Raw genomic sequence first — 72,089 nt, forward strand, 5'->3', positions numbered from 1 at the left:
ACCAGCAGTGCAAAAGTGTTCCCTTTTCTCCACATTCTTGCCAACATCTCTGGTCTTGGGATTTTGTGATATAGGCCAGTCTCGCCGGAGTTAGATGATAACTCAAAGTAGTTTTGATTTGCATTTCTCTGATGATTAAAGATGATGAGCATTTTCTCATGTGTCTGTAGGCCATGTGCCTGTCTTCTTCAGAGAAGTTTCTCTTCAAGTCCCTTGCCCAACCTGCAATGGGATCACTTGTTCTTTTCTTGCTTATACATTTGAGTTCTCTGTGGATTCTGGTTATTAAACCTTTGTCAGAGACATAACCTGCAAATATCTTCTCCCATTCTGAGGGCTGTTTGCTTGCTTTACTTACTGTGTTCTTGGCTGTGCAGAAGCTTTTTAGTTTGATCAGGTCCCAGTAGTGTATTTTTGAAGCTGCTTCAATTGCCCAGGGGTACTCCTCATAAAATACTCGCCCAGACCAATTTCTTCAAGGGTTTTCCCTGCACTCCTTTCTAGTATTTTTATAGTTTCATGTCTTATGTTTAAATCTTTAATCCAATGAGAGTCTATCGTAGTTAACGGTGAAAGGTGTGGGTCCAGTTTCAGTCTTCTACAGGTTGTCAGCCAGTTCACCTAGCACCATTTGTTCAGTAGGGAATCTTTTCCCCACTGAATGTTTTTAATTGGCTTGTCAAAGATCAAATAGAGGTAAATAGCTGCATTCATCTCTTGGTTCTCTATTCTGTTCGAGACATCTACTTCTCTGTTTTTGTGCCAATACCATGCTGTTTTGATCACTATCAATTTGTAGTATAGTCTGAGGTCTGGTAGCGTGACTCGTCCTGCTTTGTTTTTATTTCTGAGTAATGTCTAGGCTATTTGAGTTTTTTTCTGATTCCATATAAAACAAAGTGTTGTTTTTTCAACATCTTTAAAGTATGACAGTATAGCTTTAATATGGATTGCATTAAAACTATATATTGCATTGGGTAGTATGGACATTTTAACAATGTTTATTCTTCCCAGCCATGATTTGTTAACATTTTCAGCTATTTCTTTTCTTAGAGTTTCATTGTTCTCTTTATAGAGATCTTTCACGGCCTTTGTTAGATAAACTCCCAAATATTTCATCTTCTTTGGCACTACTGTGAATGGAATAGAGTCCTTAACTGTTTTTTCAGCTTGACTATTGTTGGTATATATAAAGTCTACCAATTTATGAATCTTGATTTTGTAACCTGAGACTCTGCTGCATTCCTTGATCACTTCTAAGAGTTTTGTAGTAGAATCCCTGGTGTTTCCTAGATATACAATCATATCATCTACGAAGAGTGAAAGTTTGATCTCTTCTGACCCTATGTGGATGCCCTTGATCGCCTTTTCTTCCCTAATTGCGGTGGCTAAAACTTCCATTACAATGTTAAAGAGCAATGGAGACAATGGGAAGCCTTGTCTGGTTCCAGATCTGAGTGGAAATGATTTCAATTTAACTCCATTCAATACGATATTGGCTGTGGGTTTGCTGTAGATGGCCTCTATCAGTTTAAGAAATGTTCCTTCTATACCAATTTTCTTAAGTGTTCATGAAGGGAGTGCTGTGTATTATCAATAGCTTTTTCTACATTAATTGAGAGAATCATATGGTCTTTGTGTTTTAATTTGTTTATGTGCTGAATTATACTTATAGATTTACAGATATTGAACCAGCCTTGAGACCCTGGGATAAAACCAACTTGGTCATGATGTATAATTTGTTTGATGTGTTGCTGGATTCTGTTTGTTAGGATCTTGTTGAATATTTTTGCATCTATATTCATTAGTGATATTGGTCTATAATTTTCCTTTATTGTTGGGTTTTTCCTGGTTTGGGGATCAGGGTGATGTTTGCTTCATAGAACGTATTGAGTACTCTTCCTTCTTTTTCTACCTTTCGGAACAGGTTGAGTAATATAGGTACTAATTCCTCTTTAAAGGTTTGGTAGAATTCTGACGTGAAACCATCTGGTCCTAGGCTTTTGTTTTTAGGGAGGTTTTGTATGGTTGGTGCTATTTCAGAACTTGATATGGGACTGTCATTTCCACTTGATTCTGGCTAAGTCTTGGAAGGTGATGTGCTTCCAAGTATTGGTCAATTTCCTTCAGATTTTCATATTTCTGAGAATAAAGTTTCTTGTAATATTCATTAAGGATGTTTTGAATTTCTGAGGAGTCTGCTGTTATTTCGTCTTTGTTGTTTCTGATTGATGAGATTAGATATTTTACTCTTTTTTTCCTGATTAGGTTCACCAAAGGTTTATCTATTTTATTGACCTTTTCAAAAAACCAACTTTTTGATTTATTTATCTGTTGTATAATTCTTTTGTTTTCAATTTCATTTAATTCTGCTCTAATTTTGGTTATTTCTTTTCTTCTACTGGGTTTGAGGTTGGAATGTTCTTCCTTTTCCAGTTGCTTGAGATGTCCCATTAAGTTGTTAACTCCCTCTCTTTCCGTTCTCTTGAGGAAGGCTTGCAGTACTATAAATTTCCCTCTTAGGACTGCCTTTGCGGTATCCCAGAGGTTCTGATAATTCGTGTCTTCATTGTCGTTTTGTTCCAACAGTTTGGCAATTTCCTTCTTAATCTCATCTCTGACCCAGCTATCATTTAGCATAAGGTTATTTAACTTCCATGTTTTTGTATGAGTATATAGATTCCTATTGTTACTGAGCTCAACTTTTATTCCATGGTGGTCCAAGAAGATGCAAGGAATAATTTCTATACCTTTAAATTTACTGAGGTTAGACTTTTGACCTAAGATGTGATCGATTTTGGAGTAAGTTCTGTGGGCTGATGAGAAGTATGCGTATTTAGTTTTGTTGGGATGAAATGTTCTGTAGATGTCTGCTAAATCCAAATGTTGGATGGTTAGGTTTAAATCTAAAATTTCTTTGCTCAGCTTCTTGTTGGAGGATCATCCAACACTGCTAAAGGAGTGTTGAAAACTGTAACTGTTATGGAGCTGGAGGAAATCAAGTTGCTCATGTCTGTTAGAGTTTCTCTTAGAAATTGAGGTGCATTCTGTTGGGTGCATAGATATTAATAATTGAAATCTCATCATATTGAGTATTACCCTTAACAAATATGAGGTGACCATTCTTGTCCTTCCTTTTGTTGGTTTAAAGCCTATTGTATCTGCATATAAAATTGCAACACCTGCTTTTTTCTGATTACCATTTGCCTAAAATATTGATGACCATCCTTTCACCCTGAGTCTATATTTGTCTTTTAAGGTAAGATGTGACTCTTGTATGCAACAAATATCTGGCCTGAGTTTTTGTATCCAGTCAGCTAACCTATGCCTCTTTAGAGGACAGTTTAAGCCATTCACATTAATGAAGAATATTGATAAGTCTGGTAAAATTTTGGGTATTGAGTTTTTCGAAAGTCCTGTGGACATTTTTAATCCTTTTGCCACTGTGGAAGTTGGAGTTTGGCCAAAAGTTTCTGAGTGAGTTTACTTTTGTGGTAGAGGATTGGGCTGGTCATTATGGAGGATAGGTCTGAGAATATCCTGAAGAGCTGGTTTGGTTATGGCAAATTTCTTCAACATATGAATGTCATTAAAGTATTTAATTTCTCCATCATAAATGAAACTCAGTTTAGCTGGATGCAGGATCTGGGGTTGAAAGTTATTTTGCTTTAGGACATTAAAATTCGATGACCACCCTCTTTTGGCTTGAAGAGTTTCAGCAGAGAGATCTTTAGTCATTCTAATATTCTTCCCTTTGTAGATAATGGATTTCTTCCATCTGGCTGCTTTGAGAATTTTCTCCTTCATATTAACTTTAGTGAAGTTAATTATGATATGTCTGGGGTATGTCTTATTTAGATTGAGTCGTGCTGGGGTTCTGAAACTGTCTGCTATCTGAATTTCAGAATCTTTTGGCATGTCTGGAAAATTCTCTTTCATAATTTCATGGAGAAGGGCCTCTGTGCCTACCGAGGCCACTTCATCAATTTCAGGTATTGCAATAAGGTGGATATTAGCCTTCTTAGAATTTTCCCAGAGCTCTCTGAGAAAATGAACTGGTTTTGCTCTCCATTTCTCTTCCTCTTTGAGAGTTTGGGAGGGTTCAAAGGCTTTGTCTTCAGTGTCAGAGGTCCTTTCTTCTGCTTGCTCCACTCGATTACTGAGGGATTCTACTGTATTTTTCAGATCTTTGAGGGCTGCAAATTCTTGCTTCAGTGTGTCAAAATCTTTGGTGGTTTTGTCTTTAAATTCGTTACATTCTTGAGACAAGTATTGAATTTCTCCTAGAATTTCTAATTCTGACTTTTGAATTGCTGCTCAAATTTCTAATTCCAGATTTTCCTTCATTTTATTCATCTTGTTTGCAATCCAAATTCTAAATTAGATTTCTGACATCTCGGCCAGCTGTTTATGAATTGGATCTTCAGTTACATCTGCCATATCTTTCCTTGGGGGGTGGGGAGGTTGATCTATTCTGGTTATTCATGTTACTAGAGTTTTTCCGCTGATTCTGCCCCATGATTGTTTTACACCATTTGATTTTTCCCCTGGAGCTTTTTCGAGGACTTGTACAGTGCTATGGCCTGAGAAACTGGGGACCTGTTTGGTGTGGTGGGGCTAAGTGGCTCTGTCTTGTTTTCAGCTAGTCTCTTTCTGACCCTAGTGAAACAGTTACTCTCGGTTGAAGTCTCAGCTGTGGAGAAATACCAGCAATTAAGTCACCCCGCCCCCCCACAGGCAACAATTGGGAAAGGAAAATCAAACCTTCCTACAACCACACACCCAGAGCACCACCTGAATAGTCCTGAGGCGATTGGCTCAGTTCAAAAGGTCCAAATCAATTGTCTCAGTCAGCACCTGTCTCAGGTGGGAGAGTTTAAAAGGTCTCTGGCAACTGGATCACAGGGTTCTTGTGACTACTCTGATATGGCTTGCTCCCATGCTGCGTGGAGTCAGGAGGAGCCACCCAAGAAATAGATCAATCTGGGAAGGTTGATGCCTCCTTCCCCACCTTGCACCTCTGTCATACCCAGTCATTGATAGCCCCGCAGTTGGCTGACCCAGTTGCCTGTAGTCAAGGTTTTGCACCCACATGAATACTCCAGGGGTTTGCACCTGCCTGAATCACAAGAAAATCTATTTATGCTCAGCCAGGCCGCTGTGCTCTGCCTCTGTCTAGCAGGAGGAGGTGAGGCATGACAACCTTGGGCGCTTGATGGAGGCTGGTGGGTGTTCACTCAGTTCCTGCCCTGCCCCTTATTGTTGTTACTGACAGCACAGAACAGAACAACATTGCAGGAATTTGTTTCTGTCCCTGCTAAATTCCCCTGCAGAAGAGAAGCTGTTTAGAGTTTCCAGAGCCTGCGCCTCAGGCCCTGTCTTTGCTCCTACAGGTTTGTATTCTATTACCTGTCAGTTCTAGCTTGCTGCCTTCCTTTGTTTATAGGCTGATGATCCCCTGAGGGCCGGGTGCGTCTTAGGCTCAGTAAAGTGGTCCTCTGGGTCAGCTCCACTCTGGGAACTTCTGGGGCCTGCGAGTAAATTTCTAGTCCCTGTGCTCCACCCAGGTCGGTACTGCCTCAGGCAAACCCTTTCCTCATGGGGCCTGTGTTTCCATCCCAGGTCTGTTCCGTGGTGGTTGCCACCTGATTAGATGCCCGGCCTTCTCTGGTTGCCCAAGGAGACAGGGGTTGTGTCTTCAGAACATCCGGGAGTGAGCCGTATTATTGCTAAAAGACGGCTGCTGCTCTGAGCCTCAGGGTACTGCTGCTCTGGTGTGGTTCCCTCTTAGCCAACTGTCCTCTCCTCGCACCCCTGCCCCAGAGTCAGCACTGAACAGCTGCAGTTTAGGCACTATCCACACCCCATCAACATATAACCCAGGAATCTGGACTCCAGGCCGCCAGACCTCAGAGTGAGAACAGAGGGGAGTGCTGGGAGCTCAGAGTTGCAGGTAGAGAATATATAGAGTTTTATACAGTTTTATGCCTGGCAGGAGAATGCCGTGAGACCCTAGTAGGGGAGGTAGGTCCAGTTTTTAGAGAGTCTCTCCCGTGGAGTGTAGTGGGAGGACCTTTGAACTCTGCTCGTTTGTTTGTGGGGCACTCCAATCCATTCTCATGGGGAAGGGGACTCCCGTCTGCTTGGTGATGGATTTTGTACCTTTTGTTTGTATCCTTGGGGTCTCAGCTCTCCTCAATGGGGTTAATGTGCGTTCTTCAACCTTCTCTCTTGGTGCAGCTTAAATCCACCAGGTTACTTGCTAAATTTCTGTCCTTTAACTCTCCTTCTGGACGGGAGCCTCTGTGGAAAGCTGGCTTTAGTCCTCCCTGTTGAGTGGCAGCAGCAGCCAGAAATGAAACCCAACCACCATGCCTGCAAGGCCCGAGGTGCGGTGGGACGCAGTGTCATGGTGCCCTAAGCCTGCAACGCAGGTACCTGGGCTCTAACTCTTTGTTTTGTTAATTTTCTGAAATGATTCTTTTGTGTTCGATTTAATTAATCTCTGAATGAATTTTGGTTATTTCTTTTCTTCTGTTGGGTTTTGGATTAGATTGTTCTTCTTTTTCCAGTTCCATAAGATGGTTCATGAGTTTGGTGATGCACTCTCTTTCTATTTTTCAAATGTAAGTATCTAATGCCATAAATTTCCCTCCTAAGACTGCTTTTGCTGTATCACACAGGTTTTAGTAACTTGTGTCTACATTGTTGTTATGTTTGAGGAAAGTAATGATTTCCTCCTTAATCTCTTCTTGAACCCAACTATTATTCAGTATAAGGTTGTTTAATCCCCAAGTCTTTGTGTGGGGATGAACGTTTTTGTTGTAGTTGTTTTCTGTTTTATTGCCTTGTGGTCTTAGAGGATACAAGATATAATTTCTCTTTTAATTTTGCTGAGGTTTGATTTGTGTTCTAGGATGTAGTCCATTTTGGAGTATGTACCTTGGGCTGATGAGATAAATTAGAAAAAATTTAGCTTTGTAATGTTTTGTGCTGTATATGTCTAGTAATCCCATTGTTCTAGGGTCACATTTAAGTTCTTTGTATCATTGTTTAGTTCGTTTACGGGATCTGTCCAGTTCTGTCAGAGGGTTGTTAAAGTCTCCAACTATTATGGTGTTATGGGATATTATATTGCTTAGGCCCATCAATATAATGTTTCATGAATCCAGGAGCATTTAAGTTGGGTGCATAAATATTTAAAATTGAAATGTCTTCCGGTTGTATTGTTCCTTTGACCAGTATAAAGTGTCTATCTTTGTCTTTCTTAACTTTAGTTGCTTTAAATCTGCTCATACCTGAAAATAAGATTGCAACCCCCCTTTCTTCCTAATTTCCATTTGCTTCAAGTACTGTTTTCCATCCTTTGACTCTGAGTCTTCATTTGTCTTTCAAGAGTAGGTGTGACTCCTGGAGACAGCATATGGGTGGCTTGTGCTTTTTTATCCATTCAGCCAGCCTGAATTCATTGGAATTCAGTCCACTGACATTTATTGAGATGGTTGATATGTGTGGTGGAAATCTCTATTCATCTTTTTTGGTGAGAATCCATTGTGTAGTTTTATCCTTTGTACCGTTGTGGAAGCTAAGTTTTGACTTTTAGCTTCTGGGTATTTACTTTGCTGGTGGTCCATTGTAGTGGTCAGTGTTGAGAATAGGTCTAAGTATTTCCTGCAGAGCTGGTCTTGTTGCAAATTCCCCACAAAAGATTTGATTTCTCCATCAAGTTTGAAGTTTAGTTTAGCAGGACACACAATTCTGGGCTGAAATTTTTTTTTTGCAGTTTTTGGCTGGGGCCAGGTTTGAACCCGCTACCTCCAGTATATGGGGCTGGTGCCCTACTCCTTGAGCCACAAACGCTGCCCCTGAAAATTGTTTTTTTTTTTTTTTTTTTAAGAATGTTGAAGGTTGATGACCATGCTCTTCTGTCTTGGAAAGTTTCACTTGAAAAGTCTGCTGTCATCCTATTGGCTTTGCCTCTGTAGGTTAGTTGGCACTTATTCCTGGTTGCTTGCAGAATTTTTTCTTTTTTCTTGACTTTGGACAGGTTCATTACAATGTGTCTTGGAGAGGCACCTCCTTGAGTTGAGATGACCTGGAGTTCAATATCTATCTGAAAAGAGTATGTTGGGCTCTTTAGTAAAACTTGGTAAGTGTTCATTTATGATAGCCTCCATTAGGGCTATCATAGGGCTTCCATTCCTTTGGGACAATCTTCTTTCCTTTCAAGAATCCCTATTATTCATATATTTGAATGCTTCATGAAGTCTCATAGTTCTCAAAGCACCTGTTCTGCTTTTTCTCTCTTCTTTTCCGCCTCTTTAATTACCTGGGTTAATTAGAAAACTTTATCCTCTAGCTCTGAGGTTCTTTCTTCTCCATGGTCTAATCTATTTTTGATACTTTCCACTGCATCTTTACATTCCCTGATTGTCTCCTTCATTTCCTTAAGTTCTGCCATCTATATTCTACATATCTCTTGTCTGAATTTTGTTTCTGTCTTTCCATTTTCTCATCCATTCCTTTCATTGTCTTTATCATCCATATTTTAAATTCTTTATCTGTCAAGTCCATCAATTCTTTATAGGTGGAGTCTTCTGCAGTAGCTTCCTCATGGGCCCTTGGAGGAGTTCCTGTTTTGGTTTTTCAGATTGCCTGAATTTTTCTGTTAGTTCCTCCTCGTGTGGTCTTTTTTCTTATTCACCTCCTTATCCTCCTTTTTTCTTCTCACTGCCTCCTTTGCTTCAAATTCACCTTGTCTTAGACCTTAGGTGTTGAAGTGGCCTCAGTCAGAGAAAAGCCAAACTCTTCCTCATGGCCAAATAAACAGAAGTCCTTGCTCTTGATGACAGTATTTTGCAATATGTCACTGGGACACCAGGTGGCCATGTGGGTTTTTTTAGGGGACAGAGAGCACAGCTAGTAACATCTATGGTTCTTATTCCAAACTTAGTTGCCTTTGATGAGCACCTGATTGTTTCCTCAGCATTTAGACCCTGTGGGGTTGGGATCTTAATGCTCACAAGAATTCTTCAGGGGAAGGTTTCACAGTGCCCCCCGGCTCCAGTTTCAGTGGGATGCAGGAGTCCCTCAGCCTGTCCCAAGAGTGGAATTCTGATCCTGGCTGGCAGAGTTAAGATGCTCATGCTTTAGGCCCCTGCTAAGACCTTCTCACAACCTTCCCACAGTGGCAGCCCCCTGGCCCTTGAGACCTTCTCAGTATGGCTGCCTCACCAGCCATCAAACCTATGACAAATCCACTCCAACCAGCATTCAAATCTGGTTGCTGTATACTTTTTTAGTCCACCCACTCTTCTAAGCTTTCCACTCAATAAGCAGCTTCCCCCAACTATTGAAAACTCTGGAAAGGCTTCCTCCTGTCCCAGACTTCCATGGGGGGGGGGCAACCAATCCCAGCGGTCACAATCACTTGCCTAATTCATCAGCTTTCCACTACTCTGGATCATATGCTGTATCCGGCTTACCACTTCTTCACTATGCTCTCTGAGCTATGACTCTGGGTAAGGTCCCTACATCAAGTATCACTGGGTTCTCCTTTTTCCCCAGTCATTCTAAGAGAGCTCAGCTGAACAATCCTTCTGGTCCACCATCTTGTTCCACACTTGCTTATTTTCTTTCCTTTCTTATCAGCCTAAATATGGATTTTTAAAAGTTTATTATTTTTGAACCGAAAATTTTTAATTCTTTATAGTTGGAAGTCTTTGCTATAGTTTTAAGCCATTAGAATGTGAGAAATACAAATCCTAATATCTTTAAAAATTTTTTTCTAATGGGTTCCTTTTTCAACCTAAGAATTTGTCTAGATTTACAGAACATGTAAAACCCTTTTCTTTTTGTTCCCCTGTTCTATAGAAACTGTGCTGTTTAGGAATAATTCTAATCATTTCTTTCTAGATCCCCATCTGTTATTATTGAATATACAGTTTAAAAATGCCTTGTCTTAAAAAAAAATCTGTTGTGCCTTCAAATTCTTTCTCCAAATATCAGTAAGGAAAGAATTTGAAACACATGCAAAGATCTCATTTTTTGCTTCCTTGAAAGAAATATTCAGTATATTTTCTTTGTTGTTTATCTTAAGGATAAGAATTTGGATTTTATCCCATAATCTTCTGCATGACTTGAGACATTCTGATTTTTGTCCTTATCTCGAGACATTCTGACTTTTGTCCTTATCTCCATTATTTACTCCAGTTACACTGGCTTTCTTTTAATTCCTAAAGCATATTAAACTCCTTGCTGACTCAGGATTTCCTGAAGTGATCTTCTCTCCTCTCACCCCATCTATGAGCTCTTCAACCCAGAAGCTTTTATCATTGCAGCAGTTCAGTGATATCCAAATCATGTGGTTTAGCTGCATGTGGATTTCCCATTACCTTTTTTCTGGTGCTCTTTTGGTTCCTACTCATTTTATAAACCTATTCTTCTATTTTCCTACCACTTTTAGTTTTGTGTCTATTTGCAATAATTATATTTCTGTATAAGTTTATCCATAGGTGATTTTTATTGCTTTCAGGAATTAATCCTGAAAGATTCAGATTTGCCTCTTAAGCCAGCCACAATCTGAATTCATAATATCCCCTGGCATACCCTTCCATTGTTTAGTATTAAATTCTATATTACTATATATGTATTTACTATCATCACCTCCTAACTTATCCTGTGCCCAAGATTAGGGCAGATGGACATGCTACTTGCTGCTCTTGGTCTACAATGCCAGGTGAAATATCCATTGATTTCTGATCAATAAGAGACAGTATAGTTAGTCTTCCTAATGGGCTAACATTCAGCATGTCTGGCTTTGGAGATGTAGCTGCAGAGAGAAGGGACATAATCACTGGTGGGGAAACAAGTGAAAGCAAAGGCTAGACAAAGATAAATGTCATCTTGGAAAAACCTGCCATGCCTGTCCCCAGTCAGCCCATCTGGTATTTAGATTTGAATACACAAATATATCTGTCAGTGCATCCGTGTTTAATCTCAGGAGTGACAACCCTACTTGCACTGAGCTAATAAAGGAGCCCAAGTTGTAGTATTGCTGGGGTCTTGAGTTATTTCTGATGTGAGAGGTTCTCCAGTTCATCAGTAATGACAGAGGATTTTCACCTTTCAAAGGTATTCTGTTTGTGGTGAGGCTATTCAGAGTAGGTTAAAATTCATTATCAAGGACTCAAAAAGTGTGAATGAATTATACACAACCATGGAATTTTAAGTGATATTCAGGGAACTGGTTAGAGATGTAAATTCTACTTCACCAAGTCAGATTGATCAAGTGAGCCCTTCTATCATGGATGTATGAGCATATCATTCCTATGATGATTAATTTTGTTGTATTATTTTATAACATTTCCTCTTGTCACCTTAATGTTTAGGAAGCATGATCATAGCACTTCCCAGGAGATGTGGTTCTCATGTTTGTCTTCAAGGTGAGTGACAGGTAAATTTGCATTATCCCCATGCCAACTGATAAGGAGTTGCTCTGGCACTTGCTTGCCAAGTGACCTCAGGCAAGTTATTTCTCATCTGAGGCTCAATGAAAATATTAAATATGTATCTTAGTTGTAGAATATTGTAATGTCTAGTATGGCACACTGGAATTCCAGACCATACAACTTAGTTTTGCCATTATGGTGCTTTTGGTAAAGAAGGAAACAAATCACAAATTAATCACAAACACACATATAATCACAGTATATGATAGGTTCTATAAAGGAAAAACAGAGTGCTGTGTGAGAGTTTAACAAGAAGAACAAATTATAATAGAGAGTTTCCATGGATAAAATGATCTCAAAAGTCATGATTAGGTTCAGTGTGAAGAATAAGGACAATTTAGGTAGGCACAGTGAGCAAAGAGCAGTGGTCCAAACTGGAGACCAGAAATTGAATGACCTGACAACTCTTTCTAGAAAGAACTTGAAGGTGGTCAGTATGACTAAATCACAGAGAACAAAGGAGGATGCCAGAGAACAAAGATACAGATCCTGAGATACACTTTTACATGTAGTTCTTTCCATGCCCACGTTCCTTTTAGTGGCTTACAGGAAGAGAATAATAGTTCTCCAGTCAGGAGACAAAGACCATGAGATCAGGGTGAAGATGAACAGCAAAAATAACAGATTTCATGACTTTTGGGAGGGCAGTCCAGATCCTTCCATGATCTCCATCCAAACATCCTTCAAATCTGGGTAGTGGTTGGGGTGCCTTGAAAGAACCAACCTTAGGACACAATTCACATCTGTGTCAGGTCTGTTGAAGGATATTTCTATAGAGATGATACCCCATCTATTTTCTCACTGATAATGACCCAAGGTAGAGATTGTACAGTTCAGGCTAGTTGGGTCCCTTTTAGCTGCCATATCTTCTGCTGATTCACACATCAGGAACTATCAGAAGGTGTTCCCTGGTACCTGTTTGCAGTTCCCTTAGTCCCTTCTCCATCTTCCTGCCTTACCTCATTCTTTCTATCTCATTCTTCCCTTCTATGCTGTAGAATTCACTGTTACTCTCTCATTTCCCTTCCTGCACTGCCATTTGAACATAGAAAATGTAGTATTGAGAGAGGTTGCCCAAGCTGCTTTGGCTGACATTCCTCAAGGCTCACTTTTCTTTTTTGCTCACTGAGTGACTGTGTGTTTTCCCATTGATGAAATCTCCACCCAATTCTACTTGCTTTATGCAGTGGTTTAAAACAATACCTTAATGATCTTAGACCCTTCTTATCTGTTCAACATATAAAACATTATTTTAAAATAGATTTCCTTGTTCAAATGGAACTTTGTACATTTGCCGGAAATACTAGAAAGTACTGAGTTGAACCTCTAAGTTCATGCTCTATGGAAGTTTAGAGCCATCCTCGGATTTTTTTTTTTTTTTGTGAATCCTTAATGAGGTTAATGGTCTCATAGTCACCTTCAGTTCTAAATCTCACAGCACGCCTTATCTCTGACCAAGAGTTTTCCTCTCTTTCCCAATTGTCTCCCTGTACTTTTCTGTATTTTTCTATCAAAGAGCACTGGCCTGATGTTTAGCACAGCTGGATTTATGATCCAGCACAAAATCTGGAGGTGCTAGCAATGTAGTCTAACTAACCCAGTTGTAACCTGGGCCCATTCCACATGGACTAGTCTGAAGCTGCGGGAGTTCATAGATCCAAACTTGCCCTGGTCAGTTCAGACCCCTGCCCCTCAAATTGGAACAGAATAGGGCAGAGGTGTAGTTGAACTGGGTTTGGAGTGGGATATGGAGTGCAGAACCCTAGGATTTGGACAGATCTCTTATAGGACAGATCTCTTATAGGAGGGAGGACAAGGGAATTCTGCTGCATAGGCAAAAGTTGCTTCACTGATGAACTGTGGGATCTGAATAATCCTAATTCTATTTAGGAGAGACAGGATAGTGACTATAAAAGTCATGTAGAGTTAGATGATAGAGGAACAGGGTTTCAGTTATACCTGTCAAAGATAAACATAACTGGACTTTAGTTAAGGAGGTGAAAAAAATTTTATTCAGTAACTACTGGCAATAGAAGAAAGAGCTGAGCTCAACCCACTTGTGCAGAAGTGACTTGGTGTTTTAAAGAGCGAATGGCAGAGTGGGGAGGGGGTAAGCTGTGGCTCTGCAGAGTAGGGAAGTGAAAAATTACAAAGGATTGGTCAGGTCAGTGTAAATGTGAAGCCATGTGTGTGAAGTGGCAGTTATCAAAGTTATGAGATGATCCTCCCTCAGAGACTGGAAGACCAGAGGCCTTATCTTTCCTAATAATTACATTTCAAAGGGAACATATCAAGGAATAGATCCTTGAAAGACTCCTGATTTGTAGGAGATGCATATTCACAATTGTAAATATGTATTTTTCTTTTTTTTCCCCTTTTCAGTATCTTCTCTAAGAAAGGGAGGTCATCATCCATGTCAGGTGTTGACTAGAACAGTCAATTCTCTTGGCCACCTTGAACTTTCTCAGGCAGGCATTATAATAGGAGTGCAGGGGTTGTCCTAGGGACATGATCTCAACCTACGAGAAGACTTACCAGAGTTTAGTCATCTCTTTGTGTAGTGGTTTGGGCAGAGTTGTTCTGTCCCAAGAGTTTGGTAGTTCTCCTATCATCAATACTTCTGGTTCGTTTTTTTTGTTTTTTTTTTTTTATTGGAATAGATTAAAGGGGTACAAGTGTTTTTTGTTGCTTGGGTGAATTTTACAATGCTGCAGTTAGGGCTTTTAGTATATCTGTCACCAGACTAGTGTGCATTGAACCTGATATATTGTTTAGCTACCATTTATAAGCGAGAATATATAGTTTGTGTTTCCATTCCTGAGATACATTACTTAGGATGATGGTCTCCAGTTCTATACAAGTTGCTGCAAATGACATTATTTTATTCCTTTTCGTGGCTGAGTGGGACTCCATTGTGTGTGTGTGTATACACACATATATACCCTCTTCCCTTCTCTATAATCTCATAAATTTTTGTTTTGTATTTCTTCTTTTTCTGTGCAAACAAATAGATTCATATATATTTTCCTCTTTCCTGTTCTTTCTTACATGAAACTTTATGAAAAATTTATTTAACTTTTTAGACAAATGACATAATCTTAATTATTTAGCAACTTAATATATACTTAAGAGAATAATCATTTAAAACTAAGCCAAATTATTGAATCAACTTTCTAACTTTCTCTCTCCATAAACCTACTGGTCCTGATTATGAGGACCTAAGAGCACTTGTCATTCAGCCTAAGTAGAAACACAAGATGGCATCCTGAGGGCCATTCTGGTCTGTCAATGCACTCATCTGTATTTCTAAACTAAAAATATTTGCAAACTTAAAATCTTCTGATCAATACATTTAAGGATTTGGGCTAAGTGTTTCTCTGATTCCACTCAGCTGCAAGATTCTGTAAGGCTCTGTTCCCATGGCGCTGTGGTTCTAATATTCCAAACTGCAGGAGCATCATTTTACTGAGACATTTATAGGCAGCCTTATCGTCCTGTGTTGAAGCTCCTCAGGTGAATTTTGAACATGGGTGGCAAGGGCTTCATAAGGAAGGGCAGTTTCAAAATGGGAGATACCTTGTACATGCGGAGGGCCATTGTGAACAACCTTGGAGAGGAGAAAAGGACCAGGTTTCACATTGAGAAACTCCAGAAGTCTTTGAATACCCGGTTCAGGGAGATAGATAAAGAAAAAGCAACTCTGAAGGAGTTTTTGATACAGCTTCACATGACAACTGGCTATTTTCCTCGAATACAACTCTGGTGACCAATGCCATGCTACCATAGGTGAGGAGTTCATTTGAACGGTTCAATACAGAACACATCTGAATCTCATTCTGTTATCACTATGTGAGCCAAGAAAGCAGTACAAGCAGTTACTGGGACAAGCCAAAACAGAAAAAAAGACTATGTAATTGAGGATACAAATGGAATATCTACAAAAGAAGAAGCCACTATCTCCTACAAAAGAGAGAAGGCATTGATTTTTCCAGATGATCCCATTTCTTTAGCACTTGAGGTGGAAATATTCAGTGTATACAGTATTTTCTTGCAAACTTTCCATGAGACAAGAATAAAGCTTAGCAATTTAGAGATCTGATCTCAGCCATGAAATACATATTATATTTGCCTTAATATTGCTCTGATTGATGCCATTTTCAATTTTTTAATACCTGTATTAGCATAAATAAATATAAATTAATATTGATAATGAATAAATACTAAAATTAAAATAAAAGTAATATAATAGTGGGAAAATCATACAATTGTGAGTGTATAAAAGAACTTAATTAAAATATATAGGTTTTGCCATGTGTTGCCTCTGTGTGATCCTGGATATAGAAACTTTTTTATTTTATTTTATTATTTTGAGACAGAGTCTCACTACGTCGCCCTTGGTAGAATGCCATGGCGTCACAGCTCACAGCAACCTCAAATTCTTGGGTTCAAGCGATTCTCTTGCCTCAGCCTCCCAAGTCTCTGGGACTACAAGCACCCACTAAAATGCCTGGCTATTTTTGTTGTTGTTGTTGCAGTTTGTTGTTCAGCAGGCCTGGGCCAGGCTCAAACCCAACAGCCTCTGCATATGTGACCAGCACCCTGCTCAATGAGCTACGGGTGCCGAGCCAATATAGAAACTTTTATTCAAAATGGAGGTAATGGGTGGCACCTGTGGCTCAAGGAGTAGGGCGCCAGTCCCATATGCTGGAGGTGGTGGGTTCAAACTCAGCCCCAGCCAAAAACCAAAAAAAAAAAAAAAAAAAAAAAATGGAGGTAATAATAACAGTCTCAAAGACTGTTTTGAAGATTAAATAGGATAATACATATGCAAGACATATTGCAGCTATTATTAGTAGTATTTTCATTATTATCTTTCTCACTTGATAATAGAGCTCAGGTTCTGTTCCTAGCTCTTCTACAAAAATCCCAGGATCTCTAGGCAAAACTATTTCCATTCATGGGCATTAGTATTTTCTGACGCTATAATGTAAGAACTGGTTATACTTTAAAATGTGTTTGCAGCATCCTAGAGAAAAGATCTAACAATCTGAATGTATACTAAGGTAACTTTTGGGGCTTGGATATATATTTCTATTTAACCATGACATATCTACCACCCTCATGTTTAACAATTTAAAGATACTTATGATGCAAGTATATTATATTCTTATTAGCCTCTCATTACACATGTACACAGACACTCAGAGAGCAAATACGACTCACGTTTTTCTTTTTAATTTCAGGTTAATGTGAGGGTACAAACAACCAGGTCACAATATTTGAATTTGTTAGGTAGAATCCATCTTGTAGTTGTGTTCCACACCCAAAAGGTGTGCTATAATACCCTTACATTGGGCCCATTAAGTGGGAGCACATCAATCCCCTCCTTCTTCCCCTCTCCTCCCTCCCTCATTCCCACTCTTCCCAACTTGAATTGAGTTTATTTCTTATGTGGGTGTGTATTAGGTCATCTACTGGCTTCATATTAGTATTGAATACATTGGATATTTGCTTGTCAATTCTTGTGATACTTTACTAAGAAGAATGTGCTTCATTCCATCCAACTAAATACAAAAGATGTAAAGTCTCCATCCTTTTTATTGTTGAATAGTATACACAGTTTATTAATCCATTCCTGAGTTCATGGGCATTTAGATTTCCACATCATAGTGACTGTAAATTGAGCTGCAATAAACAATATAGTGCAAATGTCTTTATCATAAAATGATTTTTTTTCTTCACAGATGCCTAGTAGTGAGATGGTATGGTCAAATGGGAGGCCTAATATGAGTTTTTTGAAGATTCTCCATACTTCTTTCCAAAGAGGCCTTATGACTTTGCAGTCCCACCAACAATATAAAACTGATCCCCTCTCTCCACACCCATGCCATGATCTGCATAGAGGGATAGAGTAGCCCGATATGAACTCTTCCCTGTCCCCACTCCTAGAACAAAAGTCCACAGAGGGCCTAGCTAGCCCTGCCCCCAAAGGCTTGCCTGGAAGGACCCTAGCCCACCAGAATCCTCCAACACACAGTGGAATCTAACCACCCCCTATAATCCTATATAAAAAGAGGCCTCCAGCTGCCCTTGTTACATATGCTGTCTTTGGCTCTGCCTAGCCAGGTCTCTGTCCCTTTCATTAAACCTGGCCTGAACCTCTCCACTCTCTGGCTTCATCTCTGAGTAGACCCTGAACCGCCTTTCAAGTACTACAAACTAGGCTGCTTAAACAATCAAAATTTATTTTCTCATAGTTTGGAGGCTGAAGATCAAAGTGTCCGCAAGTTTTGTGTGTCCTGAAGCTTTCTCCTTGGCTTGCAGACATCTGTCTTCTCCCTTTGTCCTCACATGGTCTTTCCTTTGTGTGTGTCTTTATACTAATCTTCTCTTCTTATTAGGACACTGATCAGATTGAATTAGGGCCCACCCTAAGAACTTCATTTAAGCATAACTATTTTCTTACAGATTTAATTTTCAACTGTAGTCACATTTTGAGGTTCTCGGGGTTAAGGCTTCAAGATATAAATTTTAAGGGACACAATTCAACTCATAACTGGGAGTCTCTGGGTCAGAGTGTTCTGAAAAGCAGCCACAGTTTGAGTTCTGTGCCCTCAGGGTTTGTTTTATCTATGGCTAGCAGACTCTATGTTCGGTTTCAGGGGATATGCAAAGCAGACAGGCTCCCACTGGCTAAAAACAGTGTTTATTAGGATTATATTTAATACAGTGGGTATATGAAAATCTGAGTTTGATGCCAGCAGGCTTTGAGCTAGTAGTTTCAGCCTGCTGAAAAAAAGTAAACAACATATGGGTCCATATACAGAGGCCATTTTTTGGCTCATTTATATAATAACCCATCTCCTGGCTCAATATTGTTTTATAATCTAAGTTGTATATTATTTCTCAATGCCTAAATCTATAGCCAATGTTTAAGCGTTATAAAGACTAGAATTCTACAAGTGCACAAACTAGAACTTCAAAGCCTGTTTGCAGCCAGTCGGTTCACTTAGTGGGGGAAAGAAGAATGGATGAGAAAAGGAGAAGCTTTTGATTTGTTTAGTCTGATTAGTTAATAGAGTGACATTATGGCCCCTTTGATATATTTTGTTGGCTATTGGCAAAACTTGGTGAGTATTATACCCACGTGCAGAAATATGTGTCAGCATGTGCACAAATATGCTGGGAGTGCACAGAACTCCCTCTGCCCCCAGTAGCCAATTAGTGAAGTAGGGCTATGCAGTTATCTGATACCATGGTCCCTAATGTACACTGAGATTGCACCAAGAGTTTTAGTCCTTTGGGGGCCATTTGTTTATTTTGTGTGGATAATTCTTTGGACATGGCTATCTGTGTTTCTTTTAATTGTTGTGTGACATGCCAAATAGTGCTGCCATACCAGTTAAATCATCCTAGAGTTTTGATTAATAGTATCAGGAGGACTATTGGGAAAATTCTTTATGGAATTGGAAAGATATAGTTAGTATGGTTTGTGAGGGCAGGTATTTGGGGGAGGGTACACTGCTGAGTACAATTTTGCTAGAATTTTAAGCCAAATCCAAGTGCAGCAAATGTTGTATAGGGAAGCTTTTGATAGGGAAGCCCTTTGATTCTTTCAGGCCCACTCGGCTCCCCCTGCTGCCTGCATTGTGCTCCTATGAAGGTAAGTTTGTGTGACTTAATGCAATTCCAAATGGTGTGAATAGGAGTATACAATGCTATAGTCAAACAAGTTTGTGAGTTATCGACCTCTCATTCAGCACCTGAATCAACTCAGTTGGTATGGGCTCATCCTACAACTTGCCATGTATTTGTGTGAGATACTCCTCAGACAAATTTGTTGGATGTCAGGGTTGTTGGAAGTTGATGGTTAGGGAAAAAGGCTCATCTTAACAAGAAAATTTATGGGACATTATGGCCGAGGAGCAGTATTATGCTATGTGTATTAAACTCAGGTTGTCAGAATCAATCCCAGCATGCAGTTGGCATGCAATTGTGGCTACGTATTGCTGTGGTGAAGGCTGTATACAGATTTGGTTTGGTGGAAAATGGTGTGTGGTCCTTCCTGCTCAGACTGGTGTGCATTGGTGATTAAATTTCCTGCTAATTACCAGTAGGGAAGTAACACTGGTATGCTTCCACAGGTGTGGGATAGGTTTTTCAGGTGCTGTTGGCAATTTATAAAAAAAATTAATTTAGCTTTGTACCAAATTGCATCTTGAACTGTGGTGGCATTTACACATGGGCTCCTCATGGATGCGCCAAGTTATTTAAAAAAAAAAAAAAATCAACTGTATTATGCATCTGGCCTATATCTATCCTTGTTTGTTGCAAGGTAATATGGCTATGTGTCATTAAGAGACCACCTGCTTTATCACCTCTATTGTAGGAGAAACTTTTCTAAGCAGTTTGTACAGCATTAGTAGCTTCAGGGGTGGCCCCTTGGGAGATGGTGCTGTGACTGCAACACCAATAAATTTCCTGCCATGTTAGCTTTACTACAGTCTTTCCATTATTGTTTCTTCCTTCTTAAGGTGGGATATGTATGTTTTTTAAGAAGCCTCCAGGAGAGTAAGACTGAGTAGCACTTTCCTTTACTTTATTAAAAGTAGCAGTGGTGGGAACCATGAAGAAACAAAACAATACTGAAGAACAAGAACAGATTTTGAGGACTAACACTTTCTAATTTAAATGTGTTACAAAGTGGGCTGGGTGGGACTCATGCCTATAATCCTGGCACCTTAGGAGGCAAAGGCAGTAGGATCCCTTGGGACTGGGAGTTCAAGACCAGCCTGGGCAACATAACAAACTCTCTTCTCTATAAAAGATAAAAAATTAAAAATTGGCCAGGTGTGGTGGGATTTGCTTTTGGTCCTCATTGCTTGAGATGCTGAGGCAGGAAGATTGCTTGGGCTTGGGAATTTGAGGTTACAGTGAACTATGACTGAGCCATTGCACTCCAGCCTTGGCAACAGAGGAAGGCCCTGTCTATAAAAAGAAAAAAAAATGACAAAAAATCTTTTTAAAAATTTACTATGAAGCTATAGTTATTTTTGAAAGTATGTTACTAGCATAAACGAGGCATATAGACCAATGGAATTGAACTGATATTTCATAAATAAACCCATACATCTAAGGCCAATTTATTTTTGACAGTGGTGCTTAGCCATAAAAAGGGTAGAATTAATCTCTTCCACAAATAATGCTGGTCAACTGGGTATTCACACATTAGTGCTGAGGAGGCTGTGCAGAAATTGGAACCCTTACACGTTGCTGTTTGGGAATGTAAAATGGTTCAGCCACTTTGAAAACAGCTGCCAGTTCCTTAAGAAAGTCAAACAGAATTTTCTAGGTAAATTCCATGTTACCCAGAAATCCATTCCTATATATATATATCCAAAATAATTGAAAGCAGAAGTTCAAATGAAACTTGTACACAAATGTTTATAGCAGATCGTTTATAATAGTCAAAAGGTGGAAATGTCCATCAATATACAAATAGATAAAGTGAATGAACCTTAAAAACATTGTGTGTGGTGGTGCCTGTGGCTCAGTGAGTAGGGCGGCGGCCCCATATGCCGAGGGTGGCAGGTTCAAACCCAGCCCCGGCCAAACTGCAACAACAAAAAAAATAAAATAGCCGGGCATTGTGGCAGGCGCCTGTAGTCCCAGCTGCTCAGGAGGCTGAGGCAAGAGAATCGCATAAGCCCAAGAGTTAGAGGTTGCTGTGAGCCGTGTGACATCATGGCACTCTACCCCAGGGCAGTACAGTGAGACTCTGTCTCTACAAAAAAAAAAAAAAAAAAATTGTGTGAAGAAGCCAGATACAAATGATCAAATATGATTTAGAAAGGAGGAAGTAAAACTATCTCTATTTTCAAGTGACATAATGTTGTTAAAAAAAAAAAAAAAAAAAGCTGGGCGGCGCCTGTGGCTCAAGGAGTAGGGTGCCGGTCCCATATGCCGGAGGTGGTGGGTTCAAACCCAGCCCTGGCCAAAAACCACAAAAAAAAAAAAAGCTATTAGAACTAATGAATTTGGTAAGGTAAGCACAAGATCAGTAAGTAAAAAATCTATTAAATCTGGCTCGGTGCCCGTAGCACAGTGGTTATGGTACTAGCCACATACATGGAGGCTGGCAGGTTTGAACCTGGCCCAGGGCCAACTAAACAACAATGACAACTGCAACAAAAAAATAGCCAAGTGTTGTGATGGGTGCCTGTAGTCCCAGCTACTCAGGAGGCTGAGGCAAGAGAATCACTTAAGCCCAAGAGTTTGAGGTTGCTGTGAGCTGTGTCTACACAGGGTGACATAGTGAGACTCTGTCTCAAAAAAAAAAAAAAAAAAAAAAACCTATAGAATCACAATGAATAATCCAAGGATGAAGCTAAGAAAACAATGCCACTTACAGTAGTATCAAAAAGAATAAGATATTTAGGGAAAATTATTTAAAGAAAACACAATACTTCTTGTGGAGAAAAGAGTTAATCTAGTAGGCCTGAGGCTGCTATCCTTATAAAACCTACTTACAAGGCTGGCCCTTGGCTGTCTTCTGGAAACTTGGATTTTGGATTGTTCTCACCATTCTTTTATTATTAAGAATGACTCACCATGCCTAGACTGTTTGTACAAATAATGTAGTTTATGCTGAACTCATGTTTCTTTTGGAAGTCTTGAATTTTGCTACCTGCTAGTAGGGGGTAACTATGTGACAAGCCCCCAGTAAAAATCCAGGGCTCTGAGCTTCTTATGAGCTTCCCTGGTAAAATTTCACATGTGTTATCACACTTCGTTGTTAGAGTATGTCATGTATGACTCCATTGGAGGGGACTTTTGGAAGTTTGTGCCTGCTTTCCTCTAGATTTTACCCCAAGAACCTTTTCCTTTTGCTGATTTTACAAAAATCAGAGTACAACTATATCCTCAGTCTTCTGAGTTATCCTGGCAAATCATTGAGGCTGGCTGCGGGCTTAGTGACAACTAATCTATTTGTTTAGGGAAAAAAAAATCTTGTTGAAATTTTAAAAGCATTAAATAAGTGGAAGTATAGCTTATGCTATAGTATAGTATACATCAATACTATAGTATTGATGAGGTAGCAAAACTCTTAAAATGATCTACAGACTAAACGCAACCCCTATCTAATTTCCAGCTACCTTTTTTGCATAAATTGAAAAAGTGTTCATAAAATCCTTGTGTAAATGCAAGAGACTCAAAAGAGTCAAAACAACTTGAAAAAAAAAATGTTGGAGGATACACACTGCCACATTTCAAAACATACTACAAAACTACAGTAATCGAGGCTGTGTGTTGCTCATAGAAGGAAAGGCAGAGATAAATGGGATAGAATTGAGAGTCCAGAAATAAACCCATACATTTATGGTTAATTGAATTTTTTTTTTTTTTAGACAGAGTCTCACTTTATCACCCTCGGGAGAGTGCCATGGTGTCATAGCTCACAGCAACCTCAAACTCTTGGGCTTAAGTGATTCTCTTGCCTCAGCCTCTCGAGTAGCTGGGACTACAGGCACCCACCACAATACCTGGTTATTTTTAGAGACAGAGTCTAACTCTTGCTCAGGCTGGTTTCCACCTGCCTCAAGCTCCCAGAGTGCTAGGATTACAGGCGTGAGCCACTGTGCTCGGCACTATGGTTAATTGATTTTTATAAGAATGCCAAGAAAATTCCATGGAAAAAGAATATTCTTTTCTACAAATAGTACTGAAATAATTTGATACCCACCTGCAAAAGAATGAACTTGCTCACACCACACTCAAAATTAACTTGAAATAGATCATAGACATAAATATAAGAAGTAAAACAATAAAACTCTGGAAAAGTTATATAGGTGTAAATCTTTGTGACCTTAAATTGTCTACAAAATTAAGAGCTTTGGGGTCTTAAAAGACACTATCAAGAAAGCAAAAAGGAAATGCATACAATTGGAGAAAATCTTTTGCAAATCATGTATCTGATAAGGGTTTTGTATTGTTATATATAAAGAACTCTTACAAAATAAAATAAATAGACAACCCAGTTTTAAAAAGAGCTAAAGCTATGAATAAACGCTTCTCCAAAGAAGATGTACAAATGGAGCCAAGTGCAGTGGCTCATGCCTATAATCCCAACTCAGAAGGCTGAGACAAGAGGATCATTTGAAGCCAGGAGTTCAAGACCAGCCTAGGCAACATAGTGAGACTCCATCTCTAAAACAGAATTATCCAGACATGGCGGCACATACCTGTAGTTCCAGCTACTTAGGAGGCTGAGACAAGAGGATCATTTGAGGCCAGGAGTATGAAGCTTCAGTAAGCCATGGTCATGCCTTTGGACTCCAGTCTAGGTAACAGAGTAATCTCTGTTATCTCAGACATCTCTAAAAACAGTAATGATAATAATATGTACAAATTTCTAATAATCATATGGAGAGATATGCAAAATCGGCCATCAGGGAAATGCAAATAAAAAACACAGTGAGATATTATCTCGCACCCACTAGGACAGATACACTAAAAAGGCAGACAATAGCAAATGTTGGTAAGAATATGAAGAAAATGAAACCCTCTAACATTTTAGTGGGGATGTAAAATGGTGCAGCCACCAAGGAAAACAAAGTTACCTTATGACCCAGAAATTCCACTCTTAGATTTACACCTAAGAGAATTTAAAACATTTGTTCATGCAGAAACTTGTATGCCAATGTTCACAGTAGCACTATCCAGTAGCAAAAAGGCGAAACAATCTAAATGTCCATCAACACATGAATGGATAAATAAATTCTGATATATACATACAATGAAATATTATTCCAAAAAAGGAATAAAGTACTGAATAATGTTATAATATGGATGAACCCCAAAACATTATCCTAAGAAGCCAGATACAAAAGATTATATATTGTATGATTCCATTCATATAAAATATCCAAAATGCGTAAGTCCATATAGACAGAAAACAGATTGTCAGGGGCTGTAGAATGGGATTGGCATGGGGAAGAAATAACTACTCAATGGATGTGGATTTTTCTTTTGGGGTAATAAAAATTTCTTGAAACTAAATAAAGGTAGTGTTTGTACAACATTTTGAATACACTAAATGCCCCTAAATTGTTTCCTTTAAAATGGTTCATTATATGTGAATTTTATGTAATATTATATGGATTTCACCTCTATTTTCCAAAGTAAAATGAAAAAATCATAATGTATCATAAAAATGAATAAATAGCCCCAAGATTTAAAGAAAAGATTCATGTTTGAAGAACTTAAAATTGAATACTTTATCAAAACCTGTAAAAAGGTGATCAACATTTCATATTATAAGGAATATTAGCAACAAAAGGGTAATATTAGTCACAACGGGTAAATTGAAGGAATACAGTATATAAAAACTCCTGCAATTGATTCTTATCAAAACATGGAAATTTGCAATCTCAGATCCCTAGCTCTAAAGATTCAGTGCAACATTCACAATTATTACAATAGGAAAGATAATGTTTTAACTTCAAATACTTTTAAAATTGAGGTTCAGTAATAGGGAAAAACAAATATATTACTTGACTAATTGGTTCTTCACCTTGAAAAATTTTTTCTCAAGTTCAACAAGAAAAGGAGCTATATGATTCTCATCACTTTCCTCTTTAGTATTTTAATCACCCTTCAAAAGTGATTCTCATCACTTTCCTCTTTAGTATTTTAATCATCTGGTCATGATACAGAAAACTGAGGAAAGAAAAAGGAAAGGTGTTTTCACAGAAAACATCCTGTGCAATTTCACATATTTATGTGGGATGAATAAATTTTTATGTAACAGGAAGAAAAGTGGCTTCCCATGTCTATATAAAATTATAAAAACAAACTATGCACAGCCCAACCTAATAATGAATGTGAATTTCTAAAGAATTTGTAAATAGTAATAACATCAAGACATTGAGCATATTTCTAAATATTATGACAAAGGCTATGTACATTTTGATTTAGGATAATTATTAATAAGTATTACACAAATATACCAAAATGAGAAAGATCAAGTAATGATCTTTATAGCACATTTCTATCCTATATTCTATCCTGTGCTTAGCACCTTCAGAGGTAAAAATTATTAAATATCATCAAAAATATAAAATAAGTTAAAATATAAACTAGAGCACTCTTTCAAATAATCAATATTTAAAGCATGTATAAACTATTCATTTTTGATCAGCAAAACTCAAAATTTCTTTACTGAAGCTACCAATGAAGGGACACCTGGAGTTTTTCTGTTTTGGGTGATATAAGTATGTGATAGATATTCAAATCCCACCAACTGTTGACAGTGCAGCATAATTTCCTGACACCATAGGATAGAAAATGCCCTTTGAACTTAGTTCCTTAAATTAATGGGCATAAAAAAAGTACCATTTACGAACTCTTATGGTTATTTCCAGTATAAGGAAAGATCTCAAATCAGTCACCCAACTTTACATATTAAGGTGATAGAAGAAGAAGAATAAAACTAGCAGAGGAAAGGAAAAAATTAAGATTACCACAACAAATAGAAGTGAGGTGATGGATGTGTTGATTCAATGTGAGCATTTCACATTGTATATCAAATCAGTAGACTGTACCCCATAAATTCATCAATGTACTGAGTTGATTTAATAAAGAAAAAAAACTATGTTGAAATTAAAAAAAAAAAGATTACAGGAGAGATGAATGAAATAGAGAATAGAAAAACAATAGAGAAAATAAACCCAAATTTTTTTCAAAAGGAGCAACAAAATTGGTAAACCTTTAGCTAGAGTGACCAAGAAAAAGAGAAAATTCAAATTACTAAAATCAGAAATGAAAGTGAAGAAATTACTACAGAACTTAGCACTAAAGAGAGCACTGAATTGTACACTTGAAGATGATTTACAATAATAAATTTTATATTAGGAGAATTACACTTCAGTGAAAAGAAGCTTGTGTTTGTGTGGATTCATACTTGGACTCTGATCTTTTTTGAGTCTCTATTTTCACCAGTACACCACTGTATTGAAAACTGGGGTTCTATAGTAAGACTTAAAATAAAATACTGTACTCTACATGTTCTTCCTTTTAAAAATTATTTTGGCTATTTTGGTTCCTAGATATTTCTGTATAAACTTTAAAATCAACTTGTCATATACAATAAATCATAATAGAGTTTTGATTGTAATTGTGTTGAATTTATAGGTAATTTTAGAAAGAATTGACATTATAACTATGTTGCCTACCAATTCATAAGCATGGTAAATCTCATCATTTATTTACTGAGACATCCAACCCCTTGATTTCTTTCTTTAGCTTTTTGTAGTTTTAAGCATATAGCTCCTTCACACGTTTGATTTATACCCAGTTATTTCCTTTTTTTAAAAAAAAAGCTGTTGCAAATAGTATTGAAAAAACATTTGTTTTCTATTTTCTTTAATATAAAATATAATTTGTCTGTTGACCTTGTATTTTGTAACTTGGTTATTCTCATTAATTCCAGTTACTTTTTTTTTTATAGATTCCAAGGATTTCTCTGTAAATAATCATGTCATTCTTTCGATCTCTGTGCTTTTTCCCTTCTTTTATTGGACTGACTAGGACTTCCAGTTATGATACTGAATAGGAATGATAAAAATAGATATCTTTTCTTTTTCTTTGATCATCAGTAAAATATGTTAGCTTTTGGATTTTATACATACCCTTTATCAGGTTAAGGAAGTCCCCTTATATTTCTGGTTTGCTGAGAGTTTTTGTGATGAATGGATGTTAAACTTTTCAAATTCCTTTTTTGTATCAATTAATATAATCATGTGGTTTTTAGTTTTAGTCCAGGATTCAGCAAACTATCACTTGCCCATTGAACATTCCTGAATAGCCCACAAACTAAAAAAAGTGATTTTTACATTTTTAGGGGTTGTAAAAGAATACGCTATAGAAACTGCATATTGCCCACAAAGCCTAAAATATTTATAGTCTGACTTCTTTATTTAAAAACCAGCCCAATCATCTTTTACTTTGTTTTTTATTTATACAAATTTATGGATTACAGGTGAAATTTTATTATATGTATATATGTGTAATGATCAAGTCAGATTATTTAGGGTGTCCATCACCTGAGTGCAAGGCACTTATATTTAACTGTAGTCACCCTCCTCTGCTATCAAGCACTGAATTCATTCCAACTGTATGTTTGTATCCTTTAACCCACTTGTCTTCATCCTTCCTCTTCCACTCTCCACCCTTATTAGTCTTTAATATCTATCTTTCCACTCTCCACTTCTATGTGATCAAATTTTTTAGCTCTCACATATAAATGAGAACTTGCATTATTTGTCTTTTTGTGCCTGGCTTAATTCACTGAAGATAATGACCTCCAGATCCATCTGTGTTGCCAAAAATGACATGATTTCATTCTTTTTATGGCTAAATAGTATTCCACTGTGTATATATACCACATTTCCTTCATCCATTTATCCATTGATTCTGTATCTTTCCTATTGTGAATAGCACTTCAATAAGCATGCAAGTGCAGTTATCCATTTGATATATGGATTTATTTTCCTTTGAGTAGATATTAGTACTGGGATTATTGGACTGAATAGTAGTTCTGTTTTTAGTTGTTTTTCTTTTATTTTTTTTATTAAATCATAGCTGTATACATTAATGCAATCATGGGGTACAATGTGCTGGTTTTATATACAATTTGAAATGTTTTCATCAAGCTGGTTAACATAGCCTTCATGGCATTTTCTTAGTTATTAGTTTTTTGAGAAAGCTCCTACTCTCTTTTCCATTGTGGCTTTACTAGTTTGCATTCCCATCATCATATAAGAGTTCCCCTTTCTTCACATCCTTACCAACATTATTTTTGGTCTTTTTAGTAATAGCCATTCTGACCAGAGTAAGATAGTATCTCAGTGTGGTTTTGATTTGCATTTCTCTGATGGTTAGTGATGTTGAGCATTTTTTCGTATACCTGTTGGACATTTGTATATCTTCTTTTGAGAATTGCCTATTCATATCCTTTAATTTAGTTAAAATATGTGTAGTGGGTTACATGAATGATTTCTGACTATTGACATAGCCTTGCATTACTAGGGAAGTGTTCACTATGTTGTGATAAATTATTGTTTTTAAATATTCCAAAATTTATGATTTTATTAAAAAATTGTTCCTACCTGAAAGAAAATAAATTAATACATCAAAGGGATACCTACACTTGCATGCTTATTGTAGCACTATACACAATGGCAAAGATATAGAATCAGCCTAAGTGTTCATCAATGAATGAATGAATTTTGAAAATGTGGTATAGATATACATTGGAATATGTCTATTTTCATGAGAGATACTAATTTGTCATTTTCCTATAAGGTCTTTTAAGGGTAATAATACTGACTTCGTAAATGAATTAGGAAATATTGCTTTCCATTCTATTTTAAACATTTTTTAAAAAAGGAACAGGCTTTATTTTTCAGAGCAGTTTTATAATCACAAAATTGAGTAGAAAGTGGCTCCCTCCACACACACAACCTTCCCCACCATTAATAAATATCCTGAACCAACGTGGTACATTTGTCACAATCACTGAACCTTCATCAGCACCTCATTACCATCCAAAATTTCATAGTTTACTTTAGGGCTCACTCTTGGTGTTGTACCATCTATGGGTTTTGGCAAATGTATAATGACATGTATCTACTATTACAGTATAATATGAGATAGTTCCCCTGCCCTACAAATCCTCTGTGCTTCACTTATTTTTTCCTCTCCCTCCTCCTGAACTCATGGAAACCACTGATCTTTTTATTGTCATCATAATTTTGCCTTTTCCAGAATGTCATAGAGTTAGAATCTATACTATTTAGCCTTTTCACACAAATTTCTTTCACTTAATAATATACATTTTCTCCATATGTTTTCATTACTTGCCAGCTCATTTGTTTTTACTGTTGATTAACTTTCCAGTGTCTATATGTGCCATAGTTTATCCATTCACTTGCTGAAGGAAATTGTACTGCTTCTAAGTTTTGGAAATTATGAAGAAAGCTGTTATCTATATCCATGTGCAAGTTTTTGTGTGAACATAATTTTTCAACTCCTTCAGATAGCTATTGAGGAACATGACTGCTGGATTATATGGTAAGAGTACATTTAGTTTTGTAAGAAGCTGCCAAACCAGCTTCCAAAGTGGCTGTACCATTCTGCATTTCAACCATTAATGAATGAGAAATGATACGTTGCTCCATATCCTCACCAGCATCTGGGGTTGTCTATGTTTTGGATTTTGGCCATTTGTCCATTTTAATAGGTGTGTAATGGTATCTCATTGTTTTTTAATTTGCATTTTTCTTATAACATATGGTATCTGCCATCTTTTCATCTGCTTATTTGCCATCTGTCTGTCTTCTTTGGTGAGGTGTCTATTCAGATTTTTACCCATTTCTAAATCAAATTATTTTCTTATTGCTGAATTTTAAGAGTCTATTATATATTTTGAATAAAAGTCCTGTATCAGATATATCTTTTACAGATATTTTCTTCCAGTCTGTAGGTTGTTTTCTCGTTTTTTGCAGTGTCTTTTACAGATAAGAAATTTTTAATTTTAATAAAGTTCCGCTTAATAATAATTTCTTTCATGGATGTACCTCTTATCACCATAACAAAGGCCATTTAGATTTTCTCCTAGGTTGTATTCTAGGAGTTTTACAGTTTTGCATTTTACATTTAGGTCTGTGACTCATTTTGAGTTCATTTTTGTGGAACATGTGGTGTCGTTGTTTAGATATTTTAAATGTAGATGTCCAGTTTTTCTAGTACTATTTGTTGAAGAGACTATCTTTTGTCCACTGTTTTGCCCTTTTCCTTCATAAAAGATCCAGTTGATTATCTTTATGGGGTTTATTCTTGGCAAAAGCAGTTTAGCAACCCACTGCACAGCAGCAGTGGTAGTGACATGCACCCACCAGGGTCAAATTTTGGAGAGACACCTCCCACATTCTGTGGTTGTTGGAGGGAACTGGAACTCACCCCACAGGGGTAACAGAGGAGGAGTGAGGCTGAGGCAGAGGCATGGACTCTATGGGAGAGAAATATACACTGTGATGGGAACTGCCAGCTTGGGAAAGACTCTGGTGGAACACTCCCCACTTTCCATTGAGCAGCAGCAGGAGCCAGGCTTGAGCTCCTCCTGCCTACTGGTGGCAGAGTGTGGTGGCCCCGCTGAGGAGGCACTGACTCCCCTTTGACTCTGGCAGGCGCATATCACTGGTGCATTTGCTCATTGGAGGGAACTAGGCCACAGCCCTGTGGGGTTACCAGTGGCGGGGTGGGCTGTGGAATAAGGTGGATAAGGAGATGCCACCACCCCCCCAGACTCTTTTTTTTTTTTTGGGTGGGCCTTCCTAACTCCACTGAGCACAGGAGGGAGCCACACGTGAGCTGCCAGTGGATGCCTGCTCTCTGGTTGCTGGAGTCCTTTTGAACTCTCCCAGTTGAGCAGTGATTGTACTCCCTGGAATAGTTGGTTTGGAACTCTTGACCTGGGCTGGCCACCCAGGGACCATCCAAGGTTGAGCCCTGACTGTGTTGTAGTGGGAAGGGCTGATTCTCCTCTTCTAGTTGTCACTGGTGGGGGGGCAGGATGTCTTAGTTGCTTGTATCTCTCCCCAGCTGAGATTTCAGCCCAAATCTGTCGACTCACTAGGATTAGATAAAGGCCGTATAAATAAATATAAGACAGACCCATCTAGCCCTATCATACAAATCAGATCCTCAGAGTCTCTGGCTGCAGGACTGAAAGGGCCCTTTGTAAAGCTGTAGCAAGCCCTAGCTCATTGGTGAAGAGCTGGTTGGTGAAGGGCTTGTTAACTATAACTCCTGGAGCCCTCAATCTAATCTCACCCTACCAGCTTTACTAGCCAGACTGTGAAAAATGATCATGGGGTGGAACCAGTGGAAAAACTCTGGCCACATGAATAATCAGAGTAAATCAAATCCCCCAAGGAACGTCAAAGGAGATACAACAGAAAATGCCATTCATAAACAAATGGCTGAAATGTCAAAAATAGAATTCAGAATATGATGGCTAATAAAATTAATAGAATGGAGGAAAAGAAGGAAATTGAAATCCAAAGAGTTGTACAAAAGTTGTCTCAAGAAATCAGTGAATTCAAAGACAAAATCTCCAAGGATATGGACACAATGAGAAAAGAGATAGCAGAGCTCAAGGAAATGAAAAAGCTATTTGTGGAGTTCCAAAATACAATAGAATCCCTCTGTAATAGAGTTGAGCAGGCAGAAGAAAGGATTTTTGAAATTGGAGACAAGGCTTTTGAACGTTCCCAAATGCTCAAAGAGGAGAGAGATGGAGATTAAGAACTGATCATTATCTGAGAGAGCTGTGGGACCACTCCAAAAGATCAAACGTTTGTCTTATAGGAATTCCTGAAGGGGAAAAGGATGGTCCTAAAGGTACAGATGCTCTACTTACAGATATCATTGAGAATTTCCCAAGCATTGCAAGAGATACAGCAATTCAGATAGTAGACAGTTTCAGAACCCCAGCATGACTTAATCCAAATAAAGCATCTCCTAGACACATTATAATTAACTTTGCCAAAGTTAATATGAAGGACAAAATTCTGCAAACAGCCAGATATAAGAAAAGCATTACCTACAAGGAGAAAAATATTAGGATGACTGCACATCTCTTAGCAGAAACTTTTCAAGCCAGAAGAAGATGGTCATTGACCTTCAGTCTCCTAAAACAAAACAACTTTCAGCCCAGGACCCTGTATCCAGCTAAACTGAATTTCATTTGTGATGGAGAAATCAAATACTTTACTGACTTACACATGTTGAAGAAATTTGCCATAACTAAACCATCTCTCCAGGAAATACTCAAGCCCATTTTCCATAATGACCAGCTCAATAGTCAGTAGCTTTTATATATACCAACAACAATCAATCTGAAAAAATTGTCCAAAACTCCATTCCTTTTACAGTAGTCCCAAAGAAGATGAACTCTCTGGGAATTTACCTAACAAAGGACATGAAAGATCGCTATAAAGAGAATTATGAAACTCTGAGAAAAGAAATAGCTGAATAGTTAACCAATGGAAAAACACACCATGCTCATGTATGGAAAGAATCAACATTATTAAAATGTCCATACTACCCCAAACAATATACAAATTTAATGCAATCCCTATTAAAGTACCATTGTCATACTTTAAAGATCTGGAAAAAACAGTTCTTCATTTTATATGGAATCAGAAAAAAAAACTCAAATGGACAAGACATTACTCAGAAATAGGAGGAATCACGCTACCAGACTTCAGGCTATACTATATAGTGATCAAAACAGCATGGTGCTGGCACAAAAATAGAGAGGTAGATATATGGTACAGAATAGAGAACCAAGAGATAAACCCAGCCATTTATCATTATTTTTTTTTGACAAGCTCATCAAAAACATAAATTGGGGGGAAGATTCGCTATTTAACAAATGGTGCTGGGTAAATTGGCCGGCGACTTGTGGAAGACTGAAACTGGACCCCTACCTTTCACCATTAACAAAAATTCTCACTGGATAAAAGATTTAAACTTAAGACATATAACTATAAAGATACTAGGAGAGAGTGCAGGGAAAATGCTTGAAGAAATTGGCCTGGGAGAATATTTTATGAGGAGGACCCTCCTGGGCAATTGAAGCAACACCAAAATTATATTACTGGGATCTGATCAAACTAAAAAGCTTCTGCACAGCCAAGAACACAGTAAGTAAAGCAAGCAGACAGCCCTCAGAATGGGAGAAGATATTTGCAGGCTATGTTTCTGACAAAGGTTTTATAACTAGAATCCAGAGAAAACTCTAACAAGAAAAGAACAAATAATCTCATTTCATTGTAGGCAAGAGACTTGAACAGAAGCTTCTCTAAAGAAGACAGATGCATGGCCTACAAACACATGAAAAAATGCTCATCATCTTTAATTATCAGAGAAATGCAAATCAAAACTGCTTTGAGAAATCATCTAACTCCAGTAAGATTAGCCCACATCACAAAATCCCAAAACTATAGATGTTGGCATAGATGTGGAGAGAAGGGAACACTTCTGCACTACTGGTAGGAATGCAAGCTAATCCGTCCTTTTTAGAAAGAAGTTTGGAGAACACTTAGGGAACTAAAAGTAGAGTTGCCATTCAATCCTGCAATTCCTCTGCTAGGTATGTCTCCAGAAGACCAAAAATCATTTTACAACAAAGATGTTTGCACAAGAATGTTTATTACAGACCAATTCATAATTGTCAAGTCATGGAAACAGCCCAAGTGCCCATCAAATCATGAATGGATTAATAAATTGTGGTGTATATATGCCATGGAATATTATGCAGCCTTTAAAAAAGATAGAGACTTTACATCTTTTATGTTCACCTGCATGGAGCTGGAACATATTCTTCTTAGTAAAGTATCTCAAGAATGGAAGAAAAAGTATCCAATGTACTCAATGCTATTATGAAACCAATATATAATCGCCCATACTTTCATACGAATGATAAAACACAATAGTCCAGGATGAAGAAGGGATGAGGCGGGGGAGGGTATTTAGTGGGAACTCACCTATTGTGCACAATGCAAGGATGCATGTCAAAACTATTAAGAGTAGAGTATAAATGTCTTAACACAACAAATAGTAAGTAAAGTGAAGGCTATATTAACCAGTTTGATGTAAGCATTCCAAACTGTATATAAAATCAGCACATTGTACCCCAAAAATGTATTAATGTACACAGTTATGATTTAATAAAAGAAATTAAGTAAATATAAAAGAAGAAGTCTTTTTGGCTAGTAGGAATGTAAAGTTTATAGTTTGCAAAATCAAATCAGGCAAAAAGATGTGAATTTTCTGTAGTTTCTAGTTCAAACCCAACTGTAATTTTATATCACAAATAAAGAATTATAAGATATAAGATACTCTACAAAATGAATGCTACCCGTCCTTTAAGATCCTTATGTGAGGTCCTGGCCTTCACAATGATACCACGAGAAGGAATTACTGATCTCATTTTACCTATGGGAAAGTTACAACCCAAAGAAGTTAGTGATATGAAAGGATATAAGGCACCTCCCTGCCAAACTTTACCCCTGAATTACCTCTAGCCTACTACTATGAACCAGTCAGTGATCTAATTCCAGCCCCAGGCATGACCCTAGAAAAATCACTGGGTGATACTCAGTTTCTTTATAATAAAAATGGGGATGAAAACCTAGTATTTTACTCAAGACATTTAAAATTATGATCACACTATTCCAGTAAGGATCTGTTTATTTTTTCTGTAAAATGAGTTAATAATGTATTTTAAGTTCCTTCAAAAACTCATTTACTCAAATAATATTTACTGAAGAGACACTAAATATCAAGGCATATGCTGGGTGCCTGAGTGATAGAAAAGACAAAAATAACTCTCTTAGAAACAAGTCTAGCTGGTAAAAACACATACAGCATTAAACAAATATATTACAGTCATTTAATTACAATGGTGCTGTGTCCTTGGAAGAAAAAGTACTGTGTACCTGTAACATGTGGATAGTAGTACAGTGGAGGGAAGACCAGATTAATTCACTCAGGTATTTCATGAGCACGGCCATGAAGGTAAGAAAGATGGAGAGAGCACAAGTTACTGACAGTGAAGACACCTGAGATGGCAGGATAGAGGAACCATCATGGGAAGAAATGTGAGCACAGCTTTCCAGGTTCAAGGAAAGCAAAAAGCCCCAAGGAAGGAAGTTCCAGAATATTCCAAAAGGCTGCAGCAGAAAGAAAAATGATCCTTAAGCCAATCTGAGGGGTGAACTCTGATGGCAGGGGAAGTGCATCTTACCTTGTTCACAAGAGACCAGCACAGGAGATCTGGGTGGGCAAACTGGACCTCCAGAAGCTGCCAAAGTCATCACCATTGGGCATATCAGCACACTTAGCAACACTACAGGCTCAGAGCCTCACAGATGGGCAAACTGAAACCCCAGGGTAGAAGCACCTGGCTTTGGACTGGCCCTGCCATTGCCTTGGACAGAGACTGTTACCTTGTTCACCTGTGTGGCAGAGGGCAGGTCTTGGTCCTCCATGAAAAAGGTATAGCAGTTCGTGTGGACCCAGTTGTGGCTCCACCTCACCATCACCATGCCCCACTTCTATCTGGTAGGACCAATACCACCACCCTGTTGCCCTTCAGCCTGCAGGGCCAGCCCCTCCTGGCCTTGCTGGGCTCAGTTATATAGTTGAGGGGTCCTGCTTCACCGGGAGTAACACCTTGCTCCAACCCTCCCCTCCCCCACCTCTTATGCTGGCATATGCCCAGCTGTATTGCTCAGGCTGGTCTTCCAACTCCTGAGCTCAAGTGATCCTCCTGCCTCAGTCTCCCAAAGTGCTAGGATTATAGGCATGAGCCACCAGGCCCAGGCCAGAGTGTAGTTCTTAACAAATCTGTGTCTGGTGCATGCACTATCTGCCATATCTATAATCTGTTTTCTGTTGTTTGTGCTGTCCATATTCTGAACCGCCTCCTCATGTGCCTGGCTGTTGTTATACAATGTACATTGTTTGTAAGTTTTTGTAGAAATAATTTAAGGCATCAATTGATAACCACCAAGTGAGCTTTTCATCAGTTGACCATATCTTATTAAAACTGTTTTCAAACACATCAAGTCTAAGTACAAGCTCCCATTTATGTGGAGGTGAGAGCTATCAGAAATTAACTAGGTTTGACTAGAGCTCCGAGTCTGCAGATGTGGCTGAAGAAATAAATAGGCAAGAGCATGAAAACATCAAACTCTCCTGAAAGCAAAAATTAGGGCTTACTGTGTTTTGTCAACCCACCATGAGCTGGGAGGCCAGTGGATGTAGTAGTAGTGTTAATTACCTCTGTACCCTCAGTACCCAGAGTTTATCCACACGAAGCATAAAACATATTTTAACAATAAAAGATTGCTAAGAATGGGGAGGCACCTGTGGCTCAAGGAGTAGGGCGCCGGTCCCATATGCTGGAGGTGGCGAGTTCAAACCCAGCCCTGGCCAAACAAAAAAAAAAAAAAAAAAAGATTGCTAAGAATAAGTTTCTCTAGACTGTTTTTACCTATCCCTGGACTAATATGACACTGTCTTAATTATTATATAACATTAAGTTCTGATACCTAATATAGTAAGTCTCTCCATTATTTCTCCTTCTGGTTCTGCTTCCTTCTCTTGGCCCTTTGCATTTCCACATACTTGTTAGAATCATTTTATCAAATTTATAATAAAATAAGGAAAAAATTGGCTGGATGATATTGGAATTTATTAAAGTCATAAATTAATTCCACAAGTGCCTGTTTCCTTATTTATACAGCTGCCTCTGTTCACTCTTATCTGGGAGTAGATGGAGCAAATCAGCCTACTGTACAGAGGGTCTCCTGCTGAATCTCCAGCAGGAGCCATTTTTTGGGTTCCCACTTCTGCCCACCTCACGTCCAAATGAGTCACATTAGCACACATGCAGCCCTCAGGGCAAAAGTGACTATGACTTCCCCCCCAACCCCCACCACAAATGAAGGCAATGAAATGATACATCTCTGCCATTTCCCTTGATAGGTATGAGAGAGGAACACACATAAGGCAGAGCCACTTGGGTTTTGCATAAAAAAATCTCAAATCCTGAACTAGAATATTTAGTGTCTTTTACTAAAACCAAACCAAACCTTCCATCCCACTTGAGTTTTGAACATGAGGACATCATATTCCCTGAACCGGTTCTAAAAAGAATATTCTTGGCCAGGAGACAGCACCTGGAAAGCCAACACCAAGGCAGGAATTGTCATTCTATATGGGCAGGCCTTGAATGGCAGCAAAGGTCAGTTTCTGATGGTTAAGTCAGTAGCACACAGACTTGAGGTTCACTGAACACAGGCCATGGGTCTCTTCTGCTGCTCTGGATGTCCTCATCACCTTGGCTGGGAGGGTGACTACTACATTCTTGAGAACAGTCCTCAGGATGGCTAAGGAGCAGGACGAGATACAAAGTGTGCCCAATGTGGCCATGGAGAGGCATTGGAGGGCTGAATCGAGTAGGTGGCAGAAGAACAAGCTGCCTGGGTGATCCTGAGGAACTGGCAGACAGGACCAGGGCCAGTGTCTTACCCCTCTGGAATAAAGGGCCGAATCAACTCCGGGTTCAACAGCGACTCCTCAAGAGGCTGATCCACATGGAAGTCATGGACATGGGGGGGCCCTGGGTGGGCCTTGGGGGCCAGTCCCCCTGGGCGCTGAGGAATCGGCAGCTCAGATGGGTGGGCAGGCAAAGGAGCTGTGAAGAAGTACTGATGCAAGAGGGCCTGGGGATGGCAAGTAAAGAACAGCAGAAAGAAATCATTAACCTCCCTGTCCTCAGGCTCAGACCAAAGGCAACTTTAAGACTCATTCCTTCAGCTCCTCATGTGTTCAGCTGACTTAGCAAACCTTTTCTGCAAGTCTAATATGTCTGAAGTGCTGTTCTAAAGGCTGGGGACTCAGTGGTTTACAAAACAGACAAAACCCTGCCTTTTCAACACAGGTGAAGGTGAGGAACAATAAACAAGGTGAAGTAAAATATACAATAGTCAGATAATGATACAGTCAGCACTCTGTGGAAAAGAGAAAGCAAGACAGAGAATGAAAAATGCCAGTGAGACTACAGATTTGAAGAGTGGTGAAAGAAGGCCACTTGGAAAGTAACACTTGAGCAAAGACCTGAGAGAACTGGGTGAGCAGGGCATGAGGCTCTAGGGCAGGGAAAGAAGTGCATAGAAGCCAAGGGGTGTCCTGGTGTGTTCCAGAATATGCAGGAGGCCCTGGAGCTAAAGAAGACCGAATACAGGGGAAAGAGCAGGTAGGGTCAAGAAATGATGGTGTATATGAGTGTAACACCTTTGGGCCATAGGAAAGACTCTGGCTTTTCTTCTAAGTGAGACAGAGGCAAGGAAGGCTGGGGCAGAGAAGGGGTGTGTTCTGCTCTGCTGGGACAAGCTTTCTCTCTTTGCCAGGTGGAGAAGAAATTAACAGTAGAATCTCCCGAGTTGACTACCTCCCTACATTGACCACCTCCTTAAGTTGACCTAATTTTGCTCTTGTTCTCTCCTGCTGGTTGAGTACCCTGCTGTCTCTCGACTTCTTCATGGTCCTTCTGGACATCCTTCTTCTCTTGTGGACCTATATGATTCCGGAGCAAGATGGTGGCCGAGTAATAGCTTCTGTGCAGCCAGGCACAGTGAGATTGGGGGGAAAAGACTCCAAGCATCTCTGGCTGGTGGGATCTGCCCAGAAACTTCCCTTTGGCCACACAGGGAGTAAGTGAGAGACTTCTGGACCCCATGAGGAGGACAAAGTGGTGGAGAATAGGCAAGTGGTAGGTGCGTCTGTTCGGTCGGAGGCTGCCCACAGCTGTAACCACAGCAACAGCGAGACTGCAAGCAGGAAAAGCCTTAGTTGTGGGCTGTTTTGGATTTTTTGCACTTGAGCACTCAATTGAACTGCCTTGGGAGATCTTGGGTGGGTGTATGGATGACTTTAGGCATTGTCTAGGGCCCTGGACTGAGCCAGACGGAGCTAATAGTGTTTGGCGGTGGGTCACACGGATCCATTGTCAGTGATCTGCCCCGGCAAGCTCCGCCCTCAGGGTCGCAGAGCTAGAAACGGGTGGGAGCTGGTAACCCAGCAACCAAGTAGCCTAAGGGTGGGGTTTGAGCCGCCTTGCAGCCCTAACCCTCAGGGGCAGAGTGAGACCGGTTTTGGCACACTGAGTAAGTGGATAGCCACTTCAGCAGCGATTCCAGCGAGAAAGCTGGGAAAGCTTCTGCTCAGCAAGTTTACAAGTTCAAAGTGCCTTTTAAGTAGGCTGAAGAGAGATTTAGGGTGTCTACCTGCTGGGGTTTGAGAAATCAGCAGCCTCCAGTCATATCAGAACTGTGACTAACATCTCATACCCCAGAAGACCACGTGTTGCCCAGACAATATTCAATAACATATACAAACTGCTTTGTTTTTGGTTCTGTATTTTTTTCTTTTCTTTTTTTGTTTGGTTGTTTTTTTTGTTTCTTTATTTTGACATTGCTGATGTTCTTTTGTTTTTTTTTAATTTCAATCTTTTCCACACAGATCCCTTTTTCTTTCTCAATTTTCCTAGTTTAATTATAATTTCCCATTGCTGCCTTTTTTAATAACTTCAACTTCATTTTTGCTAGTGTTTCTACCGACATAATTTGGTTTTTCACCCAATTTCATCCCCGTAAAGTTTTCTGTTTGCTTCTTTTGGTTTGATTTATAGCATTTTTGTCTTTCCTCTCTACTTGGTGGAGGTGGGGTACTGTGTGTGATCAGGTTAGCAAAGAGCTGCTGACCTCAAGGCAACCACGCAACAGGACACCCCCAGAAGGTGGGGTTTTTTAAGATTGTGTCAAAGTACCCTACTGTACACCTATATTGCCCTGTCTCCCTCTTTCTGTGCCTCTCTTCTTTTTGTCAATATTCCTTATACCGACCCCCTCTCCTTTCTCTATCTTTCTTTTTTTCTTATCACTCGGTCCTCCTTTCTTTCATCCCCTTTTTTTGCTCTTCAACCTTCTCACCCTTCTGGTCCTGTAACCCTTAGTCCACAGGCACAAGAACTTAAAGAGCAAGAGGAAGTGAAAGGAAAATTAGGGCAAGGAAACAGATAAAAGAAATCACTCATGAGGAAGAATCAGCAGAAAACTCCAGGCAACATGAAGAACCAGTCTAGAACAACCCCACCAAGGGACCATGAGGTAGCTACTGCAGATGATTCCACCAGTATAGAAATGTTAGGAATGACAGAAAGGGAATTTAGAATACACATGTTGAAAACAATGAAAGAAATGATGGAAACAATGAAGGAACTTCCTAATAAAGTGGAAAATAACCAAAAGGAAATCCAAAAACAGAATCAAATAAGAGATGAACAATATGAAGAATATAAAAAGGATATAGCAGACCTGAAGGAACTGAAACAGTCAATTAGGGAACTTAAAGATACAATGGAAAGTATCAGCAACAGGTTAGACCATGCAGAAGAAAGAATTTCAGAGGTAGAAGACAAAGTTCTTGAGATAACTCAGACAGTAAAAGAGGCAGAAAAGAAGAGAGAGAAAGCAGAACGTTCACTGTCAGAATTATGGGACTTTATGAAGCGTTCCAACATACGAGTTATAGGAATTCCAGAAGGGGAAGAAGAATGCCCCAGAGGAATGGAAGCCATACTAGAGAATATTATAAAAGAAAATTTCCCAAATATCACCAAAGATTCTGACACACTGCTTTCAGAGGGATATCGGACCCCGGGTCGCCTCAACTCTAACCGAGCTTCTCCAAGACACATTGTGATGAACCTGTCCAAAGTCAAGACAAAAGAAAAGATTCTGCAAGTTGCCAGGAGTAAGCGCCAGTTGACCTACAGGGGCAAATCCATCAGAGTTACCGCAGACTTCTCTAATGAAACTTTCCAAGCAAGAAGACAATGGTCATCTACCTTTAATCTACTTAAACAGAACAATTTTCAGCCCAGAATTCTGTACCCTGCTAAGCTAACCTTCAAAATTGACGGAGAAATCAAATCATTTACGGATATACAAACATTGAGGAAATTCGCCACAACAAGACCAGCTCTACAGGAAATACTTCAACCTGTTCTGCACACTGACCACCACAATGGATCAGCAGCAAAGTAAGAACTCAGAAATCAAAGGACAGAACCTAACCTCCACACTGATGCAAAAGACAAAACTAAGCAATGGACTCTCACAAATTAAGATGAATAGAATATTACCACACTTATCAATTATCTCAATAAATGTTAATGGCTTGAATTCCCCACTGAAGAGACATAGATTGGGTGACTGGATTAAAAAACACAAGCCATCCATTTGCTGTCTGCAAGAAACACACCTGGCTTCAAAAGACAAATTAAAGCTCCGAGTCAAGGGTTGGAAGACAATTTTTCAGGCAAATGGAATTCAGAAGAAAAGAGGAGTTGCAATCTTATTTTCAGATACATGTGGATTTAAAGCAACTAAAGTCAAAAAAGACAAAGATGGTCACTTTATATTGGTCAAGGGAAAACTACAACAAGAAGACATTTCAATTCTAAATATTTATGCACCCAATTTAAATGCTCCCAGATTCTTGAAGCAGACCTTACGCAGTCTGAGCAATATGATATCTGATAATACCATCATAACAGGGGACTTTAACACACCTCTTACAGAGCTGGACAGATCCTCTAAACAGAAATTGAACAAAGATGTAAGAGATTTAAATGAGACCCTAGAACAACTATGCTTGATAGACGCATATAGAACACTCCACCCCAAAGATAAAGAATATACATTCTTCTCATCACCCCATGAAACATTCTCCAAAATTGATCATATCCTGGGACACAAAACAAATATCAACAGAATCAAAAGAATTGAAATTTTACCTTGTATCTTTTCAGACCATAAGGCACTAAAGGTGGAACTCAACTCTAACAAAAATGCTCAACCCCACCCAAAGGCATGGAAATTAAACAATCTTCTGTTGAATAACAGATGGGTGCAGGAAGAAATAAAACAGGAAATCATTAACTTCCTTGAGCATAACAACAATGAAGACACAAGCTACCAAAACCTGTGGGATACTGCAAAAGCAGTTTTGAGAGGAAAATTCATCGCTTTAGATGCCTACATTCAAAAAACAGAAAGAGAGCACATCAATAATCTCACAAGAGATCTTATGGAATTGGAAAAAGAAGAACAATCTAAGCCTAAACTCAGTAGAAGAAAAGAAATATCCAAAATCAAATCAGAGATCAGTGAAATTGAGAACAAAAGAATCATTCAGAAAATTAATGAAACAAGGAGTTGGTTTTTTGAAAAAATAAATAAAATAGATAAACCATTGGCCAGACTAACGAGAAATAGAAAAGTAAAATCTCTAATAACCTCAATCAGAAACGATAAAGGGGAAATAACAACTGATCCCACAGAGATACAAGAGATCATCTCTGAATACTACCAGAAACTCTATGCCCAGAAATTTGACAATGTGAAGGAAATGGATCAATATTTGGAATCACACCCTCTCCCTAGACTTAGCCAGGATGAAATAGACCTTCTGAACAGACCAATTTCAAGCACTGTGATCAAAGAAACAATAAAAAAGCTTCCAACCAAAAAATGCCCTGGTCCAGATGGCTTCACTCCAGAATTCTATCAAACCTTCAAGGAAGAGCTTATTCCTGTACTGCAGAAATTATTCCAAAAAACTGAGGAAGAAGGAATCTTCCCCAACACATTCTATGAAGCAAACATCACCCTGATACCAAAACCAGGAAAAGACCCAAACAAAAAGGAGAATTTCAGACCAATCTCACTCATGAACATAGACGCAAAAATTCTCAACAAAATCCTAGCCAATAGATTACAGCTTATCATCAAAAAAGTCATTCATCATGATCAAGTAGGCTTCATCCCAGGGATGCAAGGCTGGTTTAACATACGCAAGTCTATAAACGTTATCCACCATATTAACAGAGGCAAAAATAAAGATCACATGATCCTCTCAATAGATGCAGAAAAAGCATTTGATAAAATCCAGCATCCTTTTCTAATTAGAACTCTGAAGAGTATAGGCATAGGTGGCACATTTCTAAAACTGATTGAAGCTATCTATGACAAACCCACAGCCAATATTTTACTGAATGGAGTAAAACTGAAAGCTTTTCCTCTTAGAACTGGAACCAGACAAGGTTGTCCGCTGTCACCTTTACTATTCAACGTAGTGCTGGAAGTTCTAGCCAATATAATTAGGCAAGACAAGGAAATAAAGGGAATCCAAATGGGAGCAGAGGAGGTCAAACTCTCCCTCTTTGCTGACGACATGATCTTATACTTAGAGAACCCCAAAGACTCAACCACAAGACTCCTAGAAGTCATCAAAAAATACAGTAATGTTTCAGGATATAAAATCAATGTCCACAAGTCAGTAGCCTTTGTATACACCAATAACAGTCAAGAGGAGAAGCTAATTAAGGACACAACTCCCTTCACCATAGTCTCAAAGAAAATCAAATACCTAGGAATATACCTAACGAAGGAGGTGAAGGACCTCTATAAAGAAAACTATGAAATCCTCAGAAAGGAAATAGCAGAGGATATTAACAAATGGAAGAACATACCATGCTCATGGATGGGAAGAATCAACATTGTTAAAATGTCTATACTTCCCAAAGCTATCTACCTATTCAATGCCATTCCTATCAAGGTACCTACATCGTACTTTCAAGATTTGGAAAAAATGATTCTGCGTTTTGTATGGAACCGGAGAAAACCCCGTATAGCTAAGGCAGTTCTTAGTAACAAAAATAAAGCTGGGGGCATCAGCATACCAGATTTTAGTCTGTACTACAAAGCCATAGTGCTCAAGACAGCATGGTACTGGCACAAAAACAGAGACATAGACACTTGGAATCGAATTGAACACCAAGAAATGAAACTAACATCTTACAACCACCTAATCTTTGATAAACCAAACAAGAACGTACCTTGGGGGAAAGACTCCCTATTCAATAAATGGTGTTGGGAGAACTGGATGTCTACATGTAAAAGACTGAAACTGGACCCACATCTTTCCCCACTCACAAAAATTGATTCAAGATGGATAAAGGACTTAAATTTAAGTCATGAAACAATAAAAATCCTCAAAGAAAGCATAGGAAAAACACTGGAAGATATTGGCCTGGGGGAAGACTTCATGAAGAAGACTGCCATGGCAATTGCAACAACAACAAAAATAAACAAATGGGACTTCATGAAACTGAAAAGCTTCTGTACAGCTAAGGACACAATAACCAAAGCAAAGAGACAACCTACACAATGGGAAAGGATATTTGCATATTTTCAATCAGACAAAAGCTTGATAACCAGGATCTATAGAGAACTCAAATTAATCCACATGAAAAAAGCCAACAATCCCTTATATCAATGGGCAAGAGACATGAATAGAACTTTCTCTAAAGATGACAGACGAATGGCTAACAAACACATGAAAAAATGTTCATCATCTCTATAAGAGAAATGCAAATCAAAACAACCCTCAGATATCATCTAACCCCAGTGAGAATGGCCCACATCACAAAATCTCAAAACTGCAGATGCTGGCGTGGATGTGGAGAGAAGGGAACACTTTGACACTGCTGGTGGGACTGCAAACTAGTACAACCTTTCTGGAAGGAAGTATGGAGAAACCTCAAAGCACTCAACCTAGACCTCCCATTCGATCCTGCAATCCCATTACTGGGCATCTACCCAGAAGGAAAAAAATCCTTTTATCATAAGGACACTTGTACTAGACTGTTTATTGCAGCTCAATTTACCATTGCCAAAATGTGGAAACAGCCTAAATGCCCACCAACCCAGGAATGGATTAACAAGCTGTGGTATATGTATACCATGGAATACTATTCAGCTATTAAAAAAAATGGAGACTTTACATCCTTCGTATTGACCTGGATGGAAGTGGAAGACATTATTCTTAGTAAAGCATCACAAAAATGGAGAAGCATGAGTCCTATGTACTCAATCTTGATATGAGGACAATTGATGACAATTAAGTTTATGGGGGGGGGGAAGCAGAAAGAGGGATGGAGGGAGGAGGGTGGGGCCTTAGTGTGTGTCACACTTTATGGGGGAAAGACATGATTGCAAGAGGGACTTTACTTAACAATTGCAATCAGTGTAACTGGCTTATTGTACCCTCAATTAATCCCCAACAATAAAAAATAAAAATAAAAAAAAGAAAAAAAAAAAAGAAAATTTCCCAAATATCACGAAAGATTCTGACATACTCCTTTCAGAGGGATAAGGGTCCCCAGGTCACCTCAACTCAAATAGAGCTTCTCCAGGACACATTGTGATGAACCTACTAAAGTTAAGACAAAAGAAAAGATTTTGCAAGCTGCCAGGAGTAAGCGCCAAATAACCTACAGGGGCAAATCCATCAGGGTGACCGCAGAATGAAATTAGGGCAAGTTTCTCTAATGAAACTTTTCAAGCCAGAAGACAATGGTCTTCTACCTTTAATCTACTTAAACAGCACAATTTCCAGCCCAGAATTCTATATCCCGCTAAGCTAAGTTTTAAAATTGATGGAGAAATCTAATCTTTTACTGATATGCAAACATTGGGGAAATTCGCCACAACAAGACCAGCTTTAAAGGAAATACTTCAACCTGTTCTACACACTGACCATCACAATGGACCTTCAGTAAAGTAAATACCCAGAAGGGGTGAAAGGCAGAATCTAGCTTCCACAATGATGCAAAAGACAAAATTAAGCAATGGACTTTCACAAAATAAGATGAATAGAATGCTACCACACTTAATCAATTACCTCAACAAATGTCAATGACTTGAATTCCCCACTGAAGAAGCACAGATTGGCTGATTGGATTAAAAAACACAAGCCATCTATTTGCTGTTGCAGGAAACACACCTCATGTCAAAAGACAAATTAAAACTCAGAGTTAAGGATTGGAAGTCAATTTTTCAGGCAAACGGAATTCAGAAGAAAAGGGTTGCAATCTTATCAGATACATATGGATTTAAAGCAACTAAAGTTGAAAAAGGCAATGATGGTCACTTCATATTGGTCAAGGGAAAAATAGAAGAAGACATTTCAATTCTAAATATTTATGCACCCAATTTAAATGCTCCCAGATTCTTGAAACAGACCTTACTCAGTCTGAGCAATATGATATCCTATAACACCACCATAGCAGGGGACTTTAACATCCCTCTCTCAGAGATTGACAGATCCTCTAAAAAAAAATTAAATGAAAATATTAGAGATTTAAATAAGAACTTAGAACAACTGTGCTTGATAGATGTATATAGAACACTTCATCCCATTGTCCCATGGAACATTCCATCATCTCATCGTCCCATGGAACATTCTCCAAAATTGATCATATCCTAGGACATAAAACAAACCTCAAGAGAATCAAAAGAATTGAAATTTTACCTTGTATCTTCTCAGACCACCAGCCACTAAAGGTGGAACTCAACTCCAACAAAAACGTTCAACACTACACAAAGGCATGAAAGCTAAATAACCTTATGCTGAATGACAGTTGCGTGCAGGAAGAAATAAAAAAGGAAATCATTAACTTCCTTGAGTATAACAACAATGAACACACAAGCTACCCAAACCTGTGGGATACAGCAAAAGCAGTCATGAGAGGAAAATGTATCACTTTAGAAGCCTACATTTGAAAAACAGAAAGAGAGAGCATCAAAAAACTACCAAGCCATCTTATGGAATTAGAAAAAGAAGAAAAATCTAAGTCTAAACCCAGCAGAAGAAAAGAAATATGCAAAATTAAATCAGAGATCAATGAAACTGAAAACAGAATCATTCAGAAAATTAATGAAACAAGGGAGTTGGCTTTTTGAAAAAAAATAAATGAAATAGATAAACCTTTGGCCAGACTAACTAGAAATAAAAAAGTAAAATCTCTAGTAATCTCAATCAGAAATGATAAAGGGGAAATAACAATGGATGCCACAGAGATACAAGAGATTATCTCTGAATACTGCCACAAACTCTATGCCCAGAAATCTGACAATGTGAAGGAAATGGATCAATATTTGGAATCACACTCTCTCCCTAGTCTTAGCCTGGATGAAGTAGAGCTCCTGAACAGACCAATTTCAAGCACTGAGATCAAAGAAACAATACAAAATCCCCCAACGAAAAAATGCCCTAGTCCAGATGGCTTCACATCAGAATTCTACCAAACCTTCAAAGAATAGCTTATTCCTATTTTTCAGAAATTGTTTCAAAAAATTGAGGAGGAAGGAATCTTCCCCAATACTTTCTATGAAGCAAACATCACCCTGATACCAAAACCAGGAAAAGACCAAACTAAAAAGGGTAATTTTAGACCAATTTCACTAATGAATATAGATGCAAAAATTCTCTACAAAATCCTAGCCAATAGATTACAGCTTATCATCAAAAAAGTCATACATCATGATCAACTAGGTTTCATCGCAGGATGCAAGGCTGGTTTAACATATGCAAGCCCATAAACCTTATTCACCATATCAACAGAAGCAAAAACAAAGCCCATATGATCCTTTCAATAGATGCAGAAAAAGCATTTGATAAAATCCAGAATCCTTTTCTAATTAGAACACTGAAGAGTATAGGCACAGGTGGCACATTTCTTAAACTGATCAAAGCTATCTATGACAAATCCATGGCTAATATTTTACTGAATGGAGTTAAACTGAAAGCTTTTCCTCTTAGAACCAGAACCAGACAAGGTTGTCCTCTGTCACCATTACTTTTCAACATAGTGCTAGAAATTCTAGCCAATACAATTAGTCCAGACAAGAAAATAAAGGGCATCCAAATGGGAGCAGAGGAGGTCAAACTCTCCCTCTTTGCTGTTGATATGATCTTACACTTAGAGAACCCCAAAGACTCAACCACAAGACTCTTGGAAATCTTCAAAAAATACAGAAATATCTGAGGATATAAAATCAATGTCCACAAGTCAGTTGCCTTTTGAATATGCCAATAACAGTCAAGATGAGAGGCTAATTAAGGGCACAACTCCCTTCACCATAGCCCCAAAGAAAATGAAATACCTAGAAATATACCTAACAAAAGAGGTGAAAGACCTCTATAAAGAAAATTATGAAACCCTAAAAAAAGAAATAGCAGAGGACTTTAACAAATGGAAGAACATACCATGGTGGGGAAGAATCAACATTGTTAAAATGTCTATACTTCCCAGAGCAATCTACCGATTCAACACCATCTCTATTAAAATACCAACATCCTATTTTCAAGACTTGGAAAAAAGGATTTGTACAGAACCAGAAAAAAGCCTATATAGCTAAGGTAGTTCTTAGTAATAAAAACAAAGTCGGGGGCATCACCATACCAGATTTTAGGCTGTACTACAAGGGCATAGTGGTCAAGACAGCATGGTACTGGCACAAAAATAGAGACAGACATTTGGAATCGAATAGAAAATCAGGAAATGAAACTACCATTTTACAACCACCTAATCTTCAAAAAATCAAACAAGAACATACCTTGGGGGAAAGACTCCCTATTCAATAAATGGTGCTGGGAGAACTGGATAAGACTGAAACTGGTCCTGCACCTTTCTATACTCACAAAAATTGATTCAAGATGGATAAAGAACTTAAATTTGAGGCATGAAACGATAAAAATCCTCAAAGAAAGCATAGGGAAAAGACTGGAAGATATCGGCCTGGGGAAAGACTTTATGAAGAAGACTGCCATGGCAATTGCAACAACAAAAAAAATAAACTAAAAGGATTTAGTTAAACTGAAAAGCTTCTGTATAGCTAAGGAGACAACCAAAGCAAACAGACAACCTACACAATGGGAAAAGATATTTTCATATTTTGAATCACCTAAAAGCTTAAAAACTAGGATCTACAGAGAACTTAAGTTAATCCACATGAAAAAAGCCAACAATCCCATACATTAATGGGGAAGAGAGATGAACAGAACCTTCTCTAAAGAAGACAAATGGTTAACAAACATATGAAAAAATGCCCATCATCCCTAATTATTAGAGAAATGCAAATTAAAATCACCCTGAGATATCATCTAACCCCAGCATGAATGGCCTATATCACAAAATCTCAAAACTGCAGATGCTGGCATGGATGTGGAGAGAAAGGAACACTTTTACACTGCAAACTAATACAACCTTTTTGGAAAGAAGTATAGAGAAACCTCAAAGAACTCAAGCTAGAACTCCTATTTGATCCTGCAATCCCATTACTGGGCATCTATCTGGAAGGACAAAAACCTTTTATTATAAAGACATTTGTACTAGACTATTTATCGCAGCTCAATTTACAATCGCTAAAATGTGGAAACAGCCTAAATGCCCCTCAACCCAGGAATGGATTGGCAACCTGTGGTATATGTATACCATGGAATACTATTCAGCTATTAAAAAAAAAATGGAGGTTTTGCAGCATTTGTATTAACCTGGATAGAGATGGAACACATTATTCTTAGTGAAGCATCACAAGAATGGAGAAGCATGAATCCTATGTATTCAACTTTGATATGGGGGCAGTTAATCACAATTAATGACACGTGGGGTGGGGGAAGGGGAGAGCAGACAGAGAGAAGAGGAGGGAGGGGGTAAGGGAAAGGAAAAGAGAAAAAAAAAAAGAAAGAAAATCGTGACTAATTCTCACATAAATTGGATTTAATTTTGACCAAAGTACATTATTTGAATAATTTTTAATTCAACTTGTTAATATGTTATTTAGGATATTGCATCCTCATTTATAAGTGAAATATGTTTGTAATTTCCCTTTGTAATAATATATTTTTTCCAATTTTAATATCAGTTATATCCAAATGAAGTAGAACAATTTTGAAGTATTTCTTCTTTTTCTATTGTCTATAAGATTTGGCATGATCTGTTTTTCGAAATTATTTTCTATTTTTATTTATAAATATTAGTTGTCTCTTTTTTGAGACTTTGGGGGAAAAAAAAGTTAACTGATGATTCCATCCTGAACCTCAAAGTCAAAGCATTCTGTGATAGACATACTTTTATCTGACAATGTGAATGTTACTTTTTTTGCATTATTATTATTATTATTGCTCAATATTTCGTTGCAGCAATCATCTGATTTCTTTTCCAAATGTATTTATCTTCGTTCATTCTTTACAAGGTATTTGTTTCTAGTCTTTATCTTAAGCATTGTTATTGTTATTAAAAATAATAATAAAAAGTTGACCTAATTTTCATCGACTAGACATGCACCACATGTACTCAATGGAAGATCCTTATGTTGACCACCTACATATGTTGACCAGTTTTTACAGTCCACTGAGTAGTCAACTTACAGAGATTCCACTGTAAGTGGAATGAGGGGAGACACAGATTCTGGGAAGCAATCTAAGACAGCAGTGGTCAGAAGCCATGGAGGCAAGAACCCACAGGAGCTGCTGACGGTGGGGACTGAGATGGTATGCACAAACACACACTGCTGGTGCTGAGTGCAGGGAGGGGACAGATATTCCTGATAATGAGGCCTTGATACTCATGACCCTGTGGCTCCTGTGGTGTTCATCATCCTTAAGGGCCTTACAGCCACAATCTGAGTCCTCCCTTCTAGGCCTCTGCTCACCATTTCTCTGCTTAGCAGACACTTCCTCAAAACATCCTAATACTTAAATGTACCCTCTGCCAGAAAGCCTTGCTTAACCCCAAATTCAGCCCTGCCCTCCCTCCTGGAGCCCCCACAGCCTAACAGCACACCCTCTTACAACCTTTTGGGCCTAGAGCTATTTCATCACGGGGGACAGGAAACTTGTTTACTACCTGTGCCAGGGCCCAGAATGATGTCTGGCATGGGTCACATGCTCGATAAATACTTACTACAGGACTGAAAGAAGGATTCCCCAGTAACTCTTGCTGTATTTGCCATATGTTCTGAGGCAGCCCAAGAGTAGCACACCCAGACAAGTGCTCTCCTATAAGGTGAACATGATCCTCCAACAGCCACCCCTAGCCCCTTGGGGAATGCTGGGGATGTCGACAGGGGTCTGCTCACAAAGGCACACTTACTCTGAGGCTTCTACCCACTGGGTTCTAGGAACAACACAGACATCCCAGATACCTGGTTCTGGTCCCTGCCCATCACAGGTTCGGAGGGTTGATGACTTGATGAGGTCATGTGGCTGCCAAGTGCAGAGTATCAGGGCAATGGGAAGGGAGCCAAGAAAACAGAGAACATGGTGTCTCACCCTACCTGAGAAGATGAAATGCGCTGGCGCGGAGGGTAGAGGAGGAACTGACCCAGCAGGTCCAAGGCCTGAGGAGAGGCATCTGGAAGCACCTCCTCCAGGGGCACAGGTGCCTGCTCCTTAAAGGAGATCTTGTTGTAGTCAGGAAGCTCAGTGATCTCCTGGGCAGGGGAGGACAGACATTAAGAGTCACTCTTCATTCACTCATCTACTGATACATTCCTTTATCCAGCCCCTTGCCCTCTCAGATGCTGGCTCTGTGCCATCTTCCTGAGATGATAGCATGTGTGCACTAGAATGGAAAAGGGCAGAGGACAAGACCTGGACTGCCCCCAAAAAGTACGGTGGAAGGAGGAACCTCTAAGTTAGGCCAGAACAGCGGTCCAGGAGGGTAGGGGTGAGGTGAAAGAAGGTACATGGGAGGAAGCAGTCACTTGCTATTGGGAAATGGAGTGATCCTGACCCCACACCCTCCCCACCATGGGCCCCTCAACAAACCGGCCAGACTTTAGGGCTGGGGGTCCCCAAGATGCGAAGAACACAGCAAAGCTGTTCAATGTCGTTCTCACCCGGGAAAAGGGGGGACCCATTCAACAGCTCCCCCATGATGCAGCCCACGGCCCTGTGGACAAAGAGCCCCAAGCAACTCACACCATGGCAAACAGACCTACCCATTGCAGCCCGACACCTCATCCCAGGGCAAGGGCCCAAAAGCCAGTCCTCAAAAAGTCAAAGTCCCAGCAATTCTGAGACTTCTCAGAGCCTCCTACTCTAGGATGCGTAGCTCATCTGCACTTTTGGGGGCAGAATTGCAAACAAGCCCCAAATTTCATTCATGTGAGCACTGCCAAACATACTCCCCCCACTTAAAAGGCTCAGAGTCTTTATACTCTGGGATACAGGCCTCTGATCATTCAGAGATATCACCCTGCATATTACGAGTTTAGACACGTCCCACCTTAAGCCTCTGACCAACTTATCAACTCCTCACCCAGCCCAAAGGCTTCCTACCTAGGACTATCACTTTTGTCTTACCTGACCCCCACCCACCTCAAACATCATGGTGAAGAGCACTAGCCCCAGACTTCTCAGAACACCCGAACCATGGAAGACACCCTTAACCTACAGCTCTCATCAGGAGAAAAAGATATTTAACAGCTCAGAGACCCTACGGCTTAGGAGAAATCTAAGGCCCACATTACCCCATCCCCACCACAGGGTCTCACCACAAATCAACGCCCTGGTCATATTGGCGGGCACCATATAGGAGTTCAGGGGCTCGGTACCACCTGTGAAGAAGAGGGCTGGTGGTCATAGCCAGGCCACTAGGCTGAAAGGAAGATGCCCCAAAAGGTTACCCCCAAATGTTACCCCAGCTCCACACCAATCCCACAAGCCATATTTGGACAGAAGGTCCTCAAGCCTCTCTTTCCCAGCAAAAAAGATAGAAAAGATCCAGCCTTCCTTACCTGGTGGCCACCTGGTGTGTGTAGAGGCGGCTGCCATCTGGGGAAAAGACTCGGGCCAGGCCAAAGTCTGCTATCTTCAGCTGGCCTGAGGCGCTAATGAGCAGGTTGGCAGGTTTCAGGTCCTGGGGGTATCAAAGGAGACATCAGTCCCTCAAATCTTGCACAGGACACTGGGACGGGTAGGTTGTCAGGCTGACCACCCAGGTCAGCCCCAGGCCTCACAGACTTCAGGGCCATACCCAGCTCCTTACCTCAAAGCCCTGACCACCTTTGTCCCCACTCTGACCACACCTTCTTCAAGGGCAAGTTACCCTCAAGCCAAGTGAGTCCCCCAAGGTGGCCCAGGCTGGGACTGACCCGATGCACAATGTTGTTTGCATGGCAAAAGGCAACACCCTTGAGCAGCATCTGCAGGTAGCTCTTGACTTGTGCCTGGGCCAGTGGCCTCTGGGCATGGCGCACTACCTCGGCCAGATCTGACAGCATGAACTCGAAGGCCAGCACAAAGCCTGCACCGTGTGGAAACACAGCCTTCAACTGCACCACCTGAGAGAAAGACATCTCATTAGCCCTCAGACTCACATCACCAGACCCTATGTCCCCAAGACTCCTAGTCAGTGCCCTGACAAAGGATCAAGCAGGCAGATCCCTACTCTAACTCTCCATGACCATTCATGGAAAAGGCCTAAAGAGGGTCACTTAATGGCAGTGTCTAGTCCCCAAACCCAGAACACACACCTGAAAATCATGTGGATGGACACATATGAACACAGATCTCCTATTTCTTCTAAAGCCATTAAATCCCAGTACCAAGGAAATCACTCCTTTCCCAGTGCTATACCAGCTGGAGACATCACCCACACTGAGGTCACCACTATTAGAGGGGCCAGGCTTCACAGACCAGTGATCTGTAAGACAAGGACTCTAAGGGACCTATAGCAAAGGGGACAAAAATGATTAGCAAATAAATGAATGAATGGAATACGTTCAGGTTGTGATAAGCACAAGACAGAAATATAAGAGTACTGTAGTATGATTCTGAGTGAAGAAAGGGATAATTTATTTAGATGCAGTGGGGTCAAGGAAGGGCTAGACAAGCAGCCATTTAGGTGGAAATCTGGGAAGAAGCTATGGGCTGGGGTGACAGAGAGTCCAAGACCCTGAGGCTGGCACCAAATGAGGCTGGAGGGACTTAAGAATGTGAGGTGGTATAGGGGAAGAATGTGTCAGCACTGGTTTGTGCTCTCACAGCCTAGGTCACTGCTGGTCACTAGAGAGATGCCTGAGAATGTGTTGAATGAGAGAAATGGGAGACGCCAGCTGGTGGGCACATGGTGATGGTGCTCTAAGTGTGAGGAGAAGTCAACATGGCTGTTTAAGCAGAGGAGTGGATGATTTTACATGTATTTTTGACAGAACCCTCTGGACTGTGGCTGGGGAGAGCAGTATGGAGGCTGCCACTGTTGCTCAGCTGAGTGGTAACAATAACCTGGGCTGGGGGCAAATCTGGAGTATATTTTAAAGAGAACCTTCAGGATTACTGATCTACCAGATATGGGGACCATGTCACCAGCCTCTTTATGGATCTTCCTCCACTTATCCCACATATGCTATTAGGAAGCCTTGCGTTAGTACACAATCATTTTACAAATCAAAACACAAGCATATGTTCAGAGAAGACGCAAAATTATAAAGAAAAAAAGAAACAAAAGGAAGATCTTACCACCCATAGTAAATGTTAGAGTGCATTCTGTGAGACTTTACAACTGTTATGGTACATACAAATATAAATACTTTCAAATAAAACCCAAGTGTCACAGAGTTTTATAACATGCTTTTGTCACCAAATATATTATGAACACCTCCAGAAGACAACAAATGTAAGTCAGAGGATCATAGAAACCAAACCTTGTCACTTTCCGGGAAGTTGAGTACATTCCCTACTCTAAGAGAGTAGGACTGATGCTGCCACCCTCCTGGTACCATGCCATAGCACAAACCATACAGGTTGGTCCTGATGTCTCTGTCTGTCTCCATTACCACACTTAAGTTCTCAGGAGCCTGACTAGAGCTGTGTTCCTCTCAGTGTTTCCTGTCATGCACAGGGTAGGGTCTACTGAAGGCTCCAAGGGAAGAATTCTGAACTCCTCAATCAGACCTGTGCCAAGGCCTCCACTGACCAGCTACCGGCCCATGAGCTTTTGACTTAACTTCCTCCCCATGCTTAAGAAAAGGAGATCCTGAAATCTGCCTTGCAGAGTAGTTAAGAAGAGTCAGTATGACAATGCACATAAAGCATTTACCATAGTCTGCAGAACATATGAGGACCTCAAGGTCCTAATTATCATTATTAGAAATCACTAAATATTTTGAGGAAAAAAGTAGGTGAGTGATTGAATGATTGAGTACATAATGAACTAGGTGGGCAAATGTGAAAGTGAACAAGTAATGAAATAATTAGGTTAATGGTGAACAAGTGGGAATAAAGGGGCAAAAATAGTGGTTAGGAGGCAGATGGCTGAGCAAAGTGGCTGACTGACAGAAGTGAGGATATCTATGAAAGCTAGTAAAGGGTAAGTGGGTAAAAGAAGGCAGGAAGGACTGAGAATAAGGAAAGGAGGGCTATGCCTCAGAACCCTCCCGCTCCCCACTCACATATGGACTGTCCTCAATCTCCTGCAGAGCCTTAATCTCCCGCAAGGCCTGGTTGGGGATGCCATCCTCCAGTCGCCGCAGGGCTACCTTCTTGAGCGCGACTATCTCGCCAGTCTGCAGAAAAAAACGCAGACATTGCCACTGGAAAATAGAAAAAGAGGAGGAGAGAAAGAGGGAGGAGCGACTGGAGAAACACACGCCCCCGGGGCGGCCAGAAGCACTCCTCAGCCTTATGGGTCTGAGCTGCCACAGGGTAAACACTGCCATGGGGGAGAAACAGTGAGAAAAAAGGAGAAAAAGCGGGAGGGGGGAGCTGGAGAAATACACCCCTCGGGGCGGCCAGAAGCACTCCTCTGCCTCGCGGGTCTGACCCGCCACAGGGTACACAGGGGTCATGAGATGTCAGGACAGCTGTGCAGAGAGAAAGGCGCAACTGCCCAAAAGGGGTACAGAAAACGTGTAAATCCTAAAAATTGTACTGAATGTTAAAAAGGTAGGAAACCGAAGCAGTTTGAGCGTTAAACAGCTGGAAGAGTCAGCACACCCTCACCAGCCTGCCGGCCGCAGTAGAATCTCACCTCCACGTGCTTGGCCTTGAAAACAATGCCGTGGGCGCCCTCCCCGATGCGGCCCAGGATGCAGTACTGGTCCATCCGGGCTCTGTTCGTGGCCTGGCGCCCCCTGAGCTCCCAAATCCCACCACGCCGCCCACCAGCCTTCAGAGCAAGTTCGAGACGCGGTTGCCTAGCAACGGAGCTCTCAGCAAATCATCAGGGCCGGGGCGGGGCCGCAGGGGCCATTGGACCGAGAGAACAAGTTACATTCAGTCAAGGTCGGGCGCTCCGGATTGAGTGCGCCTTTTCCTGGCCCTCTGCCGTCACACAGCAGTGAGCTTAACTCTACATAGGTCACCCACGCGCCGAAAGAGAGACAGCGGCAGGAACCTCGGACCAATGGCTACAGGCGCGTCCTCCTTGCGTCAACCGGATGTCAGTCACGTGACGAGTGACGCTGGCACCCGCAGCCAGGCGGGCAGGGCTCCTTTTTCTCACAGGCGGTAAGCTGTTCACCCGTGCCTTCTTCAGAAACATGCAGCGGAATCAGTATTATTATTATTTCAATACTAGCAAAAATAATCTCCAGATTACTGGACTCTCCATGGCATTGTTTGTTTTGTTGCAGAATTAGAAAAAAATTTTTTCTGAAATTCATATGAGGTTGGGTGTGGTGGCTCATGCCTATAATCCCAGCATTTCGGAATGCTGAGACTGGAGAATAACTTGAGGCCAGGATTTTGAGACCAGCTGAGGTAACCTAACAAAAAAATTTTTTTGTAGTCAGGCATGGTGGCATGTGCCTGTACTCCTAACTACTTGCAAAGCTGAATTAGGAGGAAAAATTGCCTGAGCCCAGGAGTTGGAGGCTGCAGCAAGCCATGATCACCACTGCCCTTCAGCTTGGGTAACAGAATAAGACTCTGTTACAAAAAATAAAAATAAAACATATAAAATCTGAAGAGGCCAATCTTGAAAAAGAACAAACTTGAAGATCTTACTTGTCCAACTTACCCAGATTTAAAACTTACTATAAACAACAGTAATCAAAACTGTGTGGTACTGACATTAAAGCAGATAGACCAATGAAATAGAACAGAGGACACAGAAACAAACCTTCACATACATGGCCAAATAATTTTCAACAAAGGTGAGAAGACCATTCAATCTGAGAAAGGACAGTCTCTTCAATAACTCATGGTGGAAAAAAATGGAGATCTACCTGCAAAAAATGTGGTTGTATGCCATATACAAAAATTAACTCAAAATGTATTAAAGTCCTAACTGTAGGAGGTAAAAGTTTAAAACTCTTAGAAGAAAACATGGGAAAATCTTCATGACATTGATTTGGGCAGTGGCTGCTTGCCATGGGCAACAAAAGTAATAACCAACAGGCACACTGAATTTCATCAAAACTAAAAACTCCTGTGGAACAAAAGATACAATCAAAAACCGAAGGACAATCTATGGAAAGGGAGATTTAGGAATCTGAGTGAACCCCAAAAAAGATAAACCTAAAGGAAATATGACCCAACAAGAAATTCACTTCACATGTAACAACATAGATACTTTGAAAGTAAAAGGGCTAAAGAGAAAGATAAACCACCAAGATGAACCTGGCACATAAAGTAGTGACAGAATGTAGGAAACTGTAAAAAGGAGAGTGCTAGGATTACGGTGTGAGCCACCGCACGTGGCCCTGAATTATTATTATTATTATTATTATTTTTGAGATGAGATGGAGAGAAAGAAAGTATGAGACACCCACTCCCCTCTCCTGAACACAGTTCCTGTTACAGGGCAGGCAGGCTGACACCATGCTTGTTAAAAATGTTTTCTGAGGTGGCGCCTGTAACTCAGTGAGTAGGGCACCGGCCCCGCCCCTGGCCAAACCGCAACAACAACAACAACAAAAAAAAAAAAAGAAAAAAAAATAGCTGGGCATTGTGGCAGGCACCTATAGTCCCAGCTACTCAGGAGGGTGAAGCAAGAGAATTGCCTAAACCCAAGAGCTGGAGGTTGCTGTGAACTGTGACACCACCGCACTCTACCAAAGGCAACAAAGTGAGACTCTGTCTCTAAAAAAAAAATAAATAAATAAAAATGTTTTCAAAAAACACACAAAAAAGAAATTGTAAAAAAAAATGTGATGGGGGTATGTCATAGAGACACAGGAGCCAACTGAAAGAGCTCCCAATGGCCAAAACTGCAACAGTTTCACCAAGAAAATAATGTCATATTGGATTATTATGCAAAGCATCAATTAAATATTCATGAGTTAATATATAAATTATTAAATCAAAAAATAAATAAAGGATAATAGAAAACATGCTGTGCAGAATTACAAATAATTTATGTAATACTCTATCAGGTGTAACATAACTCTCCACACCCTAGGCATGGGCTACTTACTTTCATAGTCCCTTACTTTCAAAGAGTTCAGTATGAAAAGATGGGTGCCTGTAGTCCCAGCTGCTTGGGAGGCTGAGGCAGGAGAATAGCTTAAGCCCAAGAGTTGGAGGTTTTGTGAGCTGTGACCCCATGACACTCTACCCAGGGTGACAGCTTGAGACTCTGTCTCAAGAAAAAAAAGAAATTTGATCCCCACAGTTGGAGGTAGGGCCTTGCGGAGGGCCTGGAGATCATGAGAATAAGTCCCTCATGAGTGGCTTGATGCCATTCTTATGGGAGGAGTGTTCTCACTCTCAGCTCACCCAAAATTGATTGTCAGTGAGTGCTTAGCTCCTCCTTCTCTCTCTATCTTGCTTCCACTCAGTCACCATTTTGTAATGGACTCCATGACCAAACACAAAATGAGACACCCCCATATACACTTTCTCTATACCTGTCTTAGGCTTTTTATTGCCAGCCCAGTGGGGCTCAATGACCAGAACATTATAATCTTTTTGTTTAACTAACCCTTGTGCCTTTTGAGTTGTCTCCCAGAAAAGGCAGACGCTTTGTAGAATAAGAATACTGAGTCTCAGCTTCCATCATCAACCTATGACTTCTAAGTAAGACTTCAGGCATAGCAAGACTCACCCTCCATCACTAACCTGTGACTTCTGAATTAGACCGCCTGCACACGTTACTTTCAACATAACCTGTCCCGAATCATGCAACTACCTTCTTGGACTTCATATAGCAACCTCTACCCTCAGTTAATGGGGAGACAGATTTGAGGCCATTGTCCTTTCTCCCAGGTCATGTCATTTTTAATGTTACCTTTCTCCCTTGGCACTCCTTATTGTCTCAATAATTGGCTTCCTGTGTGGTAACTGGACCTATACCAGAATTCCCTTTTGGGTTTGGTAACAAATCTTGGTGGCTTATACAGGAACTTGTTACTTGTGGCCTGGTGGCTGCAGGGTAAGGAGAATCTTGAAAGCCTCTCTAGTAGCTACCCAGTTAACTTTCTTTTGGAGATTGGTTTGGGTTTCTCCTCTTGGCTCAGCTATCACCAGTTTCAAGGACATCCTTGATTGTCTCAGAAGAGTGGATACCTGGATCTTGGCATCTGCATCTGGATGAGTGAGGGCTATTTGAAGGTGCCATGTAGTAAAGAACACCATTCTCAATTTGGAGAATTCTGAGGAGATTCCCATTTGATTTGGGGTTAGTAAAGTCCCATCCATGAGAGAGAGGGGGAACTGCTATGTTTCTGTTTGAAATTCCCCACGCTTGTTTGTTGGAACTGTTGCCCTTTTGGTAGATATTGAATGGTCATGTGAGCTGATGTGTGTGTATGGTCATGGGAAATCAGAATTCTTACATCCCTTGGGATTTAATTTTTCAAAACTGGTATGAATATAGTTATGAGCTTATGAAAAAGAGAAAAATGATTTTTTTCTATAATATTCTATAATATCTCTTTGCCCCAATACTCTCTCAGGTCTTTCTGTCTCTTTGACACTAGCTTCTTGCTTCCCCTAACAGATAAGAGCTAGGAACAGGGTGTTAGAAAATAGATTTCATGTCTATTGGGGGTTCCATTTAATGCCAAGCCCTTCCAGTGGTTTAGTTAGTGTGAAGCCTGGATCAGCCCTTTTGTAAAAGTCATTGGATTTATTCCTATTACCTTACTTGAACATAAGGGCAGCATCATTTGGTGCAGGGGCAGCTTTGGAAAGTGCCAGCAAATCCTAAATCCACTGGAGGAAAACCATGGCTTGCAAATCCTTCTAAAGCAACAGGTTCTACTTAGGCAGCCACTAAAAAGTGGCTGAGGAATATCTATGTGTGCATGTTCCATAAAATACTGCGAGAAGGAAAAAGAATTATATACCCTCGCTTTGGTAAAATAAACATCCTATTTATATCTGCATATCAATATGAACTATGTACATTAAATTATATGTGTGTGTATGTGTATATATACATATATATTTGGGGTGTGTGCACACACACCACAGAAAATGGAAGGTTATACACCAAGTTTATTGATGGTGGTTATCTCAAAGTTGTGGCAAATAGGAGACTTTTATTCTTTTCTTTATATGGAAGTCATTATTTCTTCTTTCACTGGGCACATATTGCTTCTGTTGTTGAAGAAAAGATAAAACAAAAGAGAAAAAAAATGTCCATAACTTTGATTCTAGCAATGAATGAAAAACACTTCCCATGTTAGTCTGTGAAAATGCAACTTTAAGAGTTTTTAGAGAAATGATAGAACATGTCCTATTTTCACTTATACTTCACATACCTGTAAGACATGAGGGAAAAAACACAGGCAAATGAAATATTCCCATGTGTCTGAGCCCATCAACTCAAGGAAAGTAGACAGACAGTCATGCTGTGGTAAAGGGGGTCACCAGGGCTGGATGAATGAGTGGTTATGGGGCTATGGAACCACTGGAAGGTTCTGGGAGGACTGATGGCAGCCTGTGTGCACTCTCCTGACCCTTGCTCCTTCTCAACCCCCTGTTCTGAGTACCCCAAGGTTTGTCTAAAACTGTGAGATCTCCTGAGAGCTGCACAGATGAGAGCAGATTGGTGCTTCATTCTCCAAGGCCCAGGTGGGGGACGTGGATAGAGGCACAGAAGAATCTGGCCTCTCCTCCAGGCTGGGGCAGTGACCAAGCACAGTGGACTGTAAATCCACTCAGGAAGGACCTGCTCCTGCCCACTGTGCCAGGGGCGTAGGGGGAAATTGCCAGGCACGCTGACCCTGGCTCCTCTGCACTGGTGGGCTGTGATGCTCATGAACCCAGTGGGAGAGGCTTGTTGTTGGCCCCAGACAGTCAGGGAAGGACAGCAGTCACCTCCCTGGCCCTTGGCTGAGAGAACAGTTTGCTGTCAGCCAAGCCTACAGTAGAATCAGGTAGGCTCCAGCTAACTAGTAGTTTGCTGCATTCTGAGGCACAAACAGCCTGGTGTTTGCAGGTGTGTGGAAATAAACTACCAAATGAAAGACCGCGGTTCAGAGAGACCCCAGCAGCGTATGGGAGGAAAACTTAGCTACACAGTCCCATTCAGTGACTGCATCAAGGTTGCCCTTACTTCAGCCCTCTCCCCTGGTCTCCGTCAGCCTCGTGAGCTGGGTAAAAGCTGTGTGCTTGTTGTGAAAATGCACCTTTATTGCAAACCCTGACCATTCCTTTCTAAGCACACATCGTCCCAGTCAGTTCTGATGCAGTTACTGTGAGGCTGCCCGTGGGCAAAGCAGGCAGCTGCCAGAGCCCAAAGAGAATCTATGCAAAAGAACAATGACAACTCTCAAAGAGACGTCACTGTAGAGAAAATCTGGCATTTGCAAAAACGTGATTTCTGAAATCTTAAAGAAATCAGGATATAAACCAAAAAAGAGAGTGATCACTGATGAGCTATTATGGAGGATAAAACACAAAGGAAACCAGGAGTGAAAGTTTAGACCCCATGATAATGTGAGTAGTGGGAGAGTCAGAAGTGGAAAAGGAACAGGTGGAAGAAAAGTGATGGTTCGGCACATGTTAGGTAGTTGGAAATTTTCCTAACCTAAGAAAATCTTGTCTTTATATTGAATAAAACCACTGATCCCCAGGGATCATTAATGAAAAACAAAAGCAAACACATTCACCTAGAAATACCTGGTGAAATTCCAGAATTATAAGGACAAGGAGAAACTATGCAAAGATTCCAAAAAGAAAGAAGAGTTTACTTAGAAAAGAAATATGTCTAGCATTTTTAGCTCCTTGAGAAAAATGGACCACAATCTAGAAACCTATGCCTGGTCAGGGCAAAAGATGGACCTTTCTGGATGTGTAGATTCTCTGAGTATAAATACCCACTGCCCTATTATGAAGAAAGTTATTTTTAAAAATTTTGTAAATAAATGATATGAAATCACAAGTGTGTCTCCAGAAGGATATGATGAACAGTTTGAGAAGGATGATGAGAAATACATCTTATAATAATGATGTAATAATGATGACAAATAAGGATTATGGATCAGAAGTGACATGTGCTTCAAGGTAAAGTCTAACAGAAGCAGGGAAATGAAAATCATAAACTATTTGAAAGAAGATTGTTTTAGGGGAGAGAGATCCTGGGGAGTGGGAGACAGAGATACTGGGGGGTGGGGAAATGATCTCAGGTCTTGTCTTGGAGGAGGAGGGGGGCAAGTCCTACCTGGGACTGATGGCTGAAGGAGTGGACATCAGGGATGATGGTGTCAGGATTTCATTTTTATTCAACAAATGCTTCCTTGTGGACTTGTACTGTGCTGGGCACTGAGCCAGGTTCTGAGGACATAGTCTCTGTGCTCAGCACCCACATCCAAAGCAGTGGTGCGCAGAGGTGAAGGGGGGTTAGGAGCCGCATTCTTGTTTGCTTAGTAACTAGCCTGGACTTGCTCTCTTCTTCTCCTTTGGTGTGGGACTGCTAATGCCTCTGCTCAGTTTTTAGTTTTTATTCCTGTTTTAATATTTAAGCCTGGCTTTATAGGGGTTGCCCTTCTGTCTGATAGCTGAGGGGTCAACCAATGATTGGTCATAATTTGTGCTCAAAGAACTAGAGCCAGGAAGTCTTACACTGTTTGCTGAGGGATCTATGCATGATTGAAGAATCATTCAAAATTTAGACCATTTGCTCTGGCTAAAAGTCTGCTCTGGCTTTTGCTTTTTGCTCTATTTCTTATGTCTCTTTTGTGTATCCTCATCACCTCCGGTTGAGCCAGGGACGAGTGAACAGCCCTGTTCATTTGCAACTGAAATTGCTCCTGATTATAGCACATGGGCACTCTGAGCGCTGCTTGAAATCAAAACAGGGCCCTTTGGCAGTGAAGTTGCTGATTGGCCTGGCAAAGCTGGAGATGACAGACACCCAGTTCTTCTCTTATATTTAGTGCTTTTTCCTGAATAAATACTCTATTTGTTCAATGTTGTTTGCTAATATCCACAATGCTCAAATGGCTGGGGTTTTATTGATAACTTTGTCCAGTTTTATTATTGGTTTTGGGTGAGAAAATTTGATGAACTCTTTACTTCACCAGTAGGAAGTCCTCACTTCAATATTTTTTTGATCACTCTTCTGATGACTCTAAGGTGTAGCCCTGACTGAGAACCACAGTATTTTAAAGAGAGAGCAACTCCAATCACTTGGCCATCAGTGGTAAGCAGCTCTGAGAAAGAACAGTTCATGTTCAGGAACCATCTGTCTCTTGGAAGGTCAGACAATTTCACCTTACATTAGTCCTAATAATATTCCTATGAGTAACAATGTCTTTGTTAAACTTATCCCTGATGAAAGAGCTAATGTTCCCACGTGGGAACTTGTAATTCTTTTGTCAAGGTTTTACTGAATACTTGTGTGCATGCATTATTTCATGCAACTCTCACAACAATTTGAGCATCTGAGTGCCACCATATCTATTTTTCCCCTTTCATAGGTGAGAAAACTGATAGTCAAGTCACATAGTCACTAGGCCTCACTCCTGAGATCTGAGTCCATGGCCCTTGACATCGTCACCTGACTATACAGCAGAACAGGGGACTCATCCCTGGCTGCACAAAATACTTGGGGAACTTTTAAAATTCCCATTCCTGATTCCATCCCCAGACAAATTGAATCATAACCTCTGGGGAAATGGACTCCAAGCAAGGGTAGATTTTTTGTTGTTTGGTAAGACATGGTCTCTCTCTTTCACCAGACTGAAGCATAATTATAGCTCACAGCAGCCTTGAACTCCTGGGATCAAGGGATTTTGCTGCCTCAGCCTCCAGAGTGGCTAGGACTAAAGGTGTGCAGCATCACGCCCAACTAATTTTTCTGGGTTTTGTAGAGACAGGTTTCACCAGGTTGGTGATTCTAATGGACATCCACTGATGAGCCCCATTGCCTGAGAACTCTTAATTTATGATAAACTAAATGGTGCAAAAAGCCATCCTTTCAATTAAATACACCTTTACATGCAAGACCCTAACTGAGAAGCAAGGTAGAGGCTGGGTGAATAAAAGTCATGACCCATGGTAAGCACCCTGCAAGTGACAGTCATCAGTGTGCTCAGAGGCACTGCCCCTCACTGGTGGGTCACTGGGTTGAGGGCACCATCCACACCCAGCCAGCTGAGCAGAGGAGGATGCTTGGAGAGTGGTCCCAGCTGCCTGGGGTCTGGAGCAGCTGTTAACAGGGTTGCCCACTTCAGGTTCTTGGGACTCATTAATCTCAGGTCTTGCTGAGGGAATGGAAGCCCTGGGGTCTGTTCCCACATTTCTCAGTACAAACTATGCTCTCTGCTGCACCCGCACTCTGGCTGCTTCTTGCCCTGGGGAAGAAACAGGCTGCAGAGACTGGCTTCTCCACTGTGTGGAGCTTTGTTCTGCTCTGATTCTGCCATATTTGGGGGTAAGATAGCAGCCCTGGGGACTAGTGAATTAAAAATTCAACCCCATGGACCACCCCAGTAGGAGACACTTTGGGTAAAGTCTAAAGGAAGGGGTGGTTTGCAATGTGCTCTATTTAAAAGCCCCCCACCCCCACCCCCTTTTCTCCCAAGATGGAGGGCAGCAGAGCAGGAGTGGGACTAGTCCTGTGGTAGAAAGGCCTCGTCTCCATCCAGGGGGCTGTGTTTGTCCCTTATCAAAGCCAGAGTATGTTTGTGTGGGGGTCTCAGCCTTGTTCCTGTCCCTGCTAATCTATCTTTCTCTCTGGGTGGTTCAAAGCGAACGGTACTCAGCATTGTGGGGGAAGTAACTGCTCAGAGAGCTGCCTCAGAAATGGGAAGAATTCGTGAACTTCTATCACTGGGGTGTGTATAAAGCTGATAAGCATGTTTTGAATTCTCATGAATTCTATACCAACTTTTCACATTTTCACATTTGTTCCTAATGTGTGACACATCTCCCCCTGGAATCAAGGAAAACAGTACCCAAATGGTCCTCTCCGGTCACTCTGTCCTGGGACATCCAAGGCACATCAGACCTCTGGCCTGGATGTGCAGCCCGAGCTTCTGTCTCCTAACAGCCCTGCGGCAGCCACATGCTAGGCAAAGCAGAGTGGAGTCTGTGAGCCTCCCTGCTCGTGTCTCCAGTTCAGACAGGAGACAGGACACACGTGAGTGTGGGAGAAAAAGTGTCTGAGGTTTGGCCCTACTTAGGAGGGAGCTTGAGCTCCTGGTGGTCTGACTCCATTGTGTGACACATGTGCCTGTGGGGTGAGACACAGCTGTTCGGGCTTCTCATGCCATGTGTTCCCGACAGCCACACCTATGTGCAGTGAAGTCATCCCATGTAACTGCTGCTCGGCATCTTGCCTCTTTCATTCCCTGGTGTATAAAGGTAGGTATAGGGACTTGCTGCTTGTGCAGACTTGCCACACTTGCTCCTCCTGCCCCCGTAGGCTGAGTGAAGCATGTCATACCTATCCTCTGTGGCTAAGTTTCTCTCCAGCCTGTCCAAAGCAGAACACTTGCACAACACGCTTACATAGACAGATACTTCACACCAGCGTTCTCAAGTCAGGAAATCCCAGTAATGATCGTGAGGGTTACAACTTCAAAGATAAAATAATGCATTCATTATCTTATGAAGGTTCCACGTGGGTAGTGACTTTGTTTTACTAACTGCCTACCAGGTTCTCTCTAAATATTTGTTGAATGAGCAAATGATAAAGGCATAACATGAGTTTGTCAGATAATGGCATCAATCTCAGGGGTCCTTGGAGCACAGGAGTCATGCAGCCACCCTGGAGATGGTGCAGAGTCCTGTGCACAGCTTCAAAGTCACAGCCCCTGAGGTTCAGGCTCTGTGCGCACAGACTCCATAGCTCCTGAGGACATAGGCACTAGTTCTGGGACCAACATATGTCTGTGTCCTACTCTAGAAAGACTCGTGACTTCCCTTCTCGTCTCCCCTACTTGTGGTGCTCATGGGCCTGGTTTATGATGTGGCTGGGGAGACTAGAAACTGCCAAAGGACAGTGGGCCCTTGGTTGTTGGCATCTTCAAGGACCCATTTAGTGGCTCTGTGACCACGAATAGCCATGTCCAACCGCTAGTTGCCTCCTGTTCATTATCTCTAAATTGCCATGAGATTGGAGCCCAATAATAGTAATAGTGTTGCTCAGTTAAATCCCCTTTGTTTATTTATAGATTAAAAGAAAAACTACCAGGGAATCTGGCTGGTCACAAAGTGAGACTTAATAAACACTGCAGAAAAAATTCTGAAGCTTGTAGTTAGGGACCTTCCTTCTTTCCTCCCTCCCTTCCTCCATCCCTCCTTCTTTCCTCCCTCCTTCTCTCCCTTCCTTCTTAGTTCTGAAAATGTGGTTTTAACTACAATAATAATGGTTTAACAAAACGTTTAATGCAAGTGTTTTAAAGGGTTAATTTTATTAGGAAAAAGAGCATTGCCAGGGGGTGTGATGCGTAACTGCCAAGAGTCTCTCTCACTTGAAAGGCACCACAACCAAACAGGAATTAGCTATTACTGTTCTGTTGCCTGTTTTAGAAAAGTTACAATTCAATCACAATATTAGCTGTACAAATAAAAAATCCTTTCCTCCTACATTTCTCTAGGCAATACTGGAAAGACATAAAAATAAAAGTAATTCAGAACATGGGATAGAGGCCCTTCAAAACCACGTAAAACAGAGAGGTTAAGAAATGGGGAGGCTAGATCAAAAAAGTCTAGCTATGTTTAGAAACACCAAAGCATAGATTCAAGAACCCTAACCAAGATGTGATGCTCAGGGACAGGAATAGAGTCAGAGAGTCGGTGGAGCTATTACACAGAAAGCTGATTTCTCAACAGCAATTAAGAAAGTCAAAAGACAGGGTAATGGCATCTTCCATGTGATGTAAGACAATAGCTACCAACTTAGAATTGTCTAGCCAATAAAAATGAGTCAAGAATAAGAAGAAATGAAGACATTTTAAAACAGATCTTCATTGATGAATGTTCTAAAGATGTACACTACCAACAGAAGAATGGTGATCTAAGATGAAAATTCTGAGATTCAAGAGGAATATAAAAGAAAGTGTTGGGCAGCGCCTGTGGCTCAAGGAGTAGGGTGCTGGTCCCATATGCCAGAGGTGACGGGTTCAAACCCAGCCCCGGCCAAAAACCAAAAAAGAAAGTGTTAATATGTAGGTAAATTTAAGCAAACACTAATAGCATCATATAAAAATCATTAAAATGTCTAGTTTCTTTGAGGTAGAGTCTCATTCTGTTGCCCCGGGTAGAGTGCCAAGGTGTCCTTATAGCTCACAGCAACCTCAGACTCCTGGGCTCAGGTGATCCTCCTGCCTCAGCCTCCTGAATAACTGGGACTACAGGTGCCCACCTCAAAGCCCAGCTAGTTTTTCTCTTTTCAGTAGAGACAGGGTCTTGGGGTCTAGCTCTTGCTCAGGCTGTTCCTAAACTCCTGATCTCTTCCATTCATGTTGGCCTCCCTGAGGGCTAGGATTATAGGCGTGAGCCACTGGGCCTGGCCATGTCTAGTGTTTTTAAGAGTTACAAGACAGAATTAAAATACAAAACAACAATACATATAAATTTGATAGAATATAAATGGAGTTAAATTGTTAAAAATTCCTTTTACTATTATCTACAGAGAAAAAATGTAAGTCCTAACCAGAATATTAGCCTATCAAAAGTGACAACGTATAAAAGCAAAATAACACCACAATCAAGTTCAGTTGATCTTACAAATGCAAGGCTGTTTTTATAATAGCAAAGAATATAATGCAATTCAATGCATTTAACATTACAGGAGAGGACCCAGATTTCGATGGCCAGCAACTGGAAAGAAAAAGAAAGAATTATGTTCTTTATCTAAAAAATTTCATAAGTATAAGTCAGAAAAAAGTTGAGAACTTTATTAGTGTAAGAATAAAAAATTTTTATGTATGGCTATAACAGAATTACTATTGAATATAATTTGCCTATAGTTACACATTGAATTAATTATCATTGTGATTAAATAGCAGAGCTTCTGTGATTTTCATTCTTCCTTCATTTATTCAACAACCACGTGCTAAGTTACTATGACAAGCACTAGAATTACAAGATGAAGATGACACAGTCCAGCCCTCAACAATCACACTCTATAAGCTGAAAAAAACAGATGCACAGGCAATTTCCATAAAAAGTCACAGATATCACGATGGTATATGACAGGGCACTATTGGAACACACAGCAGGGACATCTATCCCAGTTTTGGGTCAATGTTGTGGGCTTTTTCATGGAGGCAGTAAGTAGGTGATACCGAAGGACAAGGAGAAGGAGTGTATAGAGTCAAGAAGCAAATGAGAAGCGCTGGGGTGAGAAAGAACACCGTGGAATTCTAGGTGGTCTAGTTTGGTGAGATGCTAGAGCAGAGCGGCAGAGCTCCAGGAGTGGCAAGCATTGGAGGGGGATTGGTGGGATCATACCTGTGGTGCATCTTACAGGGGTATTTGTGAAACTTGGTAAATGTAGAATGTAAATGTTTTGGCACAGTAACTGACATAATGCCAGGAAGGCTATGTTAACCATTGTGATGAAAATGTGTCAAATGATCTATGAAGCGAGTGTATGATGCCCTATGATCATATCAATGTATACAGTTATGATTTAATAAAAAAAAAAAAAGCTCGATAATTTGACAAGAGCCACTTGATTTGGGTGTTCTTATTCCATGCAAATTTGGAACCTGCAAGCAAAAATACACCATTGCCAAAGTGAATAACTAAAGATTTAAAATGTTACCTGTTAAGTGCGTAGGAACTGTAACTTTTTGGCTAAGTAGTACCAGAAGAGTCTGAGGACTTTTGACCTTAAATTAATACCATAAAACCTGTGACAGTGAGGATGCCTATGTCTTCTAAGAAAAGTTTTCCTGTGCTAGCTGGCAGAGCCACAGGGACACAGGGGTGGAGAAAATGTAGAGCCAGGAAAAAAAGACATATATGGACATCTGGAAATTTCTTACAGCTATGGAACATAATAAACTTAATTAAACTGAAAAGCTTCTGTAAATTAATGATGACATTTGCTATGTGCAATTAATTTAATTCATAAATTTTGGCAACATATCTTCTACTTGACTTGTATTTTCTATTGGGTTCTGCTACATCTGAAATGTCAAATGTTATTGATAACATGTAAGTTAAAAAAAGACACTTTATCATGGGAATGTCATATCACTTGCAAAGTGAAGCCTTTAATACTTTTAGAGACTAGATCTAATTTGAGGATTGCTAAAATAGAAAAATAATCACATACATAAAATAAAATTCCCACTGATTTTTAGTTTAGATAACACAGCATATATATGTATAATGCTCTTTAGATCAATCTGATTAAAGTACAATTAGTATTGGCCTACTGAATATACATCATTTCAGAAGGGTCTTGTTTTTCTTATTGGTAGAAAGGTTAAACAATTCTAGTCATATTTTGCAATGAACACATTACTTTGTATTTCCTTAGCAAAACTCTGCCTTTTATAAACGTTTAACCAGTTTTTTCACCTTAATGGACTTTTCCTTAAAATAAAATTTCCCTTCTCTACTTTTAGAAAATTAAAAATTTAAAGCACGCTTTGTGCTATTAACTTTTCAGCACAGAAACTTAAATACATACATGAAGTGATACTGCATAATGTCATGTGAAAATCTATTGGCAAGAGATTAAGTAAGATTATTATGCTATCTGTATTATAATTAGAATTTTTTTATTCATAGACACAAAGGTTTCAGAAAATTATCTTGATAAGAAAGGATAAATATAAATAGAGCCAGTTTTTTTGGTTTTTCTTTGATTCATGATGTTCTAGAATTTGAAACAGGGAAAAACAATATATAGTTCTTTAAATGTAGCTTTCTTTTCAGTAATTTGTACCAATTTTTGAAGCCTCTAATTATAGTTCTAGTTTTCTAAATTAAGAAATGTCTGGGAATATTTGCAACTATATTGCAAGTGTCCCCATCTAAAGGGTTCTTTCGGAAACCTTTTATATAAGAGATAAGAGATACTTTCAGGGGCGGCACCTATGGCTCAAAGGAGTAGGCACTGATCCCATATGCCTGAGGTGGGGGGTTCAAACCCAGACCCGGCCAAAAAAACTGCAAAAAAAAAAGAGATACTCTCTATATAAATGCCTAGAACATGATGTGAAATAGTATACTGACCATAATACTTTTTGGTGATTATATCCAATTCCTTTTAAAAATTTTTGACTAACAGGTTTCCCAATACCTTAAGAGACTATTTTCCATAACATTTCTGTGACAATAACATTACAGACCAGCATTGTAAATAACATGACAACAGCATTACTAGATAGATCTTATAAAAGCAATAACTCAACACCAGATAAAGGGAAGAGTCTTCATTGAAAGAATTTTGTAGTACCACTAATAAACACTATACAAAATGTACATTGTAACATGACCTGAATTAGCTTTCTAATTAAACTGCAATTTCTAAAGTTATAAACGAAGCTTAAGGAAGAGCAATTGATATCATAACGTCAGTTAGTAGCAGTCAATATACTCAATTTATAAAGAACAAATTTTTTAGATCACAAATCAGGAAACTTGAAAGAGAAAATCTCTAGCTGAACCAAGCAAACTGAAATAAAATTCTTCCTTAAAAGGATGATTTACTTTTGCCAGATAAAACTTGGTTTATCAAAATCAGTCAACAAATGAATTAGCCATCTTATGGGTTATTAGTAGAAACGTGGGAAACACAAACAGATTTCTTTTTACCACCTGGTATACTGCTCCATCTGCTCATCATTAGTTGGTACCTGACAGAGACATGGGCTTAATTTCAATTATAATTTATGTCCAGGCAAAAAATTATAGGAGAGCCTTCGTTTCCAAGGTGTAACACTTTCAAGTGAAGACTTATACCATCTCTACCTTCCTCTTGAGAAGAGGGAAGATTTACCCAATAGGTGATTTGGGCAAAGCCTGTTGAGTGTGCTTGCTTGAGTTTTGCCTCTCTTTTTTGCAAAGAAGTGTCTGTCCATAGTGAACATGAATTTGGGTCTGTTATCTCTGCAGAAAGCAGCCTGCTCCTGGGATGGGTATCAAGTATCTGTTCCCTTTACCCATAAATGGGTGGGTAAGTGCCTGTTCTAGGATAAAGTACTCAGAAGCCCTCATGAATGCACATCTGAAGCACATCCTCCCATTAGTTATTATATCATGAGTCAGTGATAAAGCTAGGATGTTGATGTCCAACTGACTGCTCTGTTCTGAACTCAGACGAGGAAGAGCAGGATCATTCGCCACCTGTACCACCCCAACCCCAACAAGAAAGATGACCATACAACAGCACTTATAAACATGTTTTCTTCTTCTTGACTTTAGAATCTTACTGTACATTCTTCAAGACAACTCACACTTCAAATAGGGGTAGGGTTGAAAGGAAGATTTTAGAATAAGAAGGATAATGAAATCCCTAACTTCAGTAAAGCCCAACAAATACAAATATAAAGTTCACTCATGCAATAATAACTTAATGTCAGGCTACTGTTAAAGTATACTTGATGTTACAAGTTGGAACATAATACTACAATATCTCTTTTTAGACCAATTTGATAAATATATCCA

At 40.0% G+C, this 72,089-nt stretch overlaps 1 protein-coding gene across 2 annotated transcripts; it reads right to left on the bottom strand.

Annotated features, from left to right (window-relative positions):
- Positions 1–11,812: 11,812 nt before the first annotated feature.
- Positions 11,813–56,417, bottom strand: CDK20 (cyclin dependent kinase 20). Of its 2 annotated transcripts, none has more exons than XM_053578603.1 (8): positions 56,092–56,417; positions 55,514–55,627; positions 53,216–53,404; positions 52,859–52,980; positions 52,616–52,678; positions 51,888–52,011; positions 51,395–51,550; positions 11,813–12,234 (listed from the first exon to the last, which is right to left on the bottom strand). In XM_053578603.1, exons 1-8 carry the CDS (start codon positions 56,164–56,166, stop codon positions 12,082–12,084), a joined length of 996 nt encoding a protein of 331 aa, XP_053434578.1. In that variant the 5' UTR covers positions 56,167–56,417; the 3' UTR covers positions 11,813–12,081. The 2 variants fall into 2 exon arrangements, with proteins under 2 accessions (XP_053434578.1, XP_053434568.1); XM_053578593.1 differs by lacking the exon at positions 11,813–12,234 and adding an exon at positions 36,591–37,870.
- Positions 56,418–72,089: the final 15,672 nt, after the last annotated feature.

This window comes from Nycticebus coucang, chromosome 2 (assembly GCF_027406575.1).
Source record: "Nycticebus coucang isolate mNycCou1 chromosome 2, mNycCou1.pri, whole genome shotgun sequence".
In the NCBI taxonomy this organism is placed as follows: domain Eukaryota; kingdom Metazoa; phylum Chordata; class Mammalia; order Primates; family Lorisidae; genus Nycticebus; species Nycticebus coucang.

What these genes read in the sequence shown, in the direction of transcription:
- CDK20 (XM_053578593.1), bottom strand. Translation starts at nt 56,166, where the DNA reads ATGGACCAGTACTGCATCCTGGGCCGCATCGGGGAGGGCGCCCACGGC. An exon ending in GACCAGGGCGTTGATTTGTG is followed by an intron (nt 52,012 to 52,615) that starts GTGAGACCCTGT and finishes CTTTGTCCACAG; the next exon opens with GGCCGTGGGCTGCATCATGG. An exon ending in CCAGCCCTAAAGTCTGGCCG is followed by an intron (nt 51,551 to 51,887) that starts GTTTGTTGAGGG and finishes TCCCCTGCCCAG; the next exon opens with GAGATCACTGAGCTTCCTGA.